Consider the following 71,037-nt stretch of genomic DNA (forward strand, 5'->3'; position numbering starts at 1 on the left):
GAGCAGTACAGCTGAGCTTCCCAAGGCCCCACAAGCAAACCTCACCTCTCCTTTGCTGCTCTTACCAGAGAGGGAGCTCACACCTTCACTGACATCTGAGAGCTTCACTCACCATCAATTTCACTTTAAACCATTCTCAAGGTCCTGTTCCCTTGCCATCTCCTCCAGGAAGCCCTCGCTGACCATTCCTGCCACTCCCAGGCATTTGTCCTTTTCTCTTTCCCCAGCGCACACTTTTGACCTTGCCGTCTGTATCTTCCTGGTACTCTTAATCATGCTCCATTGGGTAGAAAAGGGGTTCTCCTCCTCTCCAGCTGGAACTTGTCATTGTAAAGTGGGATTTGCCATTTTCTAAATAAATATATTTTAATGTAATCGTAAAAAGAAATACCTGTTTTTATAACAATGAAAACTGTAGAGAACTATTAGGCTAGTGGCTCACCTCTCTGTAACCCTACAGTATAAAATAGGACCAATCCTTTCACAAATGTGAAGCACTATCTTAGTTTGGGCTCCCCTAGAAGTCAGCTCTGGGATAAGGTTGTGATTTATTTGTGAGGCTTCTGTGGGAATGGCTCATCAGTAGTTGAGTTGGAACATGAGATGGGGAGTGGAAGACAGCCAGGAGGGGGTGTGTTGCCAGCAGGTGACCGTTATGGGCAACTGGGTTCCCTCTTGCTGGAGAACCAATTAGGGGAACCAATTAGGGGAACCAATTAGGACCCAAGACATAGAGTTACCTCCCTGCAAGGGTGAGGGACCTGGTTGTTTAACTACAACTCTGTCAGTCACTGGTGGAGAGCTACTCGCAGGCAGAGCTGGCTCCAGTGGCCAGAGAGAAATCCCAAGCAAAGAGATACAGGTGCTGGAGGGCATGGGAGCTGTTGATGGGGCACCAAGAGCAGCTGCCACAAGTACCTGCAGGTACCTGGCTCCTGGTAACACGGCAGTGAAGGAGGTAGACCAGGTCTCTACAAACAAGGAACTCATAACCCTCTTGTAGACATATAATAATGAAAAACTACAGAGCAGATGGGGCTTCCCAGGTGGCTCTGCCAGTAAAAAATTTGGCTGCAATGCAGGAGACCCAGGTTTGATCCCTAGGTCAGGAAGACCCCCTGGAGAAGGAACCGGCAACCCACTCTAGTATTCTCTAGTATTCTTGCCTGTGAAATCCCCTGGACAGAGGACAGAGGACAGAGGAGCCTGGCAGGCTATAGTCCATGGGGTTGCAACAGTCAGACATGGCTTAGCGACTAAACCACCACCATGGAACAGATATCAGTGTAAAGGAGAGAGAACCTCCCAGGTCTGAAGTCAGATGGCCAGGATCAGAATCCCAAGTCTGCCACTAGTTTTGAGCCAGTTATTTAGTTCTCGAAGGAGCTCAGGTTCCTCATCTATAAGACAGAAATTACAGAAGTAGAAACATCTTGGAGTGATTTTGAATTTGTTAAAATCAATGCACACAAAACACGCAGCGCAAGGCTCATCATTCGCTGATGTTCACTCACTCAGCTGTGTCCAGCTTTTTGCGACCTCCCTGGACTGCAGCACAGCAAATTCCCTGTCCTTCACTCTCTCCCTGAGTTTGCTCAAACTCATGTCCATTGAGTTGGTGATGGCATCCAACCATCTCATCCTCTGTTGCCTCCTTCTCCTCTTGCCCTAAATCTTTCCCAGCATCAGAGTTTTTTCCAGTGAGTCAGTTCTTCATATCAGGTGGCCTGTATTGGAACCTCAACTTCAGCATCAGTCCTTCCTATGAATATGCAGGGTTGATTTCCTTTAATATTGACTGGTTTGATATCCTTGCAGTCCAAGGCACTCTCAGGAGTCTTCCAGCACCACAGTTTAAAAGCACCAGTTCTTTGGTGCTCAGCCCTCTTTATGGTCCAACTCTCACTTCCATACATGACTACTGGAAAACCCATAGCTTTGACTAGATGGACCTTTGTTGGCAAAGTGATATCTCTGCTTTTTAATACGTCATAAAGTGCATTCAATGTTACCATCATCATTCATTAGACATCATTTATGTCCTTAGACTATAAGAGAGGGCCTTGCCTGAGCCTGGAGTTCCACTTTCACAGAGGAAAGGGAGGCTTCCAAGGCTAGCGCAGGGGACCAGTCCTGCCAAGGCGTTCTGATGGCCTTGCACTTGTCACACAGACCACCCAGCAAAAGCCTGACCCACAGTTACCTAAGTCTCAGTGTAACATGTAAGCATTTAGCTGCTGATGGGAGGGAAGATAGGAGTTTCAGTGTGGGTCTGGAGGACTAGTGGGGACGGGAGAGGTGCCCGAAGTGCCCTCTGATGCCAGGCTGGGCCCATCCTGTCAACTTGCAGGAAGAGAAGGGAAGCGGAACCGGGGTCTGACCCGTTTTGTTTACACAGCACTGGTCCTTGCTCTGGAGATTGGTGCTGAGGAAAGAGGGAGCTGCCCTCCCCTGGCCCCTCCTGCCAGTCGCCCCATAGCTGTGGTTGCTGGTGGTCCCTGGCGGCCAGGCTGCTGCCGGCAAGTGCTTCGCACAGCTGCCGTGCACAGCAGCCAGACTCCGAGGCAGCTCCCCGGCTGAGGGAACATTCCAGGACACATTGGACTCATTAAGCACTCTCTGCTCCCTACTCCTGGCAAAAGCCTGGATTCAGACCCAGGCCCTATCCTCCCGCCAGCCTTTCTCTTGCTCCCCTTCATAGCCTGTGAGCCTTGTTGGGGGAGGGGACAGGATGTCGCTCAGCCCCTCAACATCGCTTCCTTTCTCTAGATGTTTTTCCCTCTTCTCCCCATGGTTCCTTCTCCTGCTGCTCAGTGTGAAATGAACCACGACAGGCCCTGGAAGGCAATGAAAGGAAAGCTGGGTTCTGGTGTTGAGTCTGCTGTGTGACTTTGAGCAGGTCACCTAACCTCTCTGGGGAGCTGTCTGTTTGGATTGTCAGCAGGAACTCCTGGTTCCCACCTTCCCCACCACTTTGTGGAGATGAGGAAAGCGTGTCTGGAAAGCACTGATGTGGGAAAATGGATGCTCCCGGGGGCTGGAACACATGCTCTCTAGAGGGGTCAGGCCTTGGTCATCTCAGAGCACACTGAATCAGAGAACTGAACATCGGAGGCATCCAGTGAACCAGCCTCGCCTTACAAGTAGGGAAACTGAGGCCCAGCCAGTGACCAGGCAAGCTGGGGTTGGAAGCTGGCCTTCTTTGCACTGTACCACCTTGTCATTTGAAGATGAGGAAGATGAGACACACGACTTTCGAGCACATGTGGGCCAGACCCTAGTCTTCATCACTTTCCATGGGCCTGTCTGTTCATCCTTACGAGGTGGTGTTAGTAGCATCCCGCAGAAGTGAGACTGGAATGGTGGGTATGGCTATGCCAGAAATCTGTTTGCTTAAACAGCACTATTTTTTTTTTTTTCTCCTGGGCCCAGAAACTTCTGAGGATGTTTTGCAGACATAGAAGGAAAAATTATCTTTCAGGACCTGGGGGTATGCTGGATGAGAGAAAGGCTTAGAGATGTGCGCTGGGCCCTGAGGGGCACGGCCACCCTCTGGCCCCAGTGTGGCTAGGACGGGGGCACGAAGGGGTGGCCTCTTCTCCCACATTCGCTTCTCAGTTTGTGCTGGGGGCACAAAGCAGGGTGGGAAATCTCCCTTGGAGTCGGGGGCAGGTGCCGGCACTTGTACAAGGGGAGGTGAATGGACCTAGGGGGTATCACCAACACAGGTGTGACTTCCAACTTCAGCCTCCACTAGCTTTGCAACCCTGGACACATGAGAACATATCTAAGCCTGTTTCCCTGTCTGTAGAACAGCCTATATTCAGCATTTAACACTGGAGAGACTTGGAATAAACTTCTGATAGACTCAGTGTGGCAAGCCAAGTTCTACGGTGAAGGCATTGAACGAAGGACAGTGAGGCGTGCTCTGAGCTCAGCCTGGGGAGGGAAACTTGACCCCAGCAGAGGTTAGCTGGCAAGAGGGCAGGGAGCGGGCGGTGGGACGGACCTCTCCAATCCCGCCAGCACCCTCCCAGTAGAAGCTGGTGTCTGCCCAGACATCTCTTGGCCAGGGGCTCCAGGGGGCCCAAACCCAGCCTAGCTTGGGCCAGACAGGCTTTGACAGAGACCCCCCACCCCACCTCCCGGTTTCCCCTCCTAACAATGTCCTTTTTCCAGCCAAGGGCGGGCCAGGGAGCTGACAGCGCCAGAGAGACTTCCTGTCTCCCTGCCCTGCCCTTCAGGTTTGGGTGTAGCCTGTGGTCTTCCCGCCGAAAGGTTTCACTGGCTATGAGGTAGTGATGGAGTTACACATCCTCCTGCTTCCTGGGCCTCTGGGAAGAGGGACACGGCAGCTCGGGTGGCTCTGCGCCTTTGTCCTTGAGCCAAGCAGCCCCTCAAGGGGACAGAGCTGAGTCAAAGAAGAACTCCTCGTCTTCAGGCAAGGCCCCCAGCACAGGGCCCTGGCCTCAGGGTCATTCCCAAGGTGCTGAGAAACCCGCTATTCTCCACCCACCCACCCATCTGAGAAGGAAAGAGCCTCTCCCGACATGGGCACGTGCCCGTGTGCGTGTGTGTGCGTGTGCGTACTTGTGTGTGCGTGGGTGGGGAGGGGTCTGGAACCGAGAGTCCAGAGTGAGCTGCCGACCTCTCCCCGCTCTTCCCTCTGGGAACTCCCCGTCTGTGACAGCAACACGATGAAAACGAAATGATCTCAGAGAACAAAGCACAACGGGAAGAAATCGAACAACAGTGGGCGCGGGGAGCCGCTGTGATGGGGGCAGGTGCAGGCTGTCCTTACCCCCTTCTCCTCTCTGATTTTTTGGGGGTACCAGGGAATGAAAGTGAGACATGAGAGCTAGGAGGTTCAGAGAATGCTCAAGGGTGGTGGGCAAGGGCTGTGTAAGACCCCCGGGGCTAGCTCAGCGCTTCTGGACACATCATCCATGCATGTGGGGCAGGGGGCCAAGGTCTTGGTCCTGGAATCCCAGCGCCCCACCCTCCTGAGGCAGAGGTGGCATCCCTGTCTCTTCTGACAGCCACGGAATCCCTACCCTTTCAGTTCAGAGTCTGGTAGTTTACTGCCAGGGGAAAAAAGGAACAAAAAGGGAAGAAAGGAAATTCCATTATAAACTTGATCAAAGCGCAAGCCTCCTCCCTTCCTTCCACCTTCCCCTCCCTCCTTCCTTCTTTCTTTCTTTTCTTCTTTATTTCTCGAGTAGAAAGACCCAGGGAATGTAAACAAAGAATCTCCTAGCACAAATCAGGCTGCCTTGTTCCCAAACCCCAGGAAGAACATGTTTTCCTGGAAGCTGGAATCTGAGAGGTCTGCATGGCCAGCTGGGGCCGGTGGCTCGGACAGGGATGTGATCAGGGCACAGAATCAGTCTGTGGGCTTCCTATGGAGCTCTGAAATAGCTGCCACTTAGGTCCAAATGTGCTACCTGAAGGAGGGTCCCAGAGAAGCCAGAGGGGCCCACTGAGGTCACCTAGAGCCAGGGTGCCCTGGGAGCTGATTTGCTAGAAAATGGGTCTCAAAGAGCAGGATGAGCCTTGCTGTCTGCAGAGTCCTCGGCCTCTTCTGGGAAGGTCCTTCCGACCTGCAGATGACTCCATCACGTGTACATCGATGCACAAATCCTCCCTCCAAACATTCTGCCCACTAATGGCTTTGTTTTCTTCTGAAATGAAACCCCTAACAAGAGGCAAAGCCCCAGCCATATCAGTCACTTACACTTGAATATAAATGGGTCATCTGACCCTTTTCCAAGGGCAGGGTTTGGATACAAGGAAGAGAAAGAGCATGAGAATGCTGGGTCTGCAATAGGGGTCATCTGAGGGGGAATGACCCAGAAAAGGCAGGGGAAGAGCAGGAGAGAGTGTTCTCAGACGTCATACTTTAGGATGGGGCCAACACTTCCTTGAATAAAATTAAGACTTTGCAAGGTCATGCCAAGCCAGAGATCAGAAAGTCTACCTTCTCATAAACAGTGTGTGTTGAGAAAGGCAGAGGTAACAAGTCCTGGTGCTAGGTACATATCAAGTCCTGCACCCATGGCATTTCATGCAATCCCCACAGCGCCTTTGTAAGGCCAAGACCACTCACCCCATGTGACCAAAGAGGGAATGAAGAGGCAGAGAAGAAGTTGGAGCAAGGGGCAGAGCTTCGGTGGAATGTGGACTCGTGTCTGCAGCTTTCAGAGGACCTGCCTTTGCTGCCACAGCCTGCAGCCACCTGCAGTGTGCTCTGGCTGTTTTGGGCACGAGTGTGTCAATTCCAAGGCTCAGAGCTCAAGGCTCTAAGGCTAGAGGTGGGAAGAGATCTGACCAAGATCATGCAAAGAAATACCAGCACACGGGCAAATGCTTGGTTCAGTGTCTTGCACATATTGAGGGCTGGATAAAATATGCACTGTTATCATTATTATTATTATTCCATAGGGATGGAACAAATATCCAGCCCAAACACTATCACAGCATATCAGGATGTCAGGGCTGGAGGCACCCTCTACAGCAGATCCCCCAACATGGCCATCCCCCTGTGACGGAACAGAAGACTGAGGTCCATTTATGGGAAGTGATTTGCCTAACATCACATGCACGTGTACCAAGTCACTTCAGTCCTGTCCGACTCTCTATGACCCTTTGGGCTGTAGCCCACCAAGCTCCTCTGTCCATGGAATTCTCCAGGAAAGAATACTGAACTGGGTTGCCATGTACCTCCTCCAGGGAATCCTCCTGACCCAGGGATCGAACCCACGTCTCTTATGTCTCCAGCGTTGGCAAGCAGGTTCTTTACCTCTAGCGCCATCTGGGACGCCCCGCCTAAGGTCGCATAGGTTACTAAATAATGTGCAAAGTTGACACCAAACCCCAGCCTACTGACTCCATGACCGGCACCCTTTCCATTCTCTTTTGCCCAGCTTTTCTGGTGGAGTGGACTCAACAAAGCCCCTTAAATCCCTGTCCTAGGCCTCCCTTCTCCTCCAGCTCCTGTCCCCAAGACAGCATCAGAAGCTGATTTCACTCTGAACCATGGGGCCTGGAATGTGCAGAGGCACCTCCCCAGGCCTTGTGGCTGGAACAACATCAAGAGACACAGACATCAAGGAGAAGCAGGCTCCCCGCTTGAACCTAGTTCCCGTAGCTTCCCAGACTCCCTTGGGCCCATGCCCGTGGCTGGGTTTGTGGGGATCTGGGGAAGCCAGAGGTTAATGATGACAGGTGAAGCACCCATTGGGCCTCCAGCACCAGACAACAAGCTCCCTTCTCAAGATCAAGCTGTGGAAGCTGGCCCACAGTCCGGGGTCTGGTCCAGGGGTCCCATCACAGGGCATTTGGCACCAGAGGAAAGTAGGAGTGCAGATGGAACACCCCTGCTTGGACCTGGAATCCTGTCTCTGGCTGGATCTTCTGCCTGCCTTGCCTTCCTGCCTCTTCTCTCTTGCTACCACTTTACATTCGTCAAAATTCTAGCCTGGTGACACGGAGCTCACACCTGTGACTAAGGGCACAGCAGAAGGAAGCCGTGGTTATCAGCAGACTGGCCCGTAGACAGTGAAGAGGTCAGCTCACTTGACTGGGGAACCACCAGCCCTGAGGACTAGTCCAAGTCTGGCCACAGTTTCCCGAATGACCTTTGGTAAGTCACAACAACACACTGGGTGGTTCCTCTGCCCACAGCTCCTCTAAAGGCTCTTCCAGGCCTGATATTCTTGTGTTCTTTCATGGTGCCTGCCAGCAAGGCTCAATGGAGAACAAGAAATTAAGCATTCATCCTGTGCTATGCAGCCACTAAGTGCTCAGTACTTTACCCTGACCTTTTGGAAGGATGGTGTATCAGTTAGCTATTGCCACAATACTGCTGCATAACAAGAGCCCCAAACTCACTGGCTTGCCACACTGATCGTCTGTTCTCAGGGAGGTTGACAGAGGTTCAGATGGTCTCAGCTGGGCTTGCCTTACACTACTTCTTGCTGCAGGTTTGTGGGGATGAGTCTGCTCCTTGTGTCCATCATCCAGCAGAGGCGGAGTCAGGGGGATTGGGCAGGGCACTGTTCCTCCCGTGGAAGTGGCAGAGGTGTACGAGGGAAGCAGAAACACACGAAACTTCCTAAGAAGTCAGTGCCTTGGCCAAAATAAGTCACACGACCTCACCCAGAGTAATGAGGCAAAGAGAAAAGCTCTACTGGGGTGAGCCCATGCCAAGGCTTGGCTGCCAGGGAAACCTGTCAGCCTATTCAGCATAAAAGGAATGATTCAGCTTCCTTTATAGGGAGGTTAAATTATTTACCCGACTTTCTTTATCACACAAACTGAATACAAATATTTCCCTTCCCTGCTGCATCTAAGGATTGAAGATTTGAGATTCAGCCCTTCCTGTGTGCATGTGCGCTAACTCACTTGAGTCGTGTCTGACTTTTCATGACCCCATGGGCCATAGCCCACCAGCCTGCTCTGTCCATGGGATTCTCCAGGCAAGAATACTGGAGTGGGCTGTCACGCTCTCCTCTAGGGGATCTTCCCAACCCAGGGTCTTCCTTCCACAGGAAATTTGGCTTGTAAGAACTCAACAGGAGAGGGTAATGGATAGTCCAAAGGAGTGAGTGTCTAATAGTGGAATTTTGTTAAGCATAGCCACTAAGGGAGAAGGGATTATCAGACGTCCACATCTGCAGTCACTCTCTTCATGGACGCTTAAGTCCCATCCTGATTATCGTGGCCTAGAAAAGTTTTCCAGCAGTTTTTCAGATCCATGCCATGCTCTTTTCACATTTTCTCTTGCTAAGCCATGATTCTTTGCTTCTAGAAACATAATACCTCTTCCGAGAGAAGTACTATGGAAACCTCACCACAAATACACTCCTGTCCCTGATTGTACCCAATTAAAGGAAGACGCTGGTGGAAAAATGATTTTAAGGAAACATAACTTTATTATTTTTAAGCTAATCCACTTGCTCAAGTGAACTAACCACTAAGCATTCCACAGAGCTGGTCTGCAGGGGACCTGCTGTAATGGATTCATCGGATGATCCATTAGTTATCAAACATTTATTGCACAACCACCATGGTCTAAGGGCTGGGGATTCAAAGCTGAGTAAATCCCAGCATCTGCCTTCCAGGAGCTCAGTCTGGAGGGGGAGACAGACACATAACCATGATGTTAAAGCGGAGTGGATTGGAAAAGACCCTGATGCTGGGGAAGACTGAAGGCAAAGGGTGGCAGAGGATGAGATGGTTAGATAGCATCACTGACTCAAAGGACATGAATCTGAGCAAACTCCGGGAGATAGTGAAGGACAGGGAAGTCACAGACATGACTGAGTGACTGAACAACGAAGGTGTGATGGGTGTGATGTGTGTGGAGACTGCTGGGGCACAGAATAGGACAACTGTACAAGGGTGGCGACTGGGGTTACTAGGGAAGATTCCTAGAGGGAGGAAAAGCAGACTTCCCACTTGGGTAGGATGAACAGATGCTTGCGGTGGTAAAGTTGAGGGGTGAGATAGAGCTGTCAGGGGACTGCTCAGGTGGGGCACAGCATGTACAGAGTCTCACAAGGGAGAAAAAGTGGGATGACTAGAGAAACTGACCACAAATTGGTGTCCCTGGGATGTAGCATGACGTTGCAGGCGAGGTAGTAACAGCTGGGTCTAGAGTCGTCAGCAGAAGCCAGATCCTGGAAGCCCAAAATCCTTGGTAAGGGTTTGAACTTCATCATACAAACAAGGGTTGGGGGACATTCAAAAGTTCTGAACATGGAAATGATACAAACAAATCTGTGTTTCAGAGAAAAAGAGACAGCATGGAGGATGCGCTGGAAGCAGTGGGATTGGTGGGGACAGACTGGGAAGGAAGTGGCAGGGCCTCTCCCTGGTAGCAGGAGGAGGAATGGAGGGAAGGAGATGTTTCTGAGAAGTGCTTAGGGACAGAATTAGTAGGACCTGGTGGTTTGTGGATATAAAAGAAAAGAGGGAGACGGAAAATGGCAGAATCACAGATTTACAGCTTGGGTTACAAAGCACATGGTGGTCCCTTCAACTGAAGTTGAGAATTCTGAGGGAAAGCAGTCTAGAAGGAGAAAAAAACAGAATCAGTGTTTGATGTGGAGTTTGAGGAGCATGTGGGTGGGACACCAGTGGAGGGACAGCAGGCAGCGTGCCCCTGTGGAGGAAGATCGGGGCTGGAGGCAAAGATCTGACAGGCGTGCGCGGTAGAAAGCACAGAGGAGGGGTGGGCTCGTCCGTGTGCTCATCAGGACACTCTAGGCTTCAAGGAACAGAGCATACACTGAAAAGCGGCTACGACAAACAAGGGCATTTCACTTAATTTAGTTATTTCACTTAATAAGTTTAGGAGGTCTGTCTTGGGCTTCTTCTCAATATGTCATCAAGGATCCAGAACTTTGCATGTCTTAGCTCTGCCAACTTTGTCCATCCATAACCATGTGTCCCATAGTAACGTGAAGACAGATGAGGCTCCCAAAGGGCTTGGAACCCAAGGGAAAGAGGGTAGAAAACACTTGATGAACAAATGTCACACCTGCCTTTTGCTGTTTGGAAAGAGACAGGAAAGGGATAGGCTCGGGGAGGAACTGGCTGGTTGATTAGCAGGAATAAGAGGCAATTAGATGTCTATTCACTAGTGCTTGTGGGGGTGGAAGAGACAACTGCTTCTTAACCCTAAATAGTAAAAGGTTAAATCGAAAACTACTTTGAGTGAGAAAGGCTGATGAAAACTTACCCTGTGTGGATTTCTGCTTTGGGCTATGGTGAAGTAACAGACATTGGATGAAACCCCACCTACCATAAACAAAGAGAAAAGTGGGGAAATTATATGAAACATCTGTTTTCAGACATTGGATAACCAGCAGAATAAGATTGTGTTCCCCGAGAGAAGGAAAACAAATGAGATGAATTCTATGATCAACCTGACTTTTTGCATTTACCAGACCATAGCCTGGGAAAGGGGGACCCAAGCCCCATAGAAGCCTCACTGTTTTGAGGAGACAGAGATCAGAATTCAGAGAACTGAGGCAGCTGGAATTGGCAAAGAATGATACTGGAGAAGAGGGAATTATGCAGAAAAAGAGCTTCAGAAAATCACATAGAAGTCCTTGTGAGCTCTTTTGGCTAAATACTAAACTGTGCATGTATATACTGGGGCTCCGTGAGACTGGCCGAAGAACAGATAGCGGAGAAAGAATAATTACTGGGAGTTGTAAATTGAATGACTCTCTGAGCTCAAGCAGTTGGGAAATGTTCAAGTTCAGGACAACCAAGGTGGAGAGACCTCACTGAGCTCCCAGCGTATTTAGCGGAAACTTCAGAAAGGCCACACCTTAAGAGTAGAGCTAAGCTAGTCTACTAACTAGTCTACCAACTACTCGCTCAACTAGTTTAGCCCTGGGGCGAAAGCTATTATAGACCCATCACGCTGCTGCTGCTAAGTCGCGTCAGTCGTGTCCGACCCTGTGCGACCCCATAGACGGAGCCCACGAGGCTCCCCTGTCCCTGGGATTCTCCAGGCAAAAATACCTGAGTGGGTTGCCATTTCCTTCTCCAGGGCATGAAAGTGAACAGTGAAAGTAAAGTCGCTCAGTCGTGTCCGACTCTTCACGACCCCATGGACTGCAGCCTACCAGGCTTCTCCGTCCATGGGATTTTCCAGGCAAGAGTATGGAGTGGGGTGCCATCGCCTGCTCCGATAACAAAGCATAAAGACACGCCTTGAAATGATCTAACTGATCTCCAAGTAACTTGCCAGAACAAAAGTTGATACTCTTTAAAGAATGATAACGAAACAAACAAACAAAAAGAATGATGACAAAATCCAGCGCTCAGTAAAATAGTATTCAAAATGACTGTCTTTCAGTCAAAAATTGCTGGATATGAGAAGCCAAGTAATGACACTCATAATTAAGAGGAAACAAATCAATCAATAGAAAGTGAGAGATGACAGATGTGATGGAATTAACAGACGTGAATTTTAAACAGTTTCTCCCAAAGCAAGCGATCCAAGAGAGAGAATGAGAGGAAGACCAACATAGAAGCTACACTGTCTGATAACCCAATCTCAGAAGTGATATTCCATCACTTAGAGTATTCTGTGGCCACACTCTATCGGCCACACTGTCCAACCCTAGCACAGTGTGGGAAATGGTTATGCAACAGAAACTCTAGGAGGTGGGAATGTGGTCGCCGCAAAGCCCTTGAAGGGAACAGAGAAGAAGACAGCAAGAGAGATGGGGTGATATCACAAGGTCAAGGCCGAGAGTTCCAGAGGAGAGACGTTTAATGGTTTTCCAACAGTGAGAACCAGCAGCAAAGGATTGAGACATGTCCACTGAATTTGTCAAAGTCACTAAGAACATTAAGAGCCATTAAGAGCAGCTTCAGTTAACCAGTTTGCAGTGGACTGAAGTTTAAATAGGTGGTGAGCAACTGGAAAACAGACGATGTAGACTACTGTTCTGGGAAGGTTGGATGAAAAGGAGAGAAGGGAGATGTGCGCGGAAGCCAGAAGAGGACGTGGAGAATTTTGTTTCGGGGGATGTGAGGGCCTGAGAAGATTTTTACGCTAGAAGAAACAGCCAGAGGACTGAGAGAGGTGAAGATCCAGGAGAGGGAAGGATGATGGATGGGGTAGCCTCTCGGAGGAGGCAGGAGAATTGGAGGTCAAAGACAGGTGGGATGCTTGGCTTTGAACAGAGAGACACCTCATCCTCTGAGGCCGCAGTGAGGAAGGCAGGATGTCTGGCTAGGGCAAGACCTGAGGGCGCAGATTCCTGGGAATTGAGAACTCGTAGTGATGGCCTCAATTTTCTCAGGAAGAGTAGGAGGCAAGGTCACAGTGAGCAGAGAGTGAACAATGATGTCAATTACCATGATGATTGCTTACATATGAAGAAAGCCTCGGAAACAGTCTGTTCCCATAGGCAGGGCAAGCCCTCCCCTTGTAATCTACTTTCACTTTCTATCTCTCAGCAAACTCATTTTTCATAGTTGGTGATGTCTTCAGACAGCATCTGTCTGAGTTACCACAAGGTACGGATTAACGAGGTTGAAATGCATGAGGGTGGGAAATACTTCTCCATGAGCGTGAAAAATCATGACATCTCAGTGGGGCAGGAACCTCCAAGGTCTCATTAAACGTTCCACACAAAGGTCTGTCTTGTCATCAAGCATTTGTGCACGTTTCTGCTTGATCATCCCACCAACAGGGAACTCACTACCTCTAGGGAGAGTCTTCCCACTTTCAGACAAATCCTTAGGTCTTTTCCTTCAGCAGGGCTGAAGTCTGACTCCGAGTGTCCCTCAGGTCTTATAGGAAGTCCCAGATCAAGCCTGTCTCCCACTTGACAGCCTTCAGTGATATTTCTCCTCTAGAATAAATCTCCGCTGTTTCTTCACCCTCCCTTATATGGCAAGGTTTTCTGATCCTCTCCTCAGACCCACCTTCTCCAGATTTCCTTCAACAAAAACAATCGTTCTCAAGATTCAGCTATGACCTGGCCCTGCAGCTTTCTTCTGAGTGCCCAAAGTGCTAAGATGAATGTCAGGCAACTCACAACTTCCCAGTGCTTGTGGGTGATGGAAACTTCAGTTCTTGCTCTCCCAGGATGGTGGTCTTAAGGCTTTCTCACCATGGCTAAGCATGATCGAATCCTTCATTTGGCCTGCAGAAAGAGGTTCCAGATTTCCCTTTTGGACCTATGGCTGGTATGGCTTTATGTTTTTAGGTCACTTAAATCTCTCTGAGTTTCAGGGGAGCCTTGGCAACACCTCAGGTTACTGTTTTGAAATATTAAGTAGTGTTTCATTTCTCTGGTATTTCTCCCTTCCATACTTGGCTCCTCTCCTCTCATCCCAATCCAACTTCTGTCCTGCGCTCTTGTCTCGGGGGAGGACTGTGGCCTCAGGAGGCAGGGAAAGGAGTCTCCTGTTTCGAGTTGCAGATGCCTGGCCCATAAGACACCAGAAAGGGCTCACATCAGCAAAATGTGGAAGAAAACTTGAGCCATGATTCCACTCCTCAGATTTGAAGAAATTTCCTGCATACCAGGATGGCCCCACAGAATAAGAATGACCCAAGAGAGGCAGGGAACTAGATGAGGGAGACTGGCAGCGGTCTTGTGAGGGGACAAAGGCCATCTCCATGGCAACTTGCAGGAATCATTGAGCAAGGACAAGCATAGTGATGGGCTTCACAAATGAGAGTGAAGCCCTGGATGACTGGATGCCACTGAAACTTCCGGGAAATTAAAAAGGTGAGGACTCCGGCTTGGCTGGGATGACACAGCTACTGAGTGTGTGCGCTCAGTCGCTCAGTTGTGTCCGACTCTGCCACCCCATGGACTGTAGCCCGCCAGGCTCCTCTGTCCATGGGTTTTCCCAGGCAAGAATATTGAAGTGGGTTGCCATTCCCTTCTCCAGGGGATCTTCCCGATTCAGGAATCAAACCTGCATCTCCTGCTTTGCAGGCAGCTTCTTTACTGCTAGGTCACCAGGGAAGTCCGAACACAGCTACTACTGTGGCATAAAAAGGCTTTGAAATAGAAATGGAGTAGTGAAGACTATGGGTAAAGAATCCACCTGCGATGCAGGAGACCCCGCTTCGATTCCTAGGTTGGGAAGATCTGCTAGAGAAAGGATAGGCTACCTACCCCAGTATTCTTGGGCTTCCCTGGTGGCTCAGATGGTAAAGAATCCACCTGCAATGCAGGAGTCCAGGGTTCAATCCCTGGGTTGGGAAGATCCCCTAGAGGAGAGAATGGCAACCCACTCAAGTATTCTTCCCTGGAGAATCCCCATGGACAGAGGAGCCTGGTGGGCTACAGTCCATGGGGTCGCAAAGAGTCAAACACGACTGAGCGACTACGTACAGCAAAGACTAGGGACAGTTCTTTCTCTGTCACACCTGATCCTAGAATTCATACTCACTGCTTCATGTCCTTCCCAGTGCTTCACTCCCCCAATCTCCTTTGTGGTCCTCTCCCCTGTGCAAAGGAGCATGTCATCCACTCTAAGAGGTTCCAATATTTTTCTCTCTCCTGAATGAAGCACAGAGAGGTTGAATGACGATTCCAAACCACAGAGCTACCACGATTCCAGTATTTAGTGTCTGTGCTCCCAGAGGTCCTGTATCTGCTCCAGTCGTCTTAGCTTTGCCTGTCTTTCCTGGGCCATATCTCTGTTTAGCCTATGCTCCCATCCCCTACCCATCATCACCTCTTTTAAAAACTGACTCATTTCTCTGCTCTTCTCAAATCCTTTGTGCTCAAAACACCAAACCCTTACAATGTGGAAATGGCAACAACCAGCAGCTCATGACCTAATGTAGTCAATTTATGATAGATGAAGTTTGTAGTTGTGATATTTGCCGGTGGGCTCTCATGAAGTAGTAGTAGGTAGTTTAGAAACCATGTGATGCTGCAAGGTATAATTCTTGGCTTTGCTTTGAGCTTATCAGATTGGTTCAAAGAAAGGAAAGTCCTGGCCAAAAAAGCAAGCAGTTAATTAAGGATGAAGTCGTAATGTGACTATGAAGGCTCAGGCCCTACGGTTAACCCCTTGAATATAATATAACACTTTCATAACGCCCATTGAGTTTCAGATGAAGAGACACAGATTAAGGAAGATGACAGCAAAGATGAACACGTGACCTTTTATAGTTCTGCATCTCTGCACTACTCTTCCCTGGACCCAGACATCCTCCCCCTCTCTCTGGAGTCAGGTTCCCCTTCCCCTTCCGCTGAGGGGTACATGCCAAGGCTGGCCCAGTGAGTCCTGCCATGCCTGCCTATGCCCCTCCTCCCCCATATTCTCAAAACACACAGTTCCAACTCCACCTCTCATTCGCCCTTATTTCCTTCAGCCTGTAGAATAGCCTGCCTTCTCACATCCTACCTCCCCCAGCTGAGGTCTCTGAAGAGCAGGGTTGCATCTCATGCACATCAGTGCTTATTGAGCGCCCAGCTGAACCTGGGCCTGGCAGGAGCAGACACTCAGTCATATCTACTGAATTGGACATGATCAAAGCTACACAGTAGGACAGTGGACACGTGGTCCCTCGAGTTATGGGATTCTGTTGACTTGAATTCCACAAGAACGTCTCAGTTGGGTTAAACTTAGCTGCCTGGGACAGACGGGCTGAGCAAATAATATGTGGAATGAAAAATACACAGCAAAGCTCTTCAAATTACTTAGCCATTTGAGGAAGGGCTTGAGTAGGAATTTGTAGCAAAGCCATGGGCATTCTCTCAGAAACATTCCCACCAGCCAGGCTTCATTTCCCTGGGGAGTGACCCATACTTCCTTCCCACCCCCGCCCCATGATGCCTCTGTAGGGGTGCCTTTCTCTTCTCCCTTTGGAGCACCTCTTTCTCCAACATTTCATGGTAATGATCTCACTAATGATGGCCTGACATTGTGACTTTGACCCATTATAGACAAATGCTTTATCTTCTTAATAGGCTCTGTGTTTTGATACCCCCAAGCAGAAGCAACTAACAGGGAAACTGTCCTCATGGAAAGCCTGGGTTCTGCCCAAGATGAATCAGGTGCTTTTATCCCAAGGTGAGTGGGGCCGGGGCTAAGCTAAACATGCACTCTCTCAGTTAGGACACATTGGGTACCAGGACAGAAAGCCCAATTCACTGGGCTTGAACAACAACAATGAAAAAGACTTATTAGGACGTTTTCCTGAAAAATCCAATGTAGGCCTAGCTTCAGGTGCAGCATATCCCAGCGTTTCAAATTGTCACCAGGAAGCAATCTTGCTTCATTTCTCCATCCTATTCTTTTCTGGTAGTCATCATAATTGGGCTCCAATTTGTGGTTAGATAACCAAGAGCAACTCCAGGCTTTTCCCTCCCAGATTCAAGCTCAGTCAAAAATAGAAGAGATTTTTTTCCTCTTCTAATTAAGAAAACAAGCGCTTAGATCTGGCTGTCATTGGCCCAGATCCAGTCATGTGTCTATCTCTGAGCCAACCACTGAAGCCACGAGGGTGGAACTGCGCCTGACTGGCTAATCCTGGGTCACATGGTACCACAAGGTCAATTTAGGTTGCATGGTCCCATTCAAATCACATGGACAGGGAGTAATAAGGACAAATTATTCCCCCAAGAAAATCTGGGGTGCTAGTTCCATGAGGAAGGTAAGGTGCATCCATGTGGCATGGATTATGGGCTGCTAATAATGTGGTCCTAAGTTGTAATAAAAACAAATATCCATTATACGACTAAAGAGAAAACCACATTATTAGCAGCCCATAGTCCATGCTGCATGAACGCATAGTTGGGGTCCTAGGAATCTACACACATGTGCTCAGTCGCTTCTGTTGTGTCCAACTCTGCGATGATATGGGCTGTAGCCCACCAGGCTCCTCGGCCCATGGAATTCTCTAGGCAAGAATACTGGAGTGGGTTGACATGCCCTCCTCCAGGGGATCTTCCCAACCCAGGGATCAAACCTGCATTTCCTGCAGCTCCTGTATTGCAGGCAGATTATTTACTGTGTGAGGAATCACAAGCCTTTTTGTGCTAATAAGATATTTAAATGTGTTTTTACTGATAAAGACATTGTGGGGTCCACAGCACCATGAACCATGTGGGCATTTATTGGTTACCTCTCAGGCCCCAGTTGCACCTCCCAGGAGCCCTGTTTTCGGTGTGAAGCTAATATTCCGGAGGGTGGACCCTACCCTCTCTCCATATCAGGGGTGAAACCAGTTAGCACGTTCCCTCCTCCTGCCCACCAGGATTGGTTCACAGTGAGCATGTGACCCCAGCCAGTCCAATCAGAATGAATCTTATTACCAGGACTTTTGCCGGCAATGCTAGGGTAAGATGCTGTTTCTCTTTCACACGATATGAATGAGAAAGGGTGTAGAGCTGGGAGCTGTGCGCAGCCATCCTGGGACCACAGGGAAGAGAAGCTGAAGAGGGGAGGATGGAGGGAGAGAGGAATAGAAAGTGAAATAAAGAGAGGAAGATAAGGGAAGGAGGGAGGGAAGGAAGGAAGAAAAAACGAGTCTCAGTGACCCTGAAACTGTATATCAAACATCACCAAAGCCAGACCTGCCTATGGGTTTTTCACTCGTGTGAGTCAATATCTTCACTTTATTATTCCAGCCAGTTTAAATCAGACTTTCTACGACTTGCCGTCCAGAACATTCTAAACATTTTTTGAGCTGCTTCCAGGTCTGAGAAGTCTGTGGAAGTGGCTGTATACAGGCCCGTCTACCCTGAGTGTCACGAGAAAAGGTGGAGGGCAGCTCCCCTCAGAGTGCCTGGAAGACTTCCTTTCAGAGATCCAGTGTTCCTGGGTATCTGGGAGGATGCTCGACGTACAGAGCTATTTCAGAGTTCTGTGGTCTGGCAAGAGGGATAGAATTCCATCGCTGGGCAGCTGTGTGCCTGCACCTCCAGGCACCCGGTGGATGGAGCTCTGGACTCAGAGGGGGGCGGAGGGGGAAGAGAGGAGCTTAGATGCAACCACTGAAATGCCCGTCTTGAATTTCCCTGCCTTGGTAGCCACGTGGATGATGGCAAGGAGTCAGGTGTGTGCTAAGTTAAGAGTTCAGAGAGGGACTTGGGTCTTTTCATCAAGAGTCTCCCTCCTACTATATAGCTTTTAACCTTGTATAGTGAATGTTGGGACCACCCTGATCCCCCTCTAGGACAGAGGCACGGGTTCCCCAGTCAGAGGAGTGTTGCTACTGATGGCTCACACATGGCTAAAGGGAATAGCCCCACCCCAAATCACCCTCCCTCCCTGGGGAACAGTACTGAGCTAGTGAAATCCCAGGGCTAGAGCAGGAGTGGAGGTACAGAGACCAATCCCCCTCAATCCAGGGCAGCTCTGCAGGGCATCCCCACTCCCAGCTCTCCATGGAGTTGACAGAGACCTCTTACTACAGCAGACCTCTTACTACAGCATCTAAACGTCTGCCTCTGTCCCTCTGCCCTGGGTCTCTGGTACCCCCTGCATGCAAATCTCTTTCTCAAAGCCTGTCTCCTTGGAGATCCCACCCAACAAACGACACTAGTGGAGATAGGTAGCTGTCTATATGACAGGATATTAGAAGCCTGATCCCAATTACTTCTTTTCCTGAGTGTATATTAATAATGCTGAAAAAGAAATGGAGGTGAAAAGCACAGACAACTGGTTTGTGTTTTATTTAAACGAAGAATTTTTGTTGTTGTTAGGGAAGCAATGATGATTTCTTGTGATTTTAGTTTAGAAATTTGAGTCCTTTGAGTCCTTTCTATGTACTGGGTAGCTCATGCCCTCCAAGACCCAGTGTGGCAGCCTCAGTCCTTTCTGCAGATCAGACAAGGGAGCCTTGGAGCTGCGTAGTGACTTATTGGGCAAAGAGCAGGTGGATAGCCTTCATGGCTTCTGGCTTCAGATTCACAACCTTCCTCACTGTGTGCCAGACCAGCGAATTCATGTCAGAGATTCTGGAGCACGTGCTTGGATGGGACAGAGTGGCTGATGTGGAAGGAAGTCCTTAGGCTAGGAAACAGAAGACTTCCTTCTAGTCCTGGCTCTGGCGTTTACTTTCTGAGTGGCCTTGGGCCAGTATTTTCACCTGGCCCATCCTCAGTATGGGGCCACCAAAGTGCTTCTTCAGGTGCTGAGTCTGACTCTATCGCCCTTTCCTTCCCCAGAGAGTGTTCCCAACCCAGGGATCAAGCCCATGTCTTCTGCCCCCGCTTAGCCATTTGGGAAGCCCTACCACTGTGCTTAAAGTTTTCAACATTCAGAAAACTAAGATCATGGCATCTGGTCCCATCACTTCATGGCAAATAGATGGGGAAACAGTTGAAACAGAGTCAGACTTTATGTTTTTGGGCTCCAAAATCACTGCAGAGGGTGATTGCAGCCATGAAATTAAAAGATGCTTACTCCTTGGAAGGAAAGTTATGACCAACCTAGATAGCATATTAAAAAGCAGAGACATTACTTTGCCAACAAAGGTCCATTTTAGTCAAGGCTGTGATTTTTCCAGTAGTCATGAATGGATGTGAGAGTTGGACTATAAAGAAAGCTAAGCACCAAAGAATTGATGCTTTTGAACTGTGGTGTTGGAGAAGACTCTTGATAGTCCCGTGGACTGCAAGGAGATCCAACCAGTCCATCCTAAAGGAGATCAGTCTTGGGTGTTCATTGGAAGGACTGATGCTGAAGCTGAAACTCCAGTACTTTGGCCACCTCATGTGAAGAGCTGACACATTGGAAAAGACCCTGATGCTGGGAGGGATTGGGGGCAGGAGGAGAAGGGGACGACAGAGGATGAGATGGCTGGATGGCATCACCGACTCGATGGACATGAGTTTGGGTGAGCTCCGGGAGTTGGTGATGGTTAGGGAGGCCTGGTGTGCTGCAATTCATGGGGTCGCGAAGAGTCGGACACGACTGAGCGACTGAACTGAACTGACCAATGTGCAGCCTACTATGATGATGATGAAAGTAGCTCAGTCGTGTCTGACTCTTTGCGACCCCTTGGACTATATAGTCCATGAAATTCTCCAGGCCAGAATACTGGAATGGGTAGCCTTTCCCTTCTCCAGGGCATTTTCCCAACCCAGGGATCGACCCCAGGTCTCCCACATTGCAGGCGGATTCTTTACCAGCTGAGCCACAAGGGAAGCCTACCATAGATACTGGTTAACAGGTGCAGTGGTGCTGGCAGCCTGCAGGGGGCACCACCGAGAAGAAAAATAGAACAAGGGAGGAGTGAGACACCCCTCCCAAACCCCACATTCCCTCTGCTGAACACCCCCATCCCCCATCTCCCTTAGGCTCCCAGGGGCACTGGAATGGATGCTCCTGAAGCCTTGGGAGCCTCCAGCAAAACAAAAACCACCACATCAGGGTGGAGCCCAGAGCTGGAAACTTCTGGGTCTTGTAAAAGGCTTCGTTTATCTTAGTTCTTTTTAGCCCAGGGAGACGACAGGAGACTGTTTTACTTTCTTTTTTTTTTTTTTTTAAGGAAAAGTTTCCATTATGGAAATGGCACGTGTTTATTTTTAGAAATCCAGCCACTGGGATCTATAACTTCTGTGGGAAGGAGGCGGCTCAGGGGCCAATGCTGACCCTCCTATATTAAAGGTGGGTCTGAGTTTCTTTAGACCCTGGGTTCCTCCCTCCTAGGCCTCTTTCATTTTGTTAGCAGAGCAGGAAACTTGCTCATAGACGAGAAAGAGAGTGACAAAAGATTGAAGTCCAGGGATTACAAGAGCGATAGCGTCAAAAAAACTGGCTGACCTTCATTGAATGCTTACTGTATGCCAGGCACTGGGCTATGTGCTTCATACCTTGAATAATTCACTCCCCATAACACTGAGAAATAGGAATTATTACCTGTACTTTACATGGGAGAAAAAAATCTAGTCTCAGAGAAGTAGTAACCAGCACAGAATGGTGACGTAAGAATCACACACAGGTTTGTCTGACCCCAACACTACTCGGACAGTCTATGTCTGAACAAAAGCAGAGGGCTGCATGCTCACTACCACAGGTAAGGGCTCTCTGTTGGGGAAAAGGAGTTGAACCCCAAGGAAGAGGCAGGCACTTCTAAATAACCCAGCTCACCTCGATCAGGGCTCCTCCCCCAGTGGAGGTGGCAGGACCAGGCAGCTCCCTAAAACAGGTGGCTTCTTCCATGGGACCCACAGAAGCTCACTGCCTCTCCCACTGGCCCCAGGCCCTCCTTCTGGAAAACGCTTTCGTGGGTAGAAGGGGATGACAGAGGAGGACTTCAGGGAAGGGACTGGATCAGAAGCATTGCTAAGGATGGAGTTTTCACCCTGATCATACTTCCCATTGTGCTATGATAAGTTAGAGGGTGGGACCTGGTGCCAGGCTGCCTGGCTTCCCACTCTGACTATTGTGGGAGGTTTTATGGCTGTACTTTGAGGCTTATGGGATTTTGGTTCCTCAACCAGGGGTTGAACCCAAGCCCTCGACAGTAAGGGCAGGCAGTCTTAACTACTGGGCTGCCAGGGAATTCCTCCACCCTGCCTTTGTAACGGTGCAGCTTTGGGTGAGTCATATAACCTTTTCTCTCTGAGGTTTCTCGTTTGTTTAATGGGGAGTAGAAATACCTGGGCTTCTCTGATAGCTCAGCTGGTAAAGAATCTGCCTACAAATGCAAGAGACCCCAGTTCGATTCCCGGGTCAGGAAGATCCCCTGGAGAAGGGATGGGCTGCTACCCACTTCAGTATTCTTGGGCTTTCCTGATGGCTCAGATGGTAGAGAATCCGCCTGCAATGTGGGAGACCTGGGTTCGATCCCTGGGTTTGAAAGATTGCCTGGAGGAGGGCATGGCAACCCACTCCAATATTTTTGCTTGGAGAATCCCCATGGACAGAGAAGTCTGGTGGGCTACAGTCCATGGGGTCACAAAGAGTCAGACACGACTGAGCGACTAAGAACAGCCCAGCACAGAAATGCCTATAGTTGCAATGATTTCATCATGTGAGATGATGTATGGAAAACACTTACAATGGTCCCTGGCACACAGTCAGTGCTTAACAAAAATTAGCTGCTATTATTCTCCAAGTAGATGACAATGAATAAACAGTCACATATAAACAAAGTATAAATGATCAGACAGGAGGTAAAGTCCTTTTCTGTTTGTTGTCCCACCTCAAGTTCATCTTGCCTGACCTCCGGAGACTCTTGGAATTCTCCAAAGGACCTGATGGGGTTGGAGACCCTGGGGTTTCTGTTCCAGGAGGTCCTAAAGCACTTCTGATGTCCAGCATGGTACCATCTGGGACTCTTCTATTCAGGTTCAACTAGAATTTATTTAGCTAAGAAAAACCGCCTAATGTTCTGGAAGAACTTGTTCTTCCTCCCCACCTAATCCTTTCTTGGGTCTTCTGGGTCCATGCCTCTACAGTATGTACCCAGATTAGATCGGTAACACCTTAGCATCTTGAGTGACTTAGCATCCAGCACAGCATCCTCAGCAGCAGCGCCACGATGGGTACTGCCCTCATCACCATGTCATTCCCATTCAGGTCACCATCAAATCTGAACCATCATCACCACCACCTCTGTTTCTGGCAGCACCGCTGCACCACCGTAACCACCCCCATCACTGCTGCTGTCTTCACAATCTTCATTTCCATCTCATCACTGTCAAGCTTCTTCTCACGTGATCACCTTTACTCTTCCATGATCACCTTCTGCTCGGAGGCAGTCAGGACCCTTTGGTAGCAAAAACTCAAGTCAACTAACTTACCCAGAAAGGGCAAAGCCTTCTTATGGGTGACTATTCCCAAGGGACTCAAACACTGAAGGATGCTCCATCTCTCATCTCCACTTCTTCCTGCTATTCATTTAATTTTCTTCTGGAGACAGACCTCTGTCCATGTGATCCAGGGATTTGCATCCTGGCTTCTCAGTGACCCTGAAGCAAAATAATTTTTGTTGCTAAAGCTCAGATTGAAAATTCCCACGGAAGGTCCCTGATTGGTTCAGTTTGGTTACCTTTGGGGCCAATTACAATGGCTAGAACTGCGTGTCCTTGTGATTAGCCCAGATTGGTCACGTGCCAAACACAGGCATGGCAACCGGGAGAAATGTGGTGAGCAGGTGGATAATTTAGTTTGCAGCCACATCCACCTGCCCCGCCTACCACCACCACCTCCACCACCATCACTACCATTCCTACCAAATCACCCTCATCCTGAGAATTATAATGTGCAAGTCCTAAGCTTCAAATTCCTGAATTTGGAATTTCAACAAATTGGAATTTGATGAAGTCTCCAGCCCTTCAGGAATTTTCCATCTCTGGAAAACAAGAAAGTTGGCATGTTCAAGGAGCTGGACTCCTAGTCCTTGGCCGTGGGATGGAGCAAAGAGGAGAGTTGTGGGGACAAATTCCAGCACCTCCGCAGCCCTGGCGCTAATCCCCGGGCAGGCCCAGCATAGCAGCAGCGTGTGTCTAGCCCAGAGAGGGTACCATTCCTTCAAATGCACAAAATTCCCACCCCAGTCAGAAGCTGTGCTTGCAGGAGCTCTCAGCATGTCTGCCCCCCTTCTCTGGGGGGATGGGGCTTGCTTTTGGATCCAGGCCTCCTGCTCCTGCTCCATCTCCAAGCAAACATCTGTTTCCAGATGTTGTCCCCGAGCCATATAAAGCCAAAGGAAGACTCAAGTTAATATATCTACAGCAGACCCGACTGTCAGCGGCAAGCTAGTGTCGGGAATGGATCACTCAAGGAAAGCAAGAGCCCTCATTTCCTGGTGGGACATATAGGAAAGACAAACAGGGCATTTCCCCCGCAATGTTTAGAAATGACCTTAACAAAGCAACAGGCTTAAGGAAAAGGAGAAAGAAAAAGAAGGCCTTTGTAATGAAGTTTACAGGAACAAATGTTCCAGGTGGTTCTGGTTTCATAGCTACTGCTGGCTGAGGAACAAGAGGGAGTGAAGCTCTGTGGGGAGGGCAAAACGTCCTCTGGATTTACTGGCCATCAACTGCAGCCCAGACTCTGGGCCAAACTTGAACCTGGGGGCTGTGCTATACCTGGTGGGGAAGAGACCTGGCCCAGATCCAGCGCCGCCACTGCCTGCTGTGTGCCCTTGAACCACATTCTGACCTCTCTGTGCTCACTTTCTGCAGGAGTCATATACCACTGGAGCCTTGGGGGATTTATAAAGGTTCTTCTGGTCTAGGGATGGCGATACACTCTACTTCCAACCAGGAGAGCCACTCCTAAGATGAGGCTGAGAGACAGAGGTCCGTGGTCAAGGCAAAGAGTTCCACAGCAGTGGGGGTGGGCAGCGAGCTGGGGATATGAGAGCACGCAGAGGCACAACACCCTAACTTGAAGTTCCCAGATGCTGGTAAACAGGGATCTGCTTCAGTAAACTAATTGTGCTCTTCATTACTCGTCTGTCATCAACCAGAAACATCTGTCTCTTAACCCACAGTTGCCTGCCTTTCTGACAGCTTCCCCACCCCCCACCCCATCAGGGAGAGCTCTAGTCCTGGGCTTCTTCTCCGAGCACATGCTTGGGGCGCCCTTCCACCATCCCCGCACTGAGGCCCAGATTCCAAGCCCTGTTTCCATGGGCTGACAGCTCAGAGGGGCTGCGTCTCACTCTCACCCCTCAACTGATTGTTCTTCCTCCAAAAAGCAGCAAGTAGGGCCCTAATGGATGCATTTGCTCGAGCCTTCTGACGTCTGGCTGCAGCATGATCATTCACCATCATCTCTTTTGGATTTTGTACTTTATTAGAGTTTTGCACACATGATCTCATTTGAGTCTCTCGGTGCTCCTCTGAGTAGGAATTAATATTCTCTTATCCCAGGCAGGAGGCTGAGATCCAGAGCAGTGAAGATACTTACTGAAAGGCACACAGTTTGCAGATGGAGAAGCCAGGACACAGGATTTCTGGATTTCAAAGATGGTGCTTTGTTTCAGCTCAAACCTGAGTCAGCAAATTGGTTTCACCCCTTCAAGCACTAACCTCATTAGACTGATAATAGCTTTCTGCTTTGAGAGGCATAAGCAGAGTGGTTGTGTGTGTGTGAGTGTGTGTGTGAGTGTGTGTGTGTGTGTGAGTGTGTGTGTTAGGAGTGGTGTTCTACAGTTGATTAGTCATGTCTTCCAGTGACGTGGGAATGGGAATGTTGGTATGTATGCCAAACGTGACCAGACCATGCCACCTGAGAAGAAAGGAATGGAAGGGACAGATGATTAGGGTTGTTGGGGGTCAGGTGGTCACATGATGTATCTCTGGCAAGGGCTTACCGCAAAAGTTTGGAACATGGGCTCTGTTACCCCAGTCCTCTCCTCTGTCTGGATCTTACCATGTTTGAGGCACCTGTTCAGTACTCACCTCTTCCAGGAAGGCTTCCTGCACCCTCACCCAACTCTAACTCCCCACCTTTCTTTCCTTCTCCAAGTCCTGAGTCATCTGCGTGTGTTTGGCCTTCAGTTCATTCTGCTGGGCCCTGCTGTTCTCTTTCCTATGTATGTAACTCCCTACAAAGGCCCTACGGTCCTATTTTTACCAGGAGCTCAACAGTAGATGTGGACTGCTGATGGATCAATGACCTACACCATCCCTCCTCTCAGCTGCAGGAAGCCAGGGCTTGGGAGGAGGTGTGAACTCTTGTTTGGTCTTTGTCATACGTCCCCAGTCTCTGCAGCTATCCTCATGGCACTGATGGGCTGTGTTGAGTACTGACACGGCACTCAACACGTACCATCTCATCCAGTCCTCACTACAGGAGATAGGAATTTTTCTCCCCATAGTTCAGATTTTAAAAGTAGGTGCAGATTGGCTACACAATTTGCCCAAGATCACACAACCAGTTAACAGTGGAGCCAGCACCTGAAACCACTCAGAACAGCCTCCAAATGACAGGAAATGAGTCTCAGAGCTGTCCATGTCTGACCTTGAAATGAGGCCAGGTAGAGTTCTGCTGAATTATTCTTGATCCTCCTGAGACCAGAGGGATGTGGGCTGTTTGGAGCCTCCAGATGTTCCTGCAAGAGGTCATCAGGAGAAAGCTGGGAAGGATCTGGGCAGTAGACTGGACAGTTGGTCATGGCCCTGGCTAACCACAATATTCCCCAAATCTGACTTTTTAGAGTCAAGTGATCCTATGGACAGGTCCACTAGCCCACTGTACTAGGCATTCTTCTCAGGTTGGGGTAGATAGCTACATCTGTGGACTCCACCTGGAACCAGGTTCATAGGTAGGTCCCTCCCCCACAAAAATCTGGGCTTCCCCGTGTGACTTGTTTTGGCCAGTGTCACACAAGGGGAGGTGTCCTAAGCACTTGCCACCAGGACTTGGTATCTTGGAATTTCCCTTTGAAAGCCGGCCACCATGCTGACAAAAGCTCAAGATACACCATGAGATGTTGAGAGGCCACTCTAGGTGGGGGACAGGGGGACAAGAGGCCATCTGGAATGTTCCAATCTCAGCTGAGCCCCCAGCCAAGTTTCCCCAATGCAGCCTCATGCGTGACCTCAGCTGTGTTACTTGGAACAGAAGAACCACTCCACTGAGCCCTGTCAACTCACAGTATTATGAGAAATAACAAATCATTCTGTTAAGAAACTAAGAGTTGGGTCCATCTATGATACTGCTACAGACGCCTGAAATACTGTCCCTGGTTACTGCCCAATGACTCCTAGACACAGTTGGGGTCTGGATCATTTAGAAGCATGCACCTGATCTCATATACACATCTTGACCAAAGCAGATTGCTTATGGGCAATTTAGCACACACCCATTCTTGGCACAAGTATGAGTGCACATCCTCATCCACACACTCACTGGCGGTACCTTAGAGACAGCCCAGCCGTACTGTGGGCATCTCCATTCATCCACAACATTTGCACTCCTCTGCATGTCCACGCTTATACGTGTGTGCAGAAATGTGCATGATCTGTGTACCAAAGCACAAGAGTACATACACACAGGTTGAGGGAGCTGGGGGGAGGGGGTCACACCCACACACACATGCACACAATCACTCATGGCCTGAAACTGTAAGTCTCTGAACTCCTCTAAGAACCTGCAGCCTGCTGAACAGGGTCCCCCAGCGTTTTCATCAGTGTAGCCTCCACACTTGGCTCTGCTCTCTTCTTAATGAGAGAGTTTGTTTTGGCCCCAGTTAACAAGGCTCCCAGGGCCTCCTGGGCAGGCTGGCCCTCCCCCGCACATCTGCAGCCCCTGCTCCTCGACCCCCATCCCCAGCTCTGCAGAGTCACAGCCAGGGAGCTGATTGGCGTGGTTGCGTGGGAAGGAAGTGGGGACTCAGGAAAAGGCATTTCCAAATGTTCGATCTTCAGCTCCAAGCAGGGGCTTCAGACTGAACCCCAAAACACTCTCCCCCGAGACATGGCATGCTACTGTCCTCTAACCTGAGGCAAACTAATTTAATCTCAGAGCCTGTAGAAGGGCAAGATCGAGGGCTTGAGCCCAAGAGAATGCCTGCATTTCTCACCTTATTTCTACCCTGGGACTGGCCTTGGTGCATTCTCTTTGGGATCCCTATCTGGTGCAGGTCAGTACCTCCCAACACCCTGCACAGGGGTACAGCCCTTTCACTGGCTCCCCTTTGTCTTTAGGGGACTATCCTGCTCAGCCCCTGACCACCTCTTCAGCACTTTACACTCCACTCCACTCTTCCCCTTTACACTCCGCATTTCAGCCACAGTGAACCACTGACAACTGCCCCAGTTTCTCCACCATGCTCTTTTTCCACTCCAGGCTTTTGCACAGGCAGCTCCCTCCATTTGGCATGCCCTCTCTACACCCCTTGACCTGACTAAGTATGCTTATCCTTCAGGTCTCATCTCCCAAGCATCCTCTCTATCCTGCTTGGTAGCACTTATCCCTGTTGGCCTCCACCACTAGTCCGCTGTGCTCGCCACTGTGTCCTCAACTCCAGCAGGGCCTGGCACTAGAAAGTGCTCCCTACATTTTTACTGAATGGATGAACGTTTGAGTTAGGAAGGCCCTTATACATCCCAGTTTTCCTTTCCCTTCTTTGCTCATCAATTTCTAAATCTTACATAAGAGGAAGATGCACAGGTTAATATAGCTGGGAGAAAGCAAGAAGTAGAATCCATCCATCCATCCACTCTTCCATTCACCCATTCATTCATTCAGACCACCATTTCTTGGGTATCTACACCGTGCCTAGTGCAGAGCATACAGAGATGAATACAGTCACCCTGCTTTCCAGAAACTCGCAGCCTAGGGGAGGGAACAGACAGACACAGGTCATAGTTAGGACATAGTTTAAGCTACACAAGACAGGCCAGTGGCTCAAATGGGGTAAGTTACTTCACTCGTGTGAGAGTCTAGGCTTCTCTGACAACTCAACTCCACAAAGTCACAAGGGGCCCAGATTCCTTCTGTCTTGTTGCTCACTACATGCAGGAGTTGGAAGCAGAGCCGAGAAACAGGGCTGTGATGCCAGTGACCATAAGGCCTGGGAGAGAAATAAGGAAGAGTCTACGATGCCTGGAGGAGATTCTGGAAGGTCCCCCAGAGCTGGCTTCCTTGGGTGAGGTTTCCCAGTTGGGGCTACTGTGTGGGAGAGTTGGACCTGTTTAAAGGACTAGGCGTGGGGAAGGCAGTGGAGCAGAGAAATCCAAAAGGAAGAACAGATTGGAAAGAAACTAAGCAGGTGCAATCTACAGGACCTGATCCCACCTGACCTGCCTCTTGAGAAATCTGTATGCAGGGCAAGAAGCAACAGTTAGAACTGGACATGGAACAACAGACTGGTTCCAAATAGGAAAAGGAGTACATCAAGGCTGTATATTGTCATCCTGCTTATTTAACTTCTATGCAGAGTACATCATGAGAAACGCTGGACTAGAAGAAACATAAGCTGGAATCAAGATTGCTGGGAGAAATATCAATAACCTAAGATATGCAGATGACACCACCCTTATGGCAGAAAGTGAAGAGGAACTCAAAAGCCTCTTAATGAAAGTGAAAGTGGAGAGTGAAAAGGTTGGCTTAAAGCTCAGCGTTGAAAACGAAGATCATGGCATCCAGTCCCATCACTTCATGGGAAATAGATGGGAAACAGTGGAAACAGTGTGAGATTTTATTTTGGGGGGCTCCAAAATCACTGCAGATGGTGACTGCAGCCATGAAATTAAAAGACGCTTACTCCTTGGAAGAAAAGTTATGACCAACCTAGATAGCATGTTCAAAAATAGAGACATTACTTTGCCGACTAAGGTCCGTCTAGTCAAGGCTATGGTTTTTCCAAGGTCATGTATGGATGTGAGAGTTGGACTGTGAAGAAGACTGAGCGCCAAAGAATTGATGCTTTTGAACTGTGGTGTTGGAGAAGACTCTTGAGAGTCCCTTGGACTGCAAGGAGATCCAACCAGTCCATTCTGAAGGAGATCAACCCTGGGATTTCTTTGGAAGGAATGATGCTGAAGCTGAAACTCCAGTACTTTGGCCACCTCATGCGAAGAGTTGACTCATTGGAAAAGACTCTGATGCTGGGCGGGATTGGAGGCAGGAGGAGAAGGGGACGACCGAGGATGAGATGGCTGGATGGCATCACGGACTCGATGGACGTGAGTCTGAGTGAACTCCGGGAGATGGTGATGAACAGGGAGGCCTGGCGTGCTGCGATTCATGGGGTCGCAAAGAGTCGGACACGACTGAACGACTGAACTGAACTGAACTGAACTGAAAATGGAGTAAACCCCTCTCTGTGGCTCTAGGTTCTTTTGCTTGCAAAAGAAGAAACCCAACTCAAACAGGTTTGAGCAAAAATGAGTCCTGTAACTGAAGAGTGCAGGCACAGATGAGCTTAAGCACAGTTTGATCACTGAGTTTAAATAAAGCCTTCAGAAATTGGCCTCTCTCCACCTCTGCTTGCCTCCTGTGTTGGTTTCATTCTCAGGCAAGATCTTTAAGAACAGAGGGAATATACCCCCTGTGGTTCAGTTCAGTTCAGTCGTTCAGTCATGTCCAGCTCTTTGTGACCCCATGAACTGCAGCACGCCAGGCTTCCCTGTCCATCACCAACTCCCAGAGCTTGCTCAAACACATGTCCATCAAGTTGGTGATGCCATCCAACCATCTCATCCTCTGTCATCACCTTCTCCTCCTGCCTTTAATCTTTCCCAGCATCAGGGTCTTTTTCAATGAGTCAGTTCTTCACATCAAGTGGCCAAAGTATCGGAGTTTCATCTTCAGCATCAGTCCTTCCAATGAATATTCAGGACTGATTTCCTTTAGGATGCGCTTGTTTGATCTCCTTGCAGTCCAAAGGACTCTCAAGAGTCTTCTCCAACACCGGAGTCCAGAAGCATCAATTCTTCGGCACTCAGCTTTCTTTATGGTCCAACTTTCACATCCATACATGACTACTGGAAAAACCATATCTTTGACCAGATGGACCTTTGTCGGCAAAATAATGTCTCTGCTTTCTAATATGCTATCTAGGTTGGTCATAGGACCTTTGTCGGCAAAGTAATGCCTCTGCTTTTTAATGTGCTGTCTAGGTTGCTGTCTAGGTTGGTCAGCCCCCTGTGGTAGCTGATAGTCTTTCAGAAAGCCCTTTGCAAAGAAATAGCATTCCTTTCCCAATCATTCCAGCCTGATTCTCCTTAGTCTGAACTTGGCCACAAGCCCGTCTCAGGCCCAAACCCTGTAGCCAAGGGAGATGGAGATGCTAATTGGTCAGATTAGCTCACATACCCTAGAGACAGGAATGGGGTCAACGCTGCCAGAGCCAAAGGGACTCAGCTTGGCATCATTGGCAGGATTTTAGGGTACAGAAAACGGGTGAAGGATGGACTTCCTGGCAGAGGGAACTACAAGAGCTAATACGTGGAAGCAGAAAAACACAGAAAATACTTTAGGAAGTGAAGCTTGTATGCACAGGGACATTTTTTTCTTAGCTCTCCATTCTGGTACCCAGAGTATCTGTTTTTATCTTGGAGTGTAATAATGACCACAGATTAAACTCAAACTCTTTGTGCTGGCACTGAAAGTCTATCTTCTTGCTCCAAACAAGAAATCCTATTTTCTAGAGAGGTTGATTAACTCCAACATTGACAGAACATTGATCCAACGTTGACAGAGAATTCCCAAGTTTCTCTGACACCAGAGTCCCCCGGGATGCCTCAGGGTTCATACAGGTCATTTCTGAATGCAGGGGTCAGGCTAGGACCCTCCCCCTTCAGCTCCCAATCACAGAGGATGCCCCAGCCCCCAAATCTTTTAGATTTCACTGCCTTGGCATTCCTGAGGGCCCCTAAAGTCTTGAAAGGGAAAACATCAGCTTGTGGAATAAGAAAGGGAAGAAACTACTCTCCTAGTTCCCTTCCTTCGTGTTCCTTACCCTTTCAGGGGTTGGGAGGTTGGGGGATGTGAAGAGGGAACCAAATCTACATTCCTGGATCCCCTGGCATATACCTCTCAGTGCAGAAATTCTTTAGCGCCCCCTGGTGGTCACTAACACTAATGGTTTCTCTCAGGGTTTATTCTGAGCAGCCCAATTGAGACATCCATCACGGGGTAAGGAAACAGGCACACTTACCCCATATCCCATATTAAGGAAATGCTAGAGCTGGAATGGACCCAGAGCTCCTGGCCACCAGTCCTTTCTGCAGCATCACTTTCTATCTGCGGCATCACTTTCTATCCCTGTAGTCCTCCCTAGTGGCTAACTGACCTGGCAGGCAATGATATAACATTTATTATTTATGATGTAAGTACTTTATTACTATGTTGCTCTATCAAATACACCTGCCACACTTTGAGGTGTGCCATGATACTGGATTATATGTTAACATTGATCAAGTCAATATATAAAATGTGCAGTTGGCAACGCTGTCACTCTAAAATGGAATCGCAGAAATGCTCCTCTCACCATACCCACTACCCACCTGTTTTACATTTCAGGAACCAGTCTTTTATCCCCCATCCCTTCTCGATGTTCCTGGGAAGTAAGCTTTCTCTGTAAACTCAATCCCACCTCCTCTTCATTCACAGGAATGTCAAGAGGTGCAAGAAGATAAAGTCTCTCTGGGATACAAACGTTACTTAAAATGGGAGAGGTGGCAAGAGAAGAGAGGAAACTACAAAATAGCCTTCAGGCAGCTTTCTCTACTGGATCATAGGAAATGATAGCGGAAGGGAGCCAAGGAGAGAATGGCTCACCTTTAATGGCTGCACTGGTTGGGGCAGGCTGGGCTGTCAGCAAAGGGCTGGAATGAGTCTCAGATCTACAGCAGACAAAAAGAGGAGGGGTCAGGACTGGCAGCGGGGAGGATTGACTGGCCAATTGGATACCCTGAAATAACCCTCTGCTCAGCTTGTATTCACCTGTGTCCTGAACCACGAGTCCTGGTCCTGAAAGAGAGACAAGGGTACCAGTCTGCTGCCCCACCCCCACCCCAGAGGGTTGGCTTTTCACCCCAGAATAAAGCTGGGATTGGTGAAGTGAGCCCCACCAAAGGCGCTGGGGCGGCTGGAGGCGCAGAGTCGGAGGTGGAGCTGGTTTGGGGAGGAAGAGAGGGGATGAGACATGTCAGGGGGTGCTCAGCAGCAGCTCAAGAGAATCAGACAGTCCTGCTCAGGAGGCAGACATCCATCTAGATCCCTGACAGTAACTCCACTGGGTTCCTTGGAGGATCACAAAGACTGGCTATGCCGACTTGTCAGAAAGCAGAGTGATGTCTGGACCCGTGACTTAGCAGGAAGGTAAAGAGGACCCTAGTGTGGATTGGGAGAAAGGGAGAGAAGCAACCCCCAGCTCCACTCCACACCCCCTTCCTGCCTATAAATAATCCCAAGTGTCACTTCAAAGGGGACAGGGAGCGCGGGAGAGGGGCTCCCGTGGCCGGTGGGTTGGGGCAGCGGGCGGCGCACACCACGCCCCCCACCCCGGGCGAGTTTGCATAAATAAACAAATCCAAGCCGTCGGCCCCGCAGGAGGGGGAGGAGGAGAGGGGAGGAGAGGGGAGGGGGGCGGGAGAGATTAGTTTGGGAAGTAGCACGGATTGCTCATCCGATCCGTGCAGCCGCTGCTAGTGTGTCAAGTTACAGAGGCGCCGGAATCGGCCCCAGCGCTCCTCGGCAGCGGCCACGACCCACCTCTGCCCATGGGGCCCTCCATGTGCACCCCTTCGCCCCGGGACTGAAACTGGCTCGCCCGGGCGACGGGAAACACCAAGAAGGACAGACATTGCTGAACCAACTCCGGACTGCAGATACTTGAAGGGAAAGACGGGGCAGAAAAGAGAGCCGGCCAGATTTCCCTAACTTTCCTGGACTTGGAACGTTCTTCGAAGCAACTTTTTTTTCACCTGGGTGTACCCCCCCCCCCGATTACTGCTGGTTGTTTTTTTTTTTTTTCTCCCCCCGTTCCCCCTCCAGCTGCTATTTTTTCCATCCTCTTTGCCGAGAGCAAAGGAAAGGGACATTTTTCCAGCGACACAAGCCTTTTCCCTACTGCCCCGGAGCTTGAGATCGCGCTTTGGGGCAGCGGCTCTCGCCTTTATTTATTCTATTTATTTATTTATTGGTTCTCAAGACGCGAGGGGATGGTAGCGGAGCGCTCCCGCAAAGCGACAGCTGCCGGTGCCCGCGGCCCTGGGGAGCTGGGCGCACCCGGGACAGTGGCGCTGGCGGTGGCGCCGGCGGAGCGCTGCGCGCGGCTGCCTAGCCCGGGGTCGTGCGGGCTGCTGGCACTGGCCCTCTGCTCGCTGGCGCTCAGCCTGCTCGCCCACTTTCGGACGGTCGAGCTGCAGGCCCGGGTGCTGCGCCTGGAAGCGGAGCGTGGGGAGCAGCAAATGGAGCCGGCTATTTTGGGACGAGTCAACCAACTGCTGGATGAGGTCTGTGCTCTTTGTTGCTTCCTTTTATTCCTTCCCCGCGGCGCCCCCTCGCGCAGCCTCCAAACTTTGGACCAGCCGGTGCCCGTGGGCTCGCTCTCTGCCGCGCGGTGAGCCCTGGCCTCGCCCCAGTTGTCTGCGGGAGGGATGGGGCCAGGGACGGACGCTGCCCTGCCAGCGGGCAGGAGGACCTGGGCGGCTAGCGCAGGACCCCTCGGCTCCCGCCTAGAGCAGGCGTCTCCCACGTTCCGCGCCGCCGGGAGCGTCCTGAGCGCGCGGGGCAGGTGGAGGAAGGCTAGGCGCGGAGGCGCGCAAAGGCGGCCAGGCTCCGTTTCTCCCTCCCGGCTCCTCGCCAGGGCAGTGTGAGAGCCGCCCAGCGCCCACGCGGCGGGACTTGAGCCCGGTGGCCCGGGGCCGAGGCTTGCTGGGCCCCCGCAGCCCTCCCCATCCATCCCTTGACGATCAGTGCTGCCTTTTATTGCCATATTCTGTTGGGAAGAGAGAGGGAGTGAGTTATCCCCGGGGCTGAGGGGGACAGCTAACAGGCCTTGCAGGACGTGGTGGGCTGGTCTCTGCCCAGACCGCTAGGGCCCAGGTGTTGGTGGTTTCGGTTATGCTGTCCTTGGCCACAAACAAGCCCTCACTGTCTTGTTCTGAAGCTGTGTTTCTTGTCCCAGGTCCCCTGGAATGGTCCCCAACATTTTGTGTCTGTGTGTCTTTCTGGGAAAAGGATGCTGAGTTTTCTCGCATTCCCCAAATGTCCTTGAACCTCAGTGTATTAGAAGCCACTAGTGTCTCTTACCCAGGACAATCCCGAGAATCATGAAGAGACCCACAGTCCACAGAAAGTAGGGACACACAGTCTGAGGGGTGCCATCCGACTAGCGATTGGCCAGGAGACCATTAGGCCAGGTGATGTCTGAGGATGTGGATAGCTCAGGAGACCCAGGGCCTCGTATGAGGGGAGGATCCACAGGTAAAGGCCGCGGCCGTCTGGGAAGAAGTCCTGGAGCAGGCTGGCCATGGACAGTTTCCGAGGGGAAGAACGGGGGGCGCATCTCTTACTTAGTAGGAGATGGTGTATCGAACAATGAAGAGCGGGAGGTAGAGCCCAGCAGGCTGGGCTTTTATCCCCACTCTGCTACTTAGAAGCTGTGCCACCTGAGGCAAACACTCTGATCCCCTGAGCTCCACTCTACCGTCACAAGGGTGGTGCTGATGGTAAACGTGAGAGCCCAGCTCTGACGGCAGCGGTGCCGTGGCCATACTGGCATGATGCCCCAGTACCCTACAGCCAGCATCTTCTCAGTGCCTCTACCAGGCAAAGGCTGGCACTTGCCGAAGCAGCTCTCCTGGGCAATCACGGAGAGCGAGGTCAGAGGGCCGGAGCAGAGCAAGTTTACTGATGCCAGAGGTGCACCCGTGACTGCTGCCGTTAGCTCATTCCCACGCCCTGCCAGGCCCCAGGGAAGCCGGAGGGCTCCATCAAGCCACCCACGGTCCCCTGGGACTCCGGGGGAAGCCGGTGGACTCCGCAGTGCCGACAGACGGCCTTTGCTGGCTGGTTGGCTGTGCACAGGGGACTGCTGCGTGGAAGGGAGGATGTTGGGACGTGAAGGCTGCCTCAGGTATCCCTGGGGTCCTGGCTGCTGAGGGACAAACGCCTGACCCTGAGTGTCCTGCCCAGTTCCTCTCTCCATCATCTCCCCTTCCTGGCCCCTCCTGCTAGCCAGGGCGTGCCCCTACCCTTTCCTCAATCCTGGCTTCCTCCACTTAAGACTTAGCCAGGCCACGCCTCATGCTCCCAGGACCTTGGGGGTGACAGTGTGATCCACCAGGCTGAGCCTTCCTGTCTAAACTCTTACTGACTGTCAGACCCCCATTTTGAAGATGGGGGAACTAAGGCTCAGAGTGGGGCCGTAGATTCCCAGGGTCATGTGGCGAGATCCAAAACTAGAACAAGCTTCCAGGGACTCTGGCCCCAGTGCTCTCCCCAGTGTGTCTGCCACCTTCCGTTGTCCACTCTCACGTGCTTATTCCGAAAGTGAACCTGAGAGCCAGCTGTGGGTCAGGCATTGTGGTGGGGGGCACGATTCTGCCTTCCCGAACTTACAGGCAAGTAGGACACAGAGACGGGAGTGGACAGTGACCACGTCATGTGAAAAATGCTACGAGGATGGAAGTAGAGGAGGTCTAGGGCCCCTGATGGCAGTGGCTCCCTGGGAAAGTGATTTTTCAAGTGAAGACTTACAGGGTGATTAGGAGTTTTCCCGGCAAATGGGGATGAGTAGGGGGCAAAAGGAACAGCTTCTGGAAGCTGAAAACCAGAGAGAGAGACAGGTAGCTGAGGTCAAGAGGGGCCTTAGAGACACTTTGATCTTTGTACGAGCAATGGGGAGCCATGGAGGGGTCTTGAGGAAAGCAGTGATGTACACAGAAGGAGGTGAAGAGCCAGGTAGAGGAGGGATGCCAAATAAGAGGCTAGCACGGACCAGAGAGGACAGTGGCCTGGCCAGGGCCCTTGTGGAGACAGAGAAGAATGAATGGAAATGGCAGCCTCAGTGGTGGGAACTGAGGTCATAGCAGAGGGCACTGGGACAGAGGGAGGGAGCAGTCCTGTGCGGGGAGGGGCAGGTGACCTGGTCTAAATGGCGATGACCTCAGGAGCCCTCTCCCGGAGGGGCCTGCGGGTCAGTTGTTCTGGAAGGGACTCTCTCAAGGCTGCACTGTCCAGTCACACGTGACTCATTAGACTTAAGTTAATTAAAATTAAATAAAATCTAAATGTAGTTCCCCAGTCACACTAAGCCATCTTTCATATAACTGCTTGATAGATACCTGAGTGGCCATCAGACAGGACAGTGCAGCCTTAGAACATGGATGTCACCACATAAAATTCCATGGGATGACTCTGTGCTTGGAGCAGGCAGAGTCTGGGCCAGCAAAGGTGTTCAGGAGCAACTCCACCTTTTCCCTCCTCCACCCTTTCCTCTCCTCGCTCTGTTCTCCTAGGTCAGAACAAAGAGCAGAGGTGAGGAGAAAGGTGAGAACTGGGGCCACCGGAAACTCCCAGGTGAATAGGACAGGGGAATGGTTTTGTTGCAGAATGAGTCTGTGAAATGGGCATGCAGAGGATTCCTGCCCACAGAGGCCCAAAGGCACCCCGTGTGCCAGGATTCCAGCTGGGCCTTGCCAGCCATGTGGCCTTGCCAGCCGTGTGGCCTCAGGCACGCCCTCACCTCATATCCCTTTTCTGTGAAGCCCTGGCCCTGCCTTCCTCTTGGGGTTGCTGTGGGGCTCTCAGGAGATGGCAGGTGGAAAAATGCCCTGAAAGGTGCCACCACAACAGGTCACGAGTGCCTCTGGAGAGCTCCCTGGAGCACGGGGCAGCCAAAGGCAATCCGTCCCGGAGCCAGTGAGCCTGGGTCACTCCCTGAAGGGTGGAGGAAGGGCCGTGGGCAGGGCCGTCCTGGGGAAGCACACAGCCTGAGCGATGGCCTGGAGGCAGCGGTCCAGGGCCGCATGCTCACCACCCATCCCAGTGGGGAAAGCAGCATACTGGGGGCGGAGGCCGTGTCTGGGAAACAGGAGGGAGAGGGGGGCCAGGCTGAGGGGACTCCATAGGAGAGAAGCCTGTAGTGAGGTGAGGCAAGGGCAGATGTGAGCAGAGGCTGCGATCTGAGTGATCTGAGCTACTGGGAAGGGGGTGGGTCAGGGCCAGGAGAGGAGTGTGGGGGCGGGCGCCCGCTCAGGGGAGTTGGGAGTGTGGCTTCCAGACCGCAGCTCCAGCTCTTCCCCCATCAGCGCCTCTCTCCCGGTCTGGGACCCTTAATGAGCGCTCCAGCTGCCCGTTAGTTGATTTGCTTGCTGTGAAAAAAAAAGGAATGTCCCAAATGGAGGAAATCAGATGTCACCTAGGGCTGGGCAGACAGTGTGCGATGACAGAGAAGAGGGTGGAATTTAAACTTGCCAAATCCATTTAGCAGGCTGAGGGGGAGCAAGGGGGTGTCAGCAGCCACCTTCAAGGTGAATGCTGAGGGAGGCCAGGCTGATTCCCCTTCCCCAACCATAAGAGTAACAGCAACTCTGATAGGAGGATACAATGGCCAGTGCCATGCACATTGTCTCTTTCCATCCTCATGACTTCCCCAAGGATTGACAGGCTTATTACCCCATTTTACAGATGAGAAGACTGATATCACTGTACCTCCATCCCACCATCTCTGATTCAGTCCTTTGGGTATTGATGGCATTTTCCACTCCAAGAATCCCCTGGGAGAGGAAGTAGTTGAAACTTCCAGGCTAAAATGTCAAGGAACCCCAGGCAGACTCTTTCATCCCTAAAAATAATAATAACAACCCTTACAAGAGGAAAGGCTCACATTTATAGAGTGTGTACAGGAGCCCCCTATTGAACTCTTTCCAGGGGCATTTGGAGGAGAGATCAAAGCAGTGGCTGAGAGATTAGGGCTCTGGATGGGGTCCTCTAGGAATGAAGTACTGAGATGAGACAGGAGCAGGGTCTTAAACAGAGAAGGTGTGTGTGGCATGACCTGTGTAGAGGGCCCTGCGTACATCCCAGGTACCTGGACCTCAGTTAATGGACAGACCTTAGATCCAGGTGTCCTCAGATATCGCCAGTGCTCCCCTGAGTCAGTCTTAAAACTACTCCTCTTTTCATGCTGTGAGTAAATGACTGGTCTTAAATGACTAGTTTTAATAGAAGAAAGACCCTCAGAGACCCTGAAGTCTAGTTCCCTCACTCTACTGATGAGAAAACAGGTCCACAGCTTCACACCAGGCGTCAGATGAGCCTGGAAGCAGGACCTCTGTCTCTGGTAGGCACCTCCTTCCTGGACAATAGTGTTTGTCTGGCCAAGTAGCTGCCAAGACAAGGCAAGCGTGTGCTTCACTCTCCACTTCTTGGCCCTCAGCAGACATTATTAATCACTTGCCATACACTTTCTCACTGAGCTTGCAGACAGCCTTAGAATCCTCTTCAACACAGGAAACTACTACCCCGCTAGCAAGAGTTGACATTCAAGACACAGAGCTGTTGGGGAATTCCCTGGCAGTCCAGTGGTTAGGACTCAGTGCTTTCACTGCCAACGACCTGGGTTCAATCCCTGGTTGGGAAACTAACATTCTGCAAGCTGTGCTGCCCAGCTTAAAAAAAAAAAAAAAGCTGAAGAACTATTTCCTGACTCTAATTTTTTAAAAACACAGAGAAGTATTTCCTAGAGATAAAACTAGGGAGAGCTGTTAAAGTTTCATTGCTTCTCTGAAAGCCTTAAAACTAGCAAGTGGCTCCAAACCACACTGAGGACCCACAGCCCTCATAGGAAGACAGTGGGGAAAAGTCAAAGCATATAAAACAAAATGCCATCTGCCTTACGCATAGTCTCCCAACTTGACACTCTCAGAGAGATGCCTTTCCCCCTATTCCAGACTTGCCCCCATGCCTCTGGAAAGTCTTCCCAAAACACCGTGACCCAAAATGGCCCTTCCCCCTGCTGACTTCCTGAATAACTGCCTGGCCGTGCCAAGTATCTAACTCAGAGAAGGAAAATAGGGCACGTGCTGACTTCTCTCACCCCAGAACCACAGCAGCAGGCATTACTAATCACTCAACACACGCCCAGGGAGCCTACCTAGGTTTCAGAATCCTTCTCAACACAGCTCTCCAGGTGGCCACTCCCAGTCTACTCGAGTCAACGCACAAGATAAAATCTGTTGCCAACCATGGCTTAGCTTCAGACACATTGTGCAGTGAGCCCTCCTCTCCACTGCCTTTCAACATCTTATCTCTCCATTTGATCACATACAACTGAACGGGCTGGGGCAGGAGCTCGCTGGTCTCCAGTCCTTCACTGAAGCTAGCCTGGGGCTTTGCACAGAGTAGGCAGCCCTCACCAATTAGCTGCTGATTTAAGGTCCCACTGCCAGAGGCCAGTGAAGCCATCTCAGAAGTCAGCTCCCTTCCACCCACTCCCTCAACCCAGACCCAGCTGTCTGCCCAGCATTTGCTCAGGGGGTTGTGCCCTGGAGCTGGTGTTTTGCAGCAGTCAGAGGCTGAAGTGAGGAACTCCTCCTGAGTCAGAGCTGCACCACAGGTCCCAGCTGAGAGTGGGGATGGCTCAGTGTGGTGTGTCCTCAGCTGGACAGAGCAGCTGGGAGCATCCCTCCTCTGCTATTACCTAGTTGTGTGACCTGAGTCTCAGTGCTCCAGCCTGAAAAATGGGCACAACATCCTCTTAATAGTGTTTTTGCAGGATTCAGGTAATAACAACTGGAACCATTACAGCCTCACTCATTACTGGTGGAGACAAAATGAGGCCGCATCGTGTCCCCAGCTTTTTTTAAGTGTAAATAGAATTTTTGATAAAAGTGAAGTACAATTTTGAACACACCAAAATGGTTAGTTAAACTTTATAAAAATAAGTGTAATGTTTGCTGCAGAGCAGCTTGTTCTATGCGGAGAGCCAACTCTTTGGAAAAGACCACATCTATTAATTAATTTAATTCTCACAATAATCCTATGAAGCGGTTATATTTTTACTATTCTCTTCTTACAGAGAAGAGTGTGGAGGCCCAGAGAAGTTGCTTTGCTTTCCCAAGGTCACACTGCTGCTAGTAAGTAGCAGAGCCTCAAACCCAGGTAGTCTGCCCCAGAGCTGGCATTCAGAGCCACATGTGTAGACCATCTGTATAAAGTACCACATTGCCCTAAGTCAGCTGAGGCAGGTCACAGAGGCCAGGTTCAGGGACTGTTCAATTCAGCTTGTCACAGAGGTGGCACTGACCGAGCTGACTTGGTGTCAGCTCACATTCAGTTCAGTTCAGTCACTCAGTCGTGTCCGACTCTTTGTGACCCCATGAATCGCAGCACGCCAGGCCTCCCTGTCCATCACCAACTCCCGGAGTTCACTCAGACTCATGTCCATCAAGTCAGTGATGCCATCCAGCCATCTCATCCTCTGTTGTCCCCTTCTCCTCCTGCCCCCAATCCCTCCCAGCATCAGTCTTTTCCAATGAGTCAGCTCTTCGCATGAGGTGGCCAAAGTACTGAAGTTTCAGCTTTAGCATCATTCCTTCCAAAGAAAACCCAGGGCTGATCTCCTTCAGAATGTACTGGTTGGATCTCCTTGCAGTCCAAGGGACTCTCAAGAGTCTTCTCCAACACCACAGTTCAAAAGCATCGATTCTTCAGCACTCAGCCTTCTTCACAGTCCAACTCTCACATCCATACATGACCTTGGAAAAACCATAGCCTTGACTAGACGGACCTTAGTCGGCAAAGTAATGTCTCTGCTTTTGAATATACTATCTAGGTTGGTCATAACTTTTCTTCCAAGGAGTAAGCGTCTTTTAATTTCATGGCTGCAGTCACCATCTGCAGTGATTTTGGAGCCCCCCAAAATAAAATCTCACACTGTTTCCACTGTTTCCCCATCTATTTCCCATGAAGTGATGGGACTGGATGCCATGATCTTCGTTTTCAATGTTGAGCTTTAAGCCAACTTTTTCACTCTCCACTTTCACTTTCATCAAGAGGCTTTTGAGTTCCTCTTCACTTTCTGCCATAAGGGTGGTGTCATCTGCATATCTGAGGTGATTGATATTTCTCCCGGCAATCTTGATTCCAGCTTGTGTTTCTTCCAGTCCAGAGTTTCTCATGATGTACTCTGCATAGAAGTTAAATAAGCAGGATGACAATATACAGCCTTGATGTACTCCTTTTCCTATTTGGAACTAGTCTGTTGTTCCATGTCCAGTTTTAACTGTTGCTTCCTGACCTGCATACAGATTTCTCAAGAGGCAGGTTAGATGGTCTGGTATTCCCATCTCTCTCAGAATTTTCCACAGTTTACTGTGATCCACACAGTCAAAGGCTTTGGCATAGTCAATAAAGCAGAAATAGATGTTTTTCTGGAACTCCCTTGCTTTTTCCATGAACCAGCGGATGTTGGCAATTTGATCTCTGGTTCCTCTGCCTTTTCTAAAACCAGCTTGAACATCAGGAAGTTCACGGTTCACGTATTGCTAAAGCCTGACTTGGAGAATTTTGAGCATTACTTTACTAGCGTGTGAGATGAGTGCAATTGTGTGGTAGTTTGAGCATTCTTTGGCATTGCCTTTCTTTGGGATTGGAATGAAAACTGACCTTTTCCAGTCCTGTGGCCACTGCTGAGTTTTCCAAATTTGCTGGCATATTGAGTGTAGCACTTTCACAGCATCATCTTTCAGGATTTGAATTAGCTCCACTGGAATTCCATCACCTCCACTAGCTTTGTTCGTAGTGATGCTTTCTAAGGCCCACTTGACTTCACATTCCAGGATGTCTGGCTCTAGATGAGTGATCACACTATCGTGATTATCCCGGTCGTGAAGATCTTTTTTGTACAGCTCTTCCGTGTATTCTTGCCACCTCTTCTTAATATCTTCTGCTTCTGTTAGGTCCATACCATTTCTGTCCTTTATCGAGCCCATCTTTGCATGAAATATTCCCTTGGTATCTCTAATTTTCTTGAAGAGATCTCTAGTCTTTCCCATTCTGTTCTTTTCCTCTATTTCTTCGCATTGATTGCTGAAGAAGGCTTTCTTATCTCTTCTTGCTATTCTTTGGAACTCTGCATTCAGATGCTTATATCTTTCTTTTTCTCCTTTGCTTTTCGCTTCTCTTCTCTTCACAGCTATTTGTAAGGCTCACATTAGCATCTTTGTTTTAAGAATGGCACTGAGGCTTACATCAAGTCTTGGTGATAAAGACCCTCAGGAAAGTCCCTGTCCAGCCTTGGCTTCCAAAATGTTTGGGCTTCCAGGAGGGAGGGGCTGGGTCTTGTCCTTTGGACACTGAACTGTCCTCTAAGGAAGCGTAGCCCGAAATCTGGGAGTCATCCCCAGGCAGAGCAGAGTCGTTCAGGCAGAAGATTCTGCACAAGCCCCAGTCTCAGCCCTGCTGTATCGCCCTGTGCTGCTTCTTTTTTTTCTCCCTCTTCTGCCCTGCTGCCTTCCTATATCACGTGCATCTATCTGTCTGCCTCTGCAGTTTCTTGAATGTTTCCTTTTGGATCAAGATAAGGATAAAAGTCCTCCAGAAACTTAACCTTTAAAAGTGACTCTCCCCTCCTTCTCTCATGTCTGCACACCCTCAAAGGCCTGCCCCTGGACTGGTGATGGGTCAGCTGCATACTGGTACCTGCAGGACTTTAAAATATACCAGGGCTGACTCCCCTTCCCTAAACCCTGATGTGAATCCCCTTGGGCAGGGTCTGGCAGTGGGTTGTCTAATGAGCTCCGCAGTTGACAGTCCCTCCCAAGTTGCTCTGCAGCAAACGTTGCACTTATTTTTATAGATTTCTTTTAACTAACCATTTTGGTGTGTTCACAATTGTACTTTATTTTTATCCAAAGAGTCAGAGACAGAAACTGCATCTGTTTCCCCTGAGCCAGGACCACCCTGTGCAGTTTACCCAGGGCCCCTCGCCTGAGTCCAGAGCAATGCTTCAGGGGCTGATGGAGGCAGTCAGCAGGGTCACAGTGAGACTCAGTATCAGCCCTACCATGCACTGCACGGTTTGAAAGTATGGGAGGGTTAAAGAAGGGGAAGCATTGGGGTTTATTTTTTTTGGAGCAGGGTGTTGGGTTTTGGTTTTGGTCTTGTGTGTCCATGCTAAGTCACTTCAGTCGGGTCTGACTCCTTGCAACCCCATGGACTGTAGCCCACCAGTCTCCTCTGTCCATGGGATTCTCCAGGCAAGAATACTGGAATATTGCCGTATCTTCTTCCAGGAGGTCTTCCCCACCCAGGGATCAAACCAATGTGTCTTACATCTCCTGCATTGGCAGGCAGGCTCTTTACCACTAGAGTCCTTTGTTTACATATATATTTTCCCCCCTTTGGCTGCAGAGGCTCTTCATTGAGGTACACAGGCTTAGTTGCCCTGCAGCATCTTAGCAGTGGGATCTCAGTTCCCGATCAGGAATGGAACATATGTCCCCTGCATTGAAAAGTGTGTTCTTAGCCACTGAACCACCAGGGAAGTCCCTTGGTCTTAGTTTTTCAAAGAATAAAATCAGCTGAGAGTTTGCCATCCATCCAGAAGAAAGGAGGTTACAGGAGAAGCCTCAGGAATGCTTCTCTCATCTCTTTTGGTTGGATTCTTCCCCTCCCAGAAGCAGTCTTATTGAGTCCTCAGTAAACTGGAAAGAAAGTCAGCGAGCTCCTCCAAGGGAAACTGAGGCCCGGGTGTAGAGAGGGGCTGGGAGGGCCAGAGGAGGCTGGGGTCCTGGCTCTTCCACGTGTCGTCTGCTTGGCAGGAAGGCCTCAGCAACAGCCGCAAGTGGGCACTCCTGTCTCCTGTCTACAGAGCTCCTGCCCAGGGTGCTGGCCTCCCTGCAAAATCTCTCTGTGCCCCAAAGGGCGGGGATGTGGCTGTTGGCAGCAAGGACTCTTCCAATCCTTCAAAGGGTGAGGGCAAGCCAAGTACAAAGGGGCGGAACTGCCCGCTTGAGAGGCTGGGCACAGCCTTCCTGGAAGACACTGGACCCCTGTCTCCCCTCCTGGAGATTATTGTGGATTTTCCCAAATCCCTATGTGGCTGGAGTCTACATAGACTGGGTCTCCTCAGCCCCCTTTCTTCACCTTTCCCTCATCCCCACCTTCCCTGGCCTCCCTGCTGCCCACAGTCCAAAGCGAGGTCTCTGTCTTTCCTTAGCTCACCTCACAAGCCACCACGGGCAGCTCTGGTCCACCCTGCCCCCTGCCAGGCAGCTCATTCTTACCTGTTTTTTAAGTTCATCCAGGGAGGCCCTACTGCCCCCGGAGGACACATCTTCCCCACAAAGGCTGTCGCAGGACGTGGGACTCTTCCATCCTCGGGACTTTACACCTGCAGCCTCCTGGTACACTACAGATGGCCCGTGAAGGTGCCTCTTCAGCCACCACTTGGAGGTTTTCTGCATCGGATCATGTTCTGACAAGGTGGCCTGTGAGGCAGGACAGGAACAGGGATGAAGAAAGGGGGCTGGTTAAAGGGGCATTAGCTGAGGTTCTCCCAGAAATGGCCTATGTGACTTCCCTGGGAGCTGGGGAGGTGGAGATTTGGGAAGTGACATGGGAAGTGAGGGTGGTCCTGCCACCTCCAGCATCTCCCTACTCATAGAATCAGAGTGTTAGAAGGAAAGGAGTCATGTGCTGGGATGAATCCCCCAAACATCCCTGGTTCTCAGACTTACACACCCTCAGTAACGGGGAGATCCCCAGCTTGTGCAGCTGGCTGCTCCGTGATCAGACAGCTCTGGCTGTAACGTGTGGGTGTTCTTCATCTCCTCGGAGCTCCAGGTCCATCCTACACCTGCCATCCCACTCCTCCAGCATGTCTTGAAAGCACCTCACATCCAGCGTCTCTCAGCTCAGCAGGACGTCCGCCCCTGCACACTCAGCACTGCACGTCCTGTCTCCAGGACAGACTGAAGCATCTCAGCCTCCCACAGAGCCATCCTCTTCTGTGTGTCATGCCTGCCTCGAGCCACCCAGGCCTCCCTTGGCTCTCCCAGGCCACGGCAGGAGACCCTCACTCATCTGCCCCTGTTCACTCTGCCCCACCCCCCTTCATCATCTGCGTGGCAGCCAGGATAATCTTTCAAAAACTCTAAGTATTATTACCCCAGTTCTCTGATTATAGCCCTTTAGTGACTTCACTGGAGAAGGAAATGGCAACCCACTCCAGTGTTCTTGCCTGGTGAATCCCAGGGACGGGGGAGCCTGGTGGGCTGCCGTCTATGGGGTCGCACAGAGTTGGACACGACTGAAGTGACTTAGCAGCAGCAGCAGTAGTGACTTCATATTGCTTTTTACTATGATCCATGAGGGGAGGCCCTTGCCACCCTCTCTAACCTCATGGCTCACCTTCTCTTAGAGTCCAGCCAAATGGTTGTATGTGGTCATGGCTAAGAACACAGATTCTAGACCCAGATTGCTGGATTCAAGCCCAGCTCTGCTAATTACTGGCTGTGTGACCTTGGGCAAGTGGGTTAACCTCTCTGTGCTTTGGCTTGTATCTCTATAAACTGGGGTTAAGGATAGTAAGAGTATCGCCCCCCTGTGAGTGTTGTTTTTAGGATTAAAGAAAGTTAAAACAAGTGCTTTGAGCAGTGCCTGGCACTCCAGGAATAGATGTTGCAGTCTCCTGAAAAGAGTCAGTCTCCCCACTGCCCCACCCACTTAGGATAGCCTCAAGGAGAGGGTCATGGGCGCAGAGCCACGTTCAGATCTTGCCTCTGCTCTTCTTGGCCATGTGCTAGTTAATTCACCTGTCTCTGTCTCAGTTTCCTCATTCATGGGTGGGTTTCTGTGAGCACTGAGTTAATATGTATAAGCCTGCTGCCTGGTTTCTGAGAAGCACCTTATTATATCAGATCTTAGCTGTTTCCCCCATACCTGGACCCCTCCCCTGGTAGGCTGCTGCGCATCCTCGGATGTCAGCTCAGCTGTCACTTTCCCATGCTGAACCAGCCTAGTCAGCGCCCCCGGACTGGCTCTCGACACCTCCCCTCTCCTGCCAGAGCTCTGATGACGGGCTGTTCCATGTTGATATGTGTGGTTTAGAGGCCCTGAGGTGCCCCTCCCTGGAGAGTGAGCCCCGTGAGGGCAGCCTCCATGTCTGCTCTGCTCACATGTGGGTCCCCAGCACTCTGCATGGCTCTGCAAACAGAGATGCTCGATACCCACTCGTGAGAGGGAAAGAAGTGTCGGAGAGGGTCTGATCTCCATCCCAGCACTCTTGCTTCCAGCCCCTCCCCACTCTACTGTGGGGGACCCTGCTTCATCCTGCACTGAGAGCAGGAATGACCTCAGGCCCCCCGAAACTGGAGGTCCTAGGCCTCGTGCTAACCCAGTGCCCATCCTGTTTCCTGTCTCCTGAGGCTGCAGCAGTCTTAGCTGAGCTGGAAGAACTTTCTCATACGAAGGCTGGCAAGTTCACACCGGGACGTGCACCTCTGTCCCCTGAGTTTTCTGGCCTGCAGAGCCTGGAGCAATATCTCTCTGTGATTCTGGTGAAATGGGGAGGCGGCGGCAGCTCATGGCATCTAGAGAGTCCCCTATTTTGAGGCCCTGGCAGTCTGTGATCAGACGCCAAGTCCCTCAAAGAGAACGGGGGAGGAAGGAAGAAGACAGTCCCTCAGACTGCCCCGGGGCACCCGCTCCTGGCCCGCAGCACACAGCCTCCCAGAGCAGACAGGGCGAGTCCAGTCTGGGTGGGTGTAGGCTGAGTGTCTCGGTTTCCTCCACTTTGATTCCATCCCATTGAGCTGCCTGTGCTCAGAGGCAGGCAGCCACACGAGGGCCTGTCCCCTTAACAAACCCCTCTGTTCCTCTCCTGCCTTCTCTGGGACCCAGCCTTTGCTTCTCCCTGGATTGCCCTTCCCTGCCCTCTTTTCTATCTGAATTCTCCCCATCCCAAGGCCAGAGCCCACGTGGGACCACAGGGATGGATCCTCAGGGGGTGGGGGAGGCAGGCCTAAAAGTAAGTAATTTGGTTCAAGTGTGGATCAGTGACACTGGACCAGGCCCTGCCCTCAAAGGGCCTCCTCAAGTCTCCAGCGGGGCACCAGCCCCATAGCAGCTATGGAGTGGGGTGAGGAGTACGCTCCAGCAGCTGGGATGGAGCACACACTCTGTGCCAGGCATTGTAATCAGATGCTAGCACAGAGCTTTGCCCAGCCTGGTCATTTCAATGGGCAAATCCTTCTTTCAATTTCTCGTTCTTGTGGTCAAAAGGCAGGGTGGCAGACAGGTCCCTCACTCACCCACCCCCTTGTAGGAAGAAGGGGTCTGAGTTTCCAAAGAGGTGGAGGGGTAGGACCACGTGTCGGCAGCAGTACATGAGGCCAGGCCAGCCTCACTGCGGCAGGTGGGAGAAGGCAGGCCTGGCATCCGCTCAAGAGAGAAGTGGCCTTCATCTGGTCACTAAGAAAAACAGGCCAGCATAGCAGGTGTTTGCCCTTCTGCACATCTGGAGCCCTCTTTCGATTTTCTGGTCTCATCTCATCTTATCCCTCCAGCTGTCCTGTGTGGTCCAGTGATATCTAATAGTATTCCTGTTCTATGGATGAGGAAACCAAGGCCCAGAGGGGCAACACCTCTTGCTTTGCAGTTAGTGGGAATGCTGGGACTAGACCCCAAGGTCCTAAGACTCCCAAAGGTAGCTCCAGTCTGTATCAACACCACATGCTCCATACAGAGTGATGTTTCAGCAGGGGGTGGGGGGCGAGGGTTGGGGCATGTGCTAACCTCAAATAGAATCCCATTGCAGCCTCCAAGGGCAGGTGGGTTTTCATGGGAGTCATACACTAATATCAAAAATTAATTATTAAATACTAAAGCTCTTAGCACAGTGCCCAGTATATACAGCTCAATATGGATAGCTATTACTATTAATATTACTCCTATATAATAAGTCTACCTGGTAAGTACTTCTTGGTTTCCAAGACACTTCCCACAGCAACACTTGAGAGGTTACTGTTGATCGGTCATGTCTGACTCTTTGTGACCCCGTGGACTGTAGCCCACCAGGCTCCTCTGTCTGTGGGATTTTCCAGGCAAGAGTACTGGAGTGGGTTGGCATTCCCTTCTCCAAGAGATCTCCCTGACCAGGGATCAGACCTGGGTCTCCTGGAAGGTGGCTAATATCCCCATTTTGCAGATTCTCCAGGGGGGAGGTGCCAGGCTCAAGGTCATGACTATTACAGAATTCGGAGCTCACCTGGCCTCTGCTCTGGGCTCCCTCCCTCAAACCAGGACTTGGACCCACCCACGTATTACAGAGGCCCAGGCTGAGCCTGATCCCTTTAAGAGCCCTGGGGTTGGACTCAGGGAGGGAATGGGCCCTAAACCCCAGGCCAGACTGGAGCTGCATTCTCTGGGGAGAGCGAGTGGCCACTTGGCATTTTCCCTTTGATACTGATACAGGCATTTTAATAGCTGCAATGATCAGGCAGGTGGTATTTCAGCTCTGGCCATGAGGGGCATTCCAGGAGGCCCTGGCTGCCAACGGGTGAAGCAGGAAGGCTTCTCTGTCCAGTGCGGCTGGGGGTCCACCCCAGGGACTCTGAAAGTTTTACACCTGCCCCAGAGCCTCAGCGTGGGGATTTCAAACCCAGAGTCTCAAACTCAGATGCCTGGGGTGGGGCAGGCTAGTGGCCTAAGGCAGTGAGGCTAGCCAGGGAGAGGGTACTGTGGTGGTCGGGATAGCACATGCCCACCTGAAAGGGACAGCCATCCTCCCGTTTACAAGACAGATCAGAAATCTAGAACTACATGAGATCTCCTGAGCAACACATATTTACTGACCACCTCCCATGTGCCGCTGGGCCATGCTGTAGGCACTGAGGATATATTAATGAATGAAGCAGATCAAAATATTCGTGTCCTTGTATAGCTTGCCTTCTAAGGAAAGGGGAAGCAATAAGTAAGCTAAATAAGACAATAACAATGACAACAAAATTGGAAGGAGAAAATAAAACGAGGAAGAAGGCTAGCAAACCTGTTACAGAAAGGCCTCATGGAGATCAAGCCAGGAGAGAGGCTAAGAGCCTGGTAGGAGTGGTCCAGGGGAGAGCAGGGAAGACACCCTCCATCAGGGAGTTTTTCCAGGAAAAGAGCTAAGTAGAGTCCATGAGGACTTTTCATTTCTTTTCTTTTTTTATGATGGGAGGAAGAACAGCATGTTTGCATAAAGATTGTATCAGGGGTGAGCAAGCAAGCACTGAATCCCATTGGAAGGCTGTTATAGTAAATCCGTTTTTATGGGAACACGGCCTTGCTTATTTTGCCTTTCGCCTACACAGTAAAGCTGAGTGGTTGTGACAGAGGTCGTATGGCTTACACAGCCTCAGATATTTAGTAACTGGCCCTTCACAGAAAATGTTTGCTGAGCCCGGGCCCTACCCCCACCCCCAAGTTCATCCTGTGCCCCGTCCATTCTTCCTCCTGTGTGGCCCCTTCCCTTCATCCGCCACTCTCCATCAAGCTGCCAGGCCATAAATGCGACCTCCAGTGTCTCTCTGTTGGATGTGTGACTGACAGCCTCCAGAGAGGAACCTCAGCCTCCAACCTTCTCACTGTCCTGATCTTTCTCAACATGCTGTCAGACCACCGAGATCTGACCACGTGCTTCCTCTGCTTCAGGCCCTTGGTTGGCTGCTTTGGGCCAAACCCTTATCCACTCAGCTCTCAAAGTCTGCAACCAGCTGGACACTACTCAACATGTGTCTCCCACATAAAGTTCAAACTCCTTTGTTGATGGGGACTGTCTTGTTCTCTGTTTTGTAGTCGCACAATTAGTAGGAGCTCCATATATACAGGATGAATTGAACCAAAGTATTGAACCTGGGCTTCCCTGGTGGCTCAGTGGTAAGGAGTCTGCCTGCAGTGAAGGAGACCCGGGTTCGATCCCTGGGTCGGGAATATTCCCTGAAAGAGGGCATGGCAACACACTCAAGTACTCTTTCTGACAGAATCCCATGGACAGAGAAGCCTGGCAGGCTGCAGTCCATAGGGTCACACAGAGTCAGACACGACGGAAGCAACTAGGGAGCAGTAGCCATATATACAGGATAAACTGAACCAAAGTATTGAACCTGGCTTCCCTGGTTAGCTCAGCAGCAAAGAATCCTCCTGCCAATGCACGTAGATGTAAGAGACACAGATTTGATCCCTGGGTCAGGAAGACCCCCTGGAGGAGGAAATAGCAACCCGCTCCAGTATTCTTGCCTGGGGATCCCATAGACAGAGGAGGCCGGTGGGCTACAATCCATGGGGTCGCAAAGAGTACAACATGACTTCGTGATTAAACAGCAACAACCCCACGACATTGAACTTGAAGGTGGAGGACCTGGAATTTAATCCCTCTGTGGCTTACCTGTTCAAAGCAATCCCCTTTTCTCTCCGAGTCTCCGTTTTCTTTATTATTAAATGGGGCTGTTTGTGGCCTGCCTTGCTTGGGGGGCGTGGATATGACCCTGGTCAAGGCAGCTCTTTCAGCTGAGAGTGGTTCCTAGAGAGGGGCTGAGCTGTCAGCAGCCACTGTACCCAACAGCTAAGGAAGAGCCTGACTGTGAGAGCTGAATGGCTCACCGCAGCATCTGTGCTAGCTCTGGAGTCTTCTGGCTGTCAAGAAGCTGTGGGAATGTCACGAATCTATGTCCTCCTAAATCTCAATGCCTTTGCCAGCAACCCAGTGCTCTGCCTTTCCCACCACATTCTATCCTTCCTTCCTTGCCCGAGTCACTCCTGCCACACTGTCCCTTCTCCTCTTCCTTGAAAACTCCACATGCAGCCCTGTCTCTGAGCCTTCGCTTCTGCTGTTCCTTCTGCCCGGAACATGCTTCCTCCAGATTGCTCCCTGGCTCATTTCCTTACTTCAGCCAGTTCTCTCTTCTCAAACGTGCCCTGCACAGAGAGAACTCCTCTGACCCCTGAGTTTGCAATACCACCTTCTGTCACTCTCTGTCTCCTTACCCTGGTTTACTTTTCTCTATAGCACTTATCACCGCCTGGGTTATATATTCATCTGCTTTTCTGTTCATCGTCTCCTTCACTGGAAGGTGAACCCAGGAGGGCAGGGCTCCTGTCCACCTTGGGCTGCATGCTCCATCTCCAGGGTCCAACCTGTGCTTGGCATCTTGCAGTTATTGAATGAGTGACAGCCCTAATGTTTGCAACCTATAGCCAAAATGCTGCACACTCAGGCAACGGCTTGTTAGCCATTGACCAGCTCCTTCATTTAGCAGAGCTGGGTCACACACCCACTTGTGTGCCGCGCACAGCCACAGATAAGCCCCTTGGAGAGCCTACAGGTTGTTAGTGGGAAGGGATGTGGAAGTGGGTATGCACAGTCCCTTCCTGGAAAGTGGTGCTAGGGAGCTGGGTTCAGAGCTGGGCATCACAGGGCCTTCCGCCAGACCTCGTTCTGGGATGTCCTCGATTTGCCCAGTGGCCATTCTGTGCCCACCTCAGTGTTCATCTACCCAGCATTTGTGTGCCAGCCTCCCTTTCTGAGTGCGGGGCGCCCCTTAGGGCTGTTCCTCCCTTCCTCCTCCTATGTGCTTTGACCTCCTGTCCTCTTCTGCCCTCCCCTTCAACACAGCATATCTGTCCCTACCCCAACACACACACACACACACACACACACACACACACACACACACACGCACATGCACACACACACACGGTGGCTGAGCTCTCTCTGCCAGGGGAATTTGTATACGTCAGCATGCAGTAGACTTTGCATCGGAAGGCCTGAGTTCTCATCCCATATCCACCACACACCAGTCCAAGTTCAAGTCACTCAGTCTCTCTGAGCCTACTTTCCTTCATCAAGAAATGCAGTCACTATTTGGCTTCCCTGGTGGATCAGAAGGTAAAGAATCCGCCTGCAATGCAGGAGACCTGGGTTTGATCCCTGGGTTGGGAAGATCCCCTGGAGAAGGGCAAGGCAACCTACTCCAGTGTTCTTGCCTGGAGAATCCCATGGACAGAGGAGCCTGGCAGGCTACATTCCATAGTGTTGCAAAGTCGGACACGACTGAAGCAACTTAGCACGCATGCAGAGTTTGATTATGAAAACTAGATGTGATTCCCTGTGTGAAAGCACCCAGCTCAGTGCCAGTACACAGTGGGGGCTCAGCAGATATTAGTTTGATGGGAATCCTTGGGAAGATTTCCTGATCTTCTCTCTCCACTGCCAAACTAGAGGTGACACCAAATCCTACAACACCTTCCAGGTGACTTCCTTTACCCTCACCCTGAGTGCGAGAACTACATAACGGTGAGGAGGCAAGTGCTGGGGAAATGCTTATGAGGAGCCAGCTGGCATCATAACTGGTCAGCGCGTTGGAGTGGGGCCCACAGCGCACAGGACAGTCAGTCACAGCCAGTCACGCAGCAGAGGCCCCATGTGGCTAGATCTTCCAGTTTGTTCAAAAGAAGTTAGAAACGCGGACTTTCATCTGAAATCAGCCTCTTCAAAAGACTGGTGACAAATTCATTGGAAAAAAAAATCACTGTAGAACCAAATAAAATATATCTAGGGGCCAATTTGACTCTGGCTTCTAACTGCAGTCCTAGCTTCAGAGAAACGGGTCCAGATCTCAGCCTTCCTCCACCATAGTTTTGACCAGATTAGCCTCCTCTCTGAGCCCAGGTCCCTTACCTATAAAAGGAATGTAATTGTGGTTGTTCAGTTGCTAATTCGTCTCTGACTCTTTGCGACCCTGTGGATTGTAGCCCTCCAGGCTCTTCTGTCCTGTACTATCACCTAGAGTTGCTCAAATTCATGTCCATTGAGTTGGTGATGCTATCTAAACATCTCATCCTCTGCCACCCTCTTCTCCTTTTGTCTTCAATCTTTTCCAGCATCAGGGTCTTTTCTAGTGAGTTGACTCTTCACATCAGGTGGCCAAAGTTTTGGAGCTCCAGCTTCAGCATCAGTCCTTTCAACAAATAGTCACGGTTGGTTTTCTTTAGGATTGACTGGTTTGATCTCCTTGCTGTCCAAGGGACTCTCAAGAGTCTTCTCCGGCACCACAGTTTGAAATCATCGATTTTTCAGCACACGGCCTTCTTTACGGTCCAACTCTCACATCTGTACATGACTACTGGAAAAACCATAGCTTTGACTATACAGACCTTTGTTAGGAAAGCGATTTCTCTGCTTTTTAATACGCTGTCTAGGTTTGTCATAGCATTGCTTCCAAGGAGCAAGTGTCTTTTAATTTCACGGCTGCAGTCACCATCCGCAGTGATTCTGGAGCCCAAGAAGATAAAATCTGTCACTGCTTCCACTTCTTCCCCTTCTATTTGCCATGAAAGTGTAATCACAGCTAACACTGATTGATGCCTCCTGGGGATCAGGCACCTTTCCTTCTATGCACCAACCTCTTTGATCCTCTCAGTAACCTATGAGGTTGGAACTGTTAACAGCTCGGTCTGAGAAAGGCCAGGAGTCCAGCAGTCTGGCCCCAGAGCATACCTGTTAACCTCTGGCTTCCCCTCCAGCTCCCTCCCTTGGTGGCGGTGAGGATGCGGGTGCTCAGCACCTGCCCTTTCCAGGAGCCTGGACTGGCAGCTGTGTATGTGCTGCCCACTCGTCTCCATGGAAACGGCAGCTCCTTGGGCAGGCATCTCAGTCTGCTTATTGCCGCGTCTTTGGTGCCTTCCAGATTGGCTGAAGGGTAAGGAAGCTGATGGGGAAGGGGTCTGATGGAGGGATAGTGGGCCTGCCTGTGTCTGGCTCTGTGAGTGACACCAGAAGAACAGAGGTCACTGTCCCTGCCCCCGGGATGCATAGACACTCAGAACTAGACAGGAAACAATTAGCAGAAAGCCGAGAAGCGCAGGTTGCTGTGCTCATGAGTGTCGGGTGCAGGGAGGCCAAACTGCTTTATAGGGTCTTGTGCTCAAGTTAATTTTCTTCAGAGCTCTCCAAAGACATCAGACCCCGAGGTGACTGAGATGGGACCTCTCCATCTGCTTCTTATTACCCAGATGCCTGGTGGCCAGTGTTTGATCCAGGATGGGTGCCCCTGTCAGACCCCCTGTCCCCCATCCCCCTCACTAGCCCCCTACCCTACCTTCAATCCCTAGTTGCTTTCCAGGGCTTGGCATTTACAACCCCCAGTGACCCCTCTTCTCTGTCTCCTTGTGCAGAAATGGAAGCTCCACTCACGGAGGCGCCGGGAGACCCTGAAGACTTCCCCAGGATGTCACTGCCCGCCAGGTAAGGAGCCCTGTGCAGGGGTGACAAGGCCAGGGGCACACACCAGAGGCCTCTCAGTGGCCAGCCCACACTCTCTTCAGAGCCTCGCCTTTCATTTGGAAGATGGGAATGACAGTCTGTGATGTTCGCCTTCCGTGTTCCCACTGATTGGCCCCCGATCCCCATCCGTCATTCACTTACTTATTCAAGCTTTCATTTATTCCTCTACTCTTCTATGGGCCAGATACTGTGCACGCCAGGCTGTGAGATCATATATGATAATGAAAATGGCAAATTGTGCAACGTCACACAGAGTTGAAAGAAGCCCCTGAGGAAAGGGACCTGGCTCCTCTGATTCACCTGCACCCGATAGAATCAGTTCCAAAGCACTTATTCCCAAATGAATGAATTACCCCATGATTGAAAATTTTTGCCTGTCCCACCTAGGTTGCTTAGGGGGCTGTGTGTTCACTATCTGGAGTCTAGGCTACACACACACACACACACACACATACACACACTCACCAACAAGGTTGAGGTTGCTGGGTGATGTGCTGTGATCAAGCTAACCAATCTATTGTGGATTCCGAGTCACGGTCCAGGAAGAGTTTTCCAGTTTGCCCACCATCGTTGTTAAGCTGCGAGAACGACAGGTGGGCACGTTTCATCATCCCCAGGAGTAACTGGAATGGGCAGCACCCCTTCAGGGGTGAGGGAGGAAGCTCCAAACAAGGGTGTGTGAGGCAGGCAGCACTTGCAAGGACCTGCAGAGGGCTCACCCCGCTCCAGGTCTCTGCTGGCTCAGAGGCAGGCCCCTAGAAGCCTGCTGTAGCAGGACACTCCCTGGGGGCTCTGGCGGGCCCTCCGCTGGACACAGGGGCTGAGGAGCCGGCACTCAGGGTCCCCAAGCCAGGGAGGGGTGGCCAACAGATGCTGAGCTTGTGGGAAATGGAGGGACCACATCTGCTGGCGGGCGAGTGGGCTGAGTCACAGCTGGGAGTCACAGTTCAGGTGCCACCGGAGCTGGTGAGGCCGTGACAGGCTTCAGCTGGCCTCAGTCACAAGAGGGTCGTCTGGGTTAATTAAAAGGGTGTCCAGGAGCCCTGGGAAGCTCCTTCCCTCCCTTGGGGCCCCGGAGATTGAGCCCTGGGATCTGGGATAGCTTTTGGGAAGAGAATGCCAAGATTAATGAGATGAAGGTGAGGCTGCATTGACGGGGCCTGGGCAGAGCAGCTGTGTGCATCGGGGTTTCTGAGGCAGCCCAGATTTCAGATCACAGTGTCTGTCATCCTCATAATTCCCGGTCAGTTTCAATTGTTCTTGCTTGAAGTACAGAAAGCTGGTGAAGAGCAGGAGATTTGGAGCCAGGGAACATAGAGATTTGGATTCCAGCTCTGACATTTACCAGCTGTGTGATCTTCAAGGGAGTTATTAACCTCTCTCTGCCCCGATGGTCTTGTCTGAGAAATGTGGTAATACTCACCTTGCAGGCATGTGGCGGAGGTTCAGAGAGTTCCGTGGAGAGTACTTAGCGCTTTCCTGATTCCTAGTTAGCACTGCTAGTGTTTTTTTTGTTTGTTTGGTTTTTTTTTTATGCTCAGTTCCTCTAGCACTTTACAGATCACTGAAATCCTTATCAGACACTGTGTCCTGGTGTCAGAGGCACATTTGCAGGCAGAAAGAGGCTTGGTTGTTTCCCTTCCCTGCCTGATAGGATGTCTCATATCCTGCCTGCCATCAAAGTGGGGACCTAACCAAGAGGGATCCCTTCTGTGCTCGGGAGAGTCCGGCTCAGGTGGTCCTGGGAAGCTGGGAGCTAGGAAGGGATGCCACGGGAGGAAGAATCTAGAAGAGTGCTGCTTCAGCTCTTGGCTGGTGAGGAGAAAGCCGTGATGCAGCATGAGTGGCTCAGGGATTCTGGGGACGAGGAAGGGCGTATGCAGGTCCCTGTGGGAAGGGTCCCCAGCAGGGACTGATTCGGCCAGGAAATGGGAGGAGAGTGAGCAGGGACACCTTCAAGGGGTGTCCTGGGTGTTGGGAAAGTCCCTAGAGGGCAGTTTGGCCCAAAGTACAGATCAGAGCCAGGTGGGCAACACCAGGAGCATTTAAAGGCCCCGAACTGAGGCAAAATCAGAAGGAGAGTAAGGTGTGTTCCCAGGTTTTTGGAGAGTCAGTAGAGAAGGATGTGAGGGCTGCGTAGAGGCGTCTCAGACAGCAGAACTGTAGAGTGCAATGCATCTCCTGGGATAGGCTGGGCCCCGCTCAGTCTCTGGACCTGTCCCCCTGCCCGACCTGAGGCTTCTCGCCCGGTGGTAAAGGTATCTCCTCTGCACACAAGCCTGGGCCACGTGGCCAACTTGTGCTGAGCAATACTAGTCACTGCCCCTGCCCCTCACTGGGCAGCCAGGCTGTGCCGGGCACGGTATTGAACACTTGACGTTGACAGATGACCTTCCCCAGAGCGCTGGAAGCTGGCGCAATGGAGTTCTGGCATTCTGAAATGTCTGAAGTTCCCATAGTCAGTGGAATACTGCTCTCATCTTTGTACCTGAATCATGCCTCTCCGACTATTTCCTTAGGGTCAGAGTTTATAAACCACTTTATGAACCGCTTATAGTCTCCTGATACTTGCAGACGAGGACTTACGTAACTGTCAAGTGTCACAAACATCCTCACTTCTGTTTTTGCCAGTATCTAATACTGTGCTCCACATGTAGTAAATGCTCAGTAAATATTAACTAAATTATTATCAATTATCATTCCTGGATGATTAGATTCTTTCTGGTGTTCTCCATCTGACCTCTTGTTGGTCTCTGACACCTTCTCTGCTCCGAGACCCCTCGGTGTCTTGCTTGATGCTGAAATCACTTGCTGTTAGGACACGACAAACGAGCACACGCTCCCTCTGCCCACTGCGGCCACAAGATTTGGCCCCAGACCTGGGCCTGCCCTTGGTTTGCCTCTGTGGCCAGCAGGGCCGAGGCTGGAGCCCTGTGGTGGGTGTGTTCTTCCTTGTGGCAGCCTCGGGCCCCTGGGCGGCATCCAGAGAGGGCTTGGGACACAAAATCGTGGGCAGAAAACCCACCTCTTTCCCTTCCTACTCTGACCTCGCCAGCATCCTCCCAGGATCCTCCCTGTCCCAAAATAGCCATCTACTGCCTGAGATCTGGCCGCATCCTGCTTCTGGGCTGCGTGTACTGTTTGCCCGGGGAGTGATGGGCCTGCAGCCTGGGACGGGATGCCAGAGGTCGAGCCTTGTTATAAAGGTCACAGTGGCCAGAAGTTCAGAGGAATAGGTGTGGGCCATTTGCAAAGCATATTGCCTGGTGGGACAGGAGGAGGGTCTCAGGAACAGATATAAAGGCCGTGGGACTTCCTAGGCCACTTGAGAAGAATACACAGCTCAGGCAAACCTCCCTTTCTCTGTCCCTGTTCTCAGTAACAAACCAGGAGCAGGACAATGTAGGCTCCAGTCAGCGAGGAAGCAGCTACTTGAGACCCGCCACACTGGGGCTGGGTGGGGCGGGCAGTGGGTGGAACAGTCCATGGTCACACACACACTCAGAGGGAGCTGTAACCAGCTGAGCCTCTGGATCAGATCACTTCACAGGCTGGGCCTCATCTCTAAGGCTCAGAGTAGGTCAGAGTCACATGTTGACCGCCAGACTGAGAGGTCTGCACTTTAAGAGCGGGGCCAAGTGGGTGATATGATCAGGTTTGGACATTCACGCCATCACCAGCACTGGTCCAGGGGATGGATAGTGGAGAGAGAAGTTGCCTTCAGCCAGGATGGTGGGAGGGGCCACGGCCAGCCTGTGGTTTAGGACTGCAAACAAGAGGTGTGCATAAAGGGGGGATCCCAGAGGAGCCTGGGGCTCTGGGAAGACTCCATTGAGGAGGTGGTGCTGGAAGGTGGCTGTAAAGAACAAGGAGCAGGCGTGAGGGTACACGGAGTACAAACTCAGCTGCCACCATAACCGAAGACACCCTCCCCCACTCCCCCACCAAATACAGAGATTTCAGCGAGGCAGAGGAGGGTGACTCTTCCCTAGCAGCCAGGGGATGGTGGTCCAGGCTGGAAGGCTGGCCTTCCATCTTCATCATGTGGCTTCTGTCTCTGGGCTGCTGGCACTGCTTTGTTCTCACCATCAAATGGCCATTGTGAAAGGGCAGGGGCCCAGGGGAGTATATGCCCAAACCCTTAAAGGCAAAACTTGGGGAAATAGTCAAAACCGCATCACTTCCCTTCATATCTCATTGGCCAACACTTAGCACATGGTTGCCTTCTGGTCCAGGGGAGGCTGGGCAGTGTTTTATGCTGGGTGGCTATGTGCCCAGACACAGATTTATTGTTATGGGAGAGCATGTCCTGGCACTAATAGTCTGCACAGAGGGCATTCCAGGCTGAGTCACAACATGGACAAAGGCTCAAGGAGTGAGAAGAAGACATGTCTGTTTAGAAATGGCAAGCAGTTGAGGGAAGCCAGAGCATAGACGTAGTGATGGGAAACACAGGTGGAAAAAGACAACAGAGAGACAGGCTGAGGCATTCTGGCTCTCTCTGTTCAATGGGAGGCAAACGATTGTCATCCTGAGGGTGGTAGTTGATTGGTAATGTCTGCCTGCAAGGCTGTGCTGAGTTAGATCCTGAGGCTGCATCCAAGCCCAGCAGAAAGTGCAGCGGTCATTTAAGGATGTCTGCCATGGGTATAAGAGTGGTAGGCAGTGAGGCCTGTGTCCTGGCTTTGTTACCCACAGAGAGTAAGATGTAGTGTCAGAGAAGGTTTGGGGACATGGTGATGTGACCTGATCCAATTCATATCCTGGAGACCAAACTAGCAAGGATGTGGAAGGCAGAGAAACCACTTCCAGAAACACAGTCTGTGATTCTGTGGACAGAACTTTATTTTCTCATGTGCTGCTATTTGTGTTGAGGTTGAAACTGCCTCTCGGGCTTGGTTATTTTCCATAGGTGCTGAGGGCTGGCATCTGCATGTCCTAAAGTCTTTCCTTTGTCTAGCCTGGCCCTGTCTGTCCTGGCACCAGATTTCACCTACAAGAGCCTCATGGTGTTAACAAGATCAGAGCTATGACCAGAGCTTCTATCCCAAACTGGACTGCAGTAGAGTAGATCCATCACCTCCTGCCCGTTTCTTTGCAGTTCTCCTTAGTTCAGACTTGTCTAACCCAGAAAAGGGAGAATTCAGCCCAAAGTATTCCTTGCTGCCATTGGTGAAGAAAAGGATTAAAGAGCTGATGGTTATTTTAGGGAGAACATTTAAACTAAAGAAATACTATTGTCAGAAACTCTGCTTCGCATGCCAATCACTGATGGTTAATTCTGAGTCATTTTGGCTATTCTTTGAAACACATCCCTAAGGACCAGTCTGGGAAGAGACCTGCCATTCAATTCAGGCTCTCCCTTATTCTGCTTTCACATGCCGTGTCAGCTTCGTTCTCCCCACCCCCGTCCCACCTCCTTCTCCTGACTTTGCAGGTTTGACCTCCCACTCAGGCTCCAACCCCTTGTGGCAACATCAATGCCCCCCTGTCCTGTGCCCTCTGCACTCCATCGGTGGCTGGGTTCTGTCAGTTCCACTCCTCTGCTCAGAGAGTATTTGTGGCTCCCTAGTGCTTATAAACAGCCCCACTCCACTGGGAAGCCCACATTCTCTCTCCAGCCTAGTCTCTGATCAACATCCCACCATGCTGTACTCTATGTTCAGGAAAATTGGGCTGTTCACCTGCCCTGCCTGTACACCGGTGTCTCACATGTGTGTGTCTGCTCATGCTGCCCCTGTAACTTTGTTCTCCATTTCTACCTGATGAACTCATCACCCCTCCAGACCTGCTACAGTATCTCAGTTCCTTCCATCTTTCTCTCCCACCTTAGTTCTGCTATTAAGTAACTATGTTAACATATTGCCTGGTGTGTGGTCAATGTATGATCCAGGCAAAACCACTTACAAGTCATTTGTCTTCCAATGAGAAGTGAAAACAGACCAAGAGGTGCACACCTGTGAAGGTTCCTCCTTGGCCGTGAGCGTCAGTGATTTGATTTAGATCCCACAGGTGCAATCCTCAGTGTGAGGCACTTACACAGTGAGAGAAGCCTATGTGGGTTTCCAGCCAGGGAGAACCTTCCCTGCCTATGAACTCCACCAGGCAGCCTCCTTGATATCTCCCCCTGGATGTGTTCCAGGCCACCCATCCTCAAAAGGCACACAGCTGAAGCTAGTGTCTTTTCCCCACACCTGGCCCTTTCCCAGTATTCCTGATCCTGGGGAATGGCGCTGTCAGCACACCTAGGCCAGAAGTTGGGCCCCAACCTGAACACTACCTTTTCCTTCCCATCCCCTAGATCACTAAGTCTCAGGTTACCACCCTGCCAATCCCTCCACCTCCACTACCACCATCATCAGCCTGCCGCCATCTCTCACCTGACTTGCTGCGATAGCCCCTAACAGGCCTCCTCCAATACCCTTTCACCCAGAAGTCAGCAAGTGTGACCCGAAGGACTGCAGCCTGCCAGGCTTCTCTGTCCATGGGGATTCTCCAGGTAAGAATACTGGAGTGGGTTGCCATGCCCTCCTCCAGGGGATCTTCCCAACCCAGGGATCGAACCCAGGTCTCCCACGTTGCAGGTAGATTCTTTATCACCTGAGCCACCAGGGAAGCCTGAAGTCAGCATGGTCTTTTTCAAACTTAATGCATCACCCTACAGCTTCCCTGGTAGCTCAGGTTCAATACCTGAACCCCTGGAGGTTAGGAAGATCCGCTGGAGAAGGAAGTGGCAACCCACTCCAGTGTTCTTGCCTGGAGAGTCCCATGGACAGAGCAGCCTAGCAGGCTATAGTCCATGGGGCCGCAAAAGAGCTGGGCACAGCTTAGCGAGTAAACAACAACAAGGCTTTAACTAGGCTTTAACCTTCAGCACTTTCAGTCCCTTCCGGTATAAAGGCCCAAGCCCCTAATGTGACCTGCACACCCCCTAAGTCTCCCCTCCTGCCAGTCTTCCAGCGGGCTCCCTCGTGACACCCAGCTGCCACTCCTCTGATGGCGTTTGGATGGAGGGGCTGTAGATGAAGGGAGCGGCAGTCAAGCCAGAGCAGGGATGCTGTGCTTTAGCTATTAGACAACTAGTTCAATAAAGCCTGGACGCTGGGCTTCAGACAAAGGCACGTCCTGGAGCCTTTGTGGCCTCTTTCAGCTCCAGCTTGTCCCAGAAGAGGGCTGGCTGTGGCCTTGGAAAGGGCACCTGGCCTCAAGGAAGCCCCCAGCCCTCGTGGGAAGGGGAGGGTCAGGGAACAGGCTTCGGAAGGGCCGCACAGCCAGGATCCAGGTGCTGCCCTCTAAGAAAACACTGCCCCCTCCACCCAGCCCGGCCCCCTGGAAGCGCCTCCCCTCTCAAGGCTGACAGCAGGAGGTTTAGAGCCGCCCAGGGAATTCTCTGAAGTTAATTTCTTCCCCATTTCCTCTCGAAAGCACTCCCAGACCCCCAGGCCGCCTGGAGGATGCTGATAATGTGTTTCTTCTAGATGGGCTCTGATAACGCCCACCCGGGTGGTCGCGGAGATTTGTAGAGAAATAAAAATAAGGAAATGGGGGTTCCGGACAGGCAGTGTGCTGCGCCCAGAAGGGCCCTGGACTGGGAACAGGTCCCAGACCCTGAGGGCTCCAAGCGGGCCACTGCCCTGTCTCTGGGCCTCAGTTTCCTCACTTGTGAAGAGAGGTGGACACCTGTGAAGAACAATTTAACCGTATCTGGTCCAGTGCAGAAAGCCGCCCCCCTCTTGCCACACCCGAGAGAAACACTCACGTGTGTACGAGAGGAAAAGGGGTCCACCTCATCACTGTGTGTGCCACTGACCAAAGGGAAAGAAAACCTACATATTTGTCAGTAGCAGAGTAGAGACTTGTTGTGGGATACGGAACAGTGGTACAGTTAAGCCCCGTACATGCTAGTGAGTTATGTCCTAAGAGCACGTTCCTAAGCCCAGTTTGTTTGTACGTTCAACCAGGTTAGCTTAGGTACCCAGCTGACATAATCGGCTATACAGTACTGTACTATAATAAGTTTATAATACTTTTCACACAATGATACATGAAAAACAAAAAATAAAGCATTTAAAATTTTTATAGTACACTACCTTGAAAAGTACGTAGTGCAATACGATAGCTGGCATACAGGGGCTGGCATCAAGTGAACAGGCTGCCTGTGGGCCACATCAGCAAGGGGACATTGGCCCACTGAGGGTAAAACAGGGACCTCATTTTGCCCAGGGTTAGGTAAGCATCACATTTGGAAAGTGAGGGAGTAGGAGTGATGCTTTTGAAGAGAGGAATCAGGAAAGGCTTCCTGGAAAAAGTGGCATGTGAGGCAGGCCTTGCAAGACCAGTGAGATGTCAGTAAATGAAAACCTTTCTAAGAACATTGTGAGTGACAGAAATAGTGTAAGAAAAGTGTAGAGACAGTGTTTCCCACTGTGGGAAGGGAAGAATAATCTAGAATGACTATAGCAAGCTCCTGTGGAGGGATGGCGGAAGAGAAAATGATGGGAGGTCGGGATGAGGGAGATGGACTATGGAGGGAGCTGGCTGACATGCTGAGGATGCGTGGTAGGTTTCTCCGAAAGGGTGTGACATGAGCCAGCTGAGTGCAGCTGCAGGGGGAGGAGAGTTAGTGTCGAGGAGCTAGGAAGAGGCAACACCGATCCTGCTAAGAGAAGACACGGAACATCGGGAGGTACAGGCTGAGAGGTGGTGAGACTGCAGAGGTAAAATGGCAAGTGTGGGCTACTGGTTAGGCGTGGGCAAAGCAGGGGTCAAGGCCACGCTAAAGTTGTAAGCCCGGGTAACCAGTGACGATCCTGGCATGTATTTCTGCTAACAGATGGCATTATACCTCAAGCTTAGGACAGTATAACTTGTATTCCCACCAAGCATTTTGGGCTGCAGAGCTGTGGTTATCCCTAGTTCAATGATGAGGAGACAGGATCAGAGATGTTCAGAGACTGTCCAAGGTCTACAGCTAGAAGACAGAGTCCGAGGCTTCCGATGCCGGCCCATTTGCCCTCGGGGACAAGGCAGAACAGAAGGGAGTAGGCTGGAGAGGAAAGAAGGAGGGCTCTATTTTGCGTTTTGGTTTTTTATTTTTTGGCCACTCCATGAAGTATGTGGGATCTTAGTTCCCTGACCAGGGATTGAACCCCGTACCCTCGGCAGTGGAAGTACAGAGTTTCAACCACTGCCAGGGAAGTCCAGGGCTCTATTCTGGACAAGCTGGCCAGGGGTGGGGTGGGGGGTGAGGATGCGGGATGTTTCTGCGGAAGTGCTGAAGTCCTGGGAGGGCTTCTCCCCGGAAGTGGGAGGAGGAAGCTCTGGTTCTGTGACCTTACCTGTACCGGCAGCCGTCTGGCCACTAAGGCCACTGCTCAGGGCAGAGAGGGCAAGGGTGCACCTTGCTGGAGACTTTGTGCCCTGGGAGTTGTCACCTCTCCCGGGGTGAGCTCTGGCCCCACATGTGCCAGGGACACGGGGCTCCCTGACCCCCACGCAGTGGAGGGTTCTCCTCTGCCCGCTCTATCCTGGAGGACCCTGAGTGAAGCTTCCAAAGCAGCGGTACTGAAGGAATGCCGGTGCTGCTCTGCCGGAAAGGAGAAGTAAATGGGAAGGGCCGTGGCCCGCGTTAGAGACTAGCAGGTCAGACACCCTTGACACGTGGACGCAGCCCTCAGCTCTTCCTGGAGCCACCCAACCGCCCACTCCCTGGCTGGTGCCCCCGCTCCTTTTCAGCCCCGCCAGCCTCTCAGCTACTCCCTGGCAGAGTCCTGTCCACCGTCAAGGCAGCTTGGATGGTCTCTGACAGCAGCTGGTCTGACTGCCCGCTTCGTACCTTGCACGCCTCACTCCATCCTCCCAGCCTCTCTCTGAGGTTAAGACTCTCACATGACCACGTTTCCAGATGAGGACTCTGAAGCTCAGAGCACATCTCTCAAGGATACAAGGCTAAGAAGTGGCAGGGGTGGGACCTGAAACAAACTGTCAGAAGTTATGTCCTGAAGGACTTCCTCCAGCCACGGGAGTGAGTACTTCCTGGGAGCAAACTGCGGACTTGGCAATGGCCATAATTCTTGTCCAGGGAAGTAGTATTGGATAAGGCTGGAGGACATAAATGAATAATGATAGCAACGTGTATCAAGGGCTTACTCTGTGCCAGGCACTGGTATAAGCTCTTTATCACATTATCTCATTTAATCCTCATAATTACTTTACGTGGCAGTTCCTATTATCTCCACTTTATAAATAAGAAGACTGAGGCCCAAAGAGGTGATGTCATGTGACCGAGGTCGCAGAACTAGCATGTACCGGCGCCAGAATTATTTTAACCTAAGAAGTCTAGGGTCTTCCCAAGTGGTCCAGTGGTTAATAATCCACCTTCTAATGCTGGGTTGCAGCTTTGATCCCTGGTTGGGGAGCTGCTGCTGCTGCTGCTAAGTCGCTTCAGTCGTGTCCGACACCGTGCGACCCCATAGACAGAAGCCCATCAGGCTCCCCCATCCCTGGGATTCTCCAGGCAAGAACACTGGAGGGGGTTGCCATTTCCGGCTCCAATGCATGAAAGTGAAAAGTGAAAAGGAAGTTGCTCAGTCGTGTCTGACTCTCAGCGACCCCATGGACTGCAGCCCACCAGGCTCCTCCATCCATGGGACTTTTAAGGCAAGAGTACTGGAGTGGGGTGCCACTAAGATACTGCAAAAACAAACAAACAAACAAAAAAAAAACAAAAAAACAGAAGCAGTGTTATAACAAATTCAAGCAAGACTTTTAAAATGGTCCACATCTATATACGTATATCTTAAAAAAAGTCTGACTCCAAACAAACCAGAACAGTGTCAGAAGGCTTGCTCTGCCTCCCTCTGTCTCTGTCACTTTCTCTCCGTCACTCAACAAACTGATGCTGTGTTCTGTCCTCAGGAGGCTCAGAGGAGCCCAGGTGAAGCGAGTCCAGGTAAAGGGAAGAACAGGCAAAGCAGCGGCTGCTGCAGAGTCCGAGAGCTCCGGTAGGGGTGGGCCTACTGGAGATAGTGGCAGATGGTGTCAGATGGGTCCCCTGCATGGGGCAGTCCTGGGGTCACCTCTGTGAGGCGGGCCACAAGCAAGGCAGGGACCAACACTGTTGACGATGGCCTGCATAGCTGGCGTTTGTCCTCAGTCACTAACCCCGGGGGTTAGAAGAGAGCCAGTAGCCCAGATGCACTGGGCTCCTTGGTGAGGAGAAGGAGAGGCCCCCAGATCCGCCTGAGGGGGTGAGGCAGAGGTTGGTGGGGGCTGGGCAGGCAGAGGAGGGAAGGAGAAAAGGATCCCCAAAGAGTCTGACTCTCCGGTAGCTGAGTGGCAGCAAGACTGCCCTGGGCCTGCCTGCTCACTCCTTCCAGCTCACTTGACCAACTCCTTGTGGCCAGCGCTTCTCCCCGCCCCGCTGGCCCTGCCGCCCACTTGTGTATGGCAGGCATGGCAATGGGGAAGTGTCAGAGTGGGCAGAGGTGCCGCGGGAGGGGCTGGGCCCGTGCCCGTGTCACCTCGTTCCTCGGCACCAGGGCGCCTCCGCCCAGTGGAGACCCTGGGCAGGGCGGGACGGGGGGTTCGTGGGGGGGTCAAGCACCAGCGGGCGGCTCCAGCAGAGGAGTGTGCCACTTCAGCCAGCTCAAGCAGGGGAGGAAATCGGTGAGCCCTGGCGTGGAGATGCAGGAGCGCACCCAGCAGGTGCCGGTGGCTGAGTGAATGCCAGCTCCCCACAGGCTATAGGCGCTGTCACAGGGTAGCCGGGCACATGGCCAGGGAGACCTGGGCCTCCAGGGGCAGCGTGGACAGGGAAGGGGGCAGTGGGCTCCTGGCATGGTGGCCTGGATGGGGCTCCCCTGGCCATACCTCCAGACTCCCTCCTGGACACCTAGGGGTGCCCCAGGGCTTTGGGGCCCAGAATGTCCCCTTCACCGCCCTTCAGACTTAAAAGCTGGTGTCAGCCCTCCTGGAATGAGACTTTCCTCTCTCTCAGGTGCTTGAGAGTTTGCACACTGTGGCCGCAGGGACATTCCTGTGGCTTCACCCATTCTGCGCACCAGCGTTGGTTCTGATTGGCGGGTCTCCATGTGGCTCTAGTTCCCAATACCTGACTGCATCACCCCCTGCTCTGCTCTTTGCTGATTGGAACTTGGAGGTGTTGACAGGAGCATGATGTTCTGTTTTTACCTCAGGGAGTGGGGATGAGGAAGGGGCAGATGACTCACTGGACTGAATGTACACTGACTCTGGGAAACAACACTGGCAGTTTACCGAGATATTTTTCTAAAATCTCTATCATGTTATTCTTTTGAAGTCATGTGCTCTTGCTCTGGAAAGTCTGTTCAGCTCTAGAAGAATCTGGCTCCCAACTCTTACAATTACAATCCTGGCTTCTGCCAAGTGCGCCCGAGCTTAGCTGAGGAAGGAGCGGGAAGGCAAGCTGTGCATTCAGAGAGGAGAGTGAGGAGCCTTTAAGGTGTGGGGAGAGATCAGCCTTAACCCTGGATCCTGACCAGGTGCGGAGGGATGAAAAAGGGCACATCTCCTCCTTACAGTGGCCAGATCCAGACCGTGACACCAAATGGACATCAGAGGCTGCCTTGAGGGGGAGGCAGGGGCCAGCCCTTTCTTTGAAGGGAAGCTTCTGAGCAATCCAAACTTTGTGTGCACGCTCAGTCATGAGCGCTCTGTGAAACCCCATGGATTCCAGCCCAGCAAGCTCCTCTGTCCATGGGATTATCTCAGCAAGAATAGTGGAGTGGGTTGCCATGCCCTCGTCCAGGGGATCTTTCCAACCCAGAGGTCAAACTTGCGTCTCTTGCAGCTCTTGCATTGGCAGGCAGGTCCTTTACCGGTGAGCCACCTGGGAAGCCCAAATCCAAACTTTACCTGTCACGTAAACATAGGAGCAGAGCCCTGCAGGTGAGATTGGTGTGTCCCATTGGTGACCCCTCCAGATACCTGGATACTCTAGAAGCAGGATACAGAATACACCACTGTCCTCCAATCTGCTTATTTTTAGAACTGGGAAAAATGAGGCCCTAAGAGGAAAAAAGGAACTTGCCTCGACCTGCAGTTAGATGGGCACGGCCAGGTTCTCAGTGTCTTGTCCTCCAAGTGAGTCCCCAGAGGCACTCCTGGGGCCACAGGAAGGGTGGACTTTTACGGAAACCAAGGCAAGGCAGAGGAATGTAAAAGAGCCCAGTGGCCAGCATTGGCCAACACTGTGATGCATCCTGAGGCCAGGAGCTCCCACCAAGATGGGCAGCTAGTTCCGGACTCATCTGTCCATTTGACAGCCTGTCCTTCCTGCCAGAATAAACGATGATGTCATGTCCCTAATGCTGATTGGCCCCTGAGGCCACCACCCCCCCGCACGACTATTTCCAGGGATGAAGTCAGCTCCAGTCTTCTCCACTCCTCCCCTGGGCATGTCTCCCTCACCCTTCTTGCTTCTGCGGTGGGCGGTAAGTCCTTTGAGAGTTAGCCATCAGCCTTGACTCTCACTTCTTGCCCATCCTGTCTGCCCAGCCCCCTGTAGGGTGGACAACCCAGGGCAGTAGGATCGTGTTTCTGTAGAACAGACTCAAAGATTCTGAAGAAAGAAAGAAGGAAGATACAGAGAAGGAATGTTATTTTTATTGTCCAAAGGAAGCTCAGGCTTGGGGCCCATTTCTGATGCTCATTCTAACAGCTGTAGTAGGGCTAGCTGCTACTCACAGCGTTTGCCCACCATAACACCCCCTGTGATATAAGTCACTCTCTTAGTCTTGGGAAGCTCCAAGGTCCCCCAGCCTTTCTGTATTCCCACACTATCTGGTCTTTGTCATCCACCAGCACAGGAGACCAGGGCCCTGTGGACTGGCTACCCTTAGGCACTCCACCCACTGAGTCCTGGGCAGGCAGGGTGTGTTCCTACTCCAGGGTATCCAATCAGCCCTTCCTCATCTTGCAAGGGCTACATGTCTTGCTCTTGTCCCTCCCTGACTTGCTTCGGAGCTGGACAGGCCAAGACAGGTTTTAGTTTGAACTTTGGCTTTCTAGACAGAGTCTAAAACACAGAGCAAGAGGCTTCTTCAGCCGTGTGTGGAGGCATCTGGCAGGATTGTCTGCTGGCTGAGTTCTAGGATTTGACTGTGTTACAATGGGCAAGTGACCTAACCTCTCTGAGCCTCAGCTTTCTCATCTGTAAAATGGGGATAATGACAGCATCTATCTCATTGTACTGTTGTGGGCACTGAGAAGATGTATGTAAATCTTTTGGCACAGTGCCTAGCACAGGGAGGTGCCTGCTACATGCTGCTCTTCGGCTTTCCTGAAGCCCCACCTGGGACTCTTTTGACTGCCCACATTGCCTCTGAAACACACTACCCTGAGACCAGTCCTTCCAAAGAGATATGTTTGAACATCTCTCTGTTAGCCACAGCAAATATAGAAATCTCCACTGAGGCCCTGCTATATGCAGAGCACCAGGCACTTAGGTAGATACAACCTTCATAAAGGCTTCAGACCTGCACTGAGTCCTAGCTTTTGTGCAGTGGTGTAGCCCTGGCTCTCTGGTTCTCAGCTCCTGAATCTGTGAAGTGGAGCTGTGACAGTCTCACTGCATCTCTCAGTGAGTTCCTGTGTATGCAGCTCCTTTGAAAGCTCTAAAGCGAATTGCCATTTGCTGCAAACGTACCAGTCGTTATTTTGTAATTTACACAAAGATGAAGAAGACCTGCCTTATCCCTGCCTTCTAGAAGCTCCTCTCCTGACTGGGACCTGAGCAGTATCCACAGGAAACATTTCACTATTCATATGTTGCAGTGTGTACATACCAGCTGTGGCATTTAGAGACTGTGGTGGGCTTAGAAGCCTCTCCCAAGCAGGTGACCCCTTCACTCATTTCAGAGGCAGGTACTGTGCTAGACTCTAGGGGTATAAAGGTCAAATTAACTGACCAGCCTTGCCCTCCTGGGGCTTCCAGTCTGGTAGAGAATGCAAGCATATAAAGAAATAAATGAGAGAGCTCTCCTACTGGTTCAGTGGTTGAGACTCTGCACTTCCAATGCAGGAAGTGCAGGTTTGACCCCTGATTGGGGAACTAAGATCCCACATGCCTTGAGATATAGCCAAAGAAAATCTTAATTTTTTTTTTTAAGAAATAAATGAGAAAAAATTCCATTGATCATTATGATGAAATTGAATCAAAAGCATATATTCTGCGGAGCCTGGTAGTGGTGGCACAGTGGTGTCTGTGTTTGATGGTGGCCCGGGAAGGCTTCCATGAGAAGGTGACCTATGAACTGACAAAAGGGACCTAGTCTTGTGAAGAGTTAACATGATCCAGAACTTGAGAACTACTTAGATAAACCTGGCATAGAACAGAGCACCATAAAAGTATCTATTAAATTAACAGGGCTTCCCTGGTGGCTCATGTGGTAAAGAATCTGCCTGCAATGCAGGAGAGCCAGGCTAGAACCCTGGATCAGGAAGACCCCCCACCCCCATTGATTGATTAATTAGTTCAGAGGATGGGGTGTGAGCATTCCAGTCAGTAGGAATGGCATGTGCAAAGGCCCTGAGGTAAAAATGAGCTCAGTGTGTCTGAAGAAGAGAAAGGGTGGAGCCACCTGGTGGATTGAGTGAAAAGGAGAGAGGTCATGCCTCTAGAAGGGCACAGCTCTGGCCTGTGGGGTTTGTAAATTTCATCCCTGGTGAACCATAAGTTTTAAAAGGGGGAGTCACACACTTCATGTACAATTCACATTCCTCTTGGCTCTGGTAGAGAATGGGTTACAGAGGCGGGGAGCAGAGGTAGGGAGAGAAGAGCCTACTGTGGGTGT

General features: G+C 51.0%; 1 protein-coding gene across 1 annotated transcript; it reads left to right on the top strand.

Annotated features, from left to right (window-relative positions):
• The first annotated feature begins 33,554 nt into the window (after nt 1-33,554).
• Nucleotides 33,555-55,287, top strand: LOC132658677 (collagen alpha-1(XIII) chain-like). Its single transcript, XM_060406865.1, has 2 exons — nt 33,555-34,385; nt 55,096-55,287. The coding sequence occupies exons 1-2, from the start codon at nt 34,092-34,094 to the stop codon at nt 55,285-55,287; spliced, it is 486 nt and encodes a 161-aa protein (XP_060262848.1). The 5' UTR covers nt 33,555-34,091.
• The last annotated feature ends 15,750 nt before the right edge of the window (nt 55,288-71,037 follow it).

Source organism: Ovis aries, chromosome 25 (genome assembly GCF_016772045.2).
Source record: "Ovis aries strain OAR_USU_Benz2616 breed Rambouillet chromosome 25, ARS-UI_Ramb_v3.0, whole genome shotgun sequence".
Classification (NCBI taxonomy): domain Eukaryota; kingdom Metazoa; phylum Chordata; class Mammalia; order Artiodactyla; family Bovidae; genus Ovis; species Ovis aries.

Excerpts from the sequence above, each read along its gene's own strand:
- LOC132658677 (XM_060406865.1), top strand. The coding sequence starts at position 34,092 with ATGGTAGCGGAGCGCTCCCGCAAAGCGACAGCTGCCGGTGCCCGCGGC. Across the intron at positions 34,386-55,095 it reads TCAACCAACTGCTGGATGAG|AAATGGAAGCTCCACTCACG; the intron begins GTCTGTGCTCTT and ends CTCCTTGTGCAG.